Source organism: Coturnix japonica, chromosome 3 (genome assembly GCF_001577835.2).
Source record: "Coturnix japonica isolate 7356 chromosome 3, Coturnix japonica 2.1, whole genome shotgun sequence".
Classification (NCBI taxonomy): Eukaryota; Metazoa; Chordata; class Aves; order Galliformes; family Phasianidae; genus Coturnix; species Coturnix japonica.
The window spans coordinates 79,751,635-79,823,723 of NC_029518.1; the positions used below are offsets into that span (position 1 = coordinate 79,751,635).

The 72,089-nt window shown below is 37.6% G+C and overlaps 1 protein-coding gene across 2 annotated transcripts; it reads left to right on the forward strand.

The window, feature by feature from the left end:
• The first annotated feature begins 3,452 nt into the window (after window positions 1-3,452).
• On the forward strand, window positions 3,453-59,361 carry BMP5 (bone morphogenetic protein 5). Of its 2 annotated transcripts, XM_015859227.2 has the most exons (8): window positions 3,454-3,698; window positions 4,297-4,664; window positions 28,350-28,542; window positions 34,220-34,368; window positions 44,893-45,090; window positions 50,417-50,493; window positions 52,065-52,175; window positions 56,911-59,361. In XM_015859227.2, exons 2-8 carry the CDS (start codon window positions 4,415-4,417, stop codon window positions 57,058-57,060), a joined length of 1,128 nt encoding a protein of 375 aa, XP_015714713.1. In that variant the 5' UTR covers window positions 3,454-3,698; window positions 4,297-4,414; the 3' UTR covers window positions 57,061-59,361. The 2 variants fall into 2 exon arrangements, with proteins under 2 accessions (XP_015714712.1, XP_015714713.1); XM_015859226.2 differs by having other exon boundaries at window positions 3,453-4,664.
• The last annotated feature ends 12,728 nt before the right edge of the window (window positions 59,362-72,089 follow it).

The window sequence follows — 72,089 nt, forward strand, 5'->3', positions numbered from 1 at the left end:
ACAGCATCTGTGTAACAGTTCTGTCTCTTGAAGAATACAGAAGAGTTGTTTTCTATGTTGCTGGGGAATCTGTAATTTTAACCCCTAATTATTTTCCTGCTTTCTTGTATCCTTTCTCCATACACCTTTTTCAGCATTAACCTTGCAGAGATAGCAATGACAGACATACACATTTTTAACAATGGGTCAACAGTTTATGCATTATAGAAATTCCAAGTTTAGCTGGTTGTTCAGGAGGAGAGAGCCAGCAGAATCAATCAGATTCCGTACGTAGGCTTGGGACACAGACTGAAAATATCTTGGAAAGGATCTGCCTTTTATTCTTTTTTACATGTGTTAGACAGTCACAGAGACCCGCTCCTGTGGTGATGTGCCAGCTGATGTGACAGTGAGGATCCAGTGAGTTACTGCCCTCTTCTGATTTTATTTCTGAGTAATGGGCACTGCCCATAAAATCAACCTTACCCTTAATGATTGCAGTAGTCTGTGGAGAACAGTAGTTTTTTTCACCATTGCATTCTAAGGATCCATAGCAATCCATGTCTGCTGAGACTTGAATTGCCAGGTTTCATGACTTTGCTCTATATTATTTGCTCTAATATTTTTTAGGTTGATGCAGCCATAAGAAGCTCCAAATCTGCTCATTCTGCATCCATAAGCCAAGTTATTTAAGAAATTCATGTTTCTTATTCCTACATTCTGCTGCTTGTGGTGCCCACATGGTGCTCTGCTGTTGCCTCAACTCTGGGACCCTGATCACACATGCTCCTCTGCCAGAGATCTGCCCCAGTATGACCTCCCCTATGTATCATTTTGGTTTTCTTCTTTATTTTCTTACTTTGTTATGTACCAGAAAAGTACTGGTCAGGTGTTTTCTTATATTGCTTTCTGGTTGAGTATCTGGGGATGAAAGAAGGTCAATCTGTGAGTGTGTTTTATATTCTGGAATTTCAGTTTTGGATGCAGGGTAAAGCTTGAATCTCTGGGGCATCTTTTTTAAATCCCTGGGTTTGATTCTGGGTCAATAATTTATATTGACCTCAACTGTTATTTCCATTTGAATGTGTTTGAACATGGCATGAACATGGCATTTCTTTTAAGTTTTGATATTATGCAAACAAGTTGAAATAAGTTTTTATTGTAAAACTTGAAACATAGATCTAAGATGACTTTGAAACTGAACCCCAAGCTAAACCAAATCCAGATAGCTGTGCCAATATATTTTTATATATTATCAAATAAAATGTCTTGACATGTTGAAATTGTATGCGGTATTTTTCTCTGGAAGTAAATTGGTTCATACTGGAAACATGAAATGGGACCCATCAGCTCTTATAGAGTCCTTTCATTCCTCTAGCAAAGGCTTTCATTTTTAGAGCTGGCTATATCTCACGTACATGAGAGATCCACATTAACCATGACTGTTTATGGAATACAGATTTATTACATAAGGTCATTGTGTTTACATTAGTAACAACATGTTTATTTTTATGCTGTACTTATGTTTGTTTGATAACTCGATGAAGAGGAGGTTACTGTAAAATAAATCCATTGCATTAGTTTGCATCTTTGGCTATGGCTTTGTCTGAAAGTGTCAGGAGCTCTTTTCATCAACTATATGATTACCAGGTTGTCCTACCTTGTTTCTATCTAGAAAGATGTTTACAAGGTAAAAGCATCCTCAATCTTGAGGGTATGTTTGGCTTTTTCAATAGGAAGAGATTAACTAAATACAGAACTCCAGACACTCTAGTGGGATAATATAGGAAGTTTCTATTGCTGGCTGTACTGATGGGCTGAGGACTTAAATCCTCTGAGCAATCAATCCATAGGCTTTTATGAACGCTTAGGGAAAAAAAAAGAGAATATATTGCTGGAAAAGAGAAATAAACCTTGTTGCAAAATACATGATGGGCTTATTCAAAAAAGACATATGTATGGTTAAGTCTCATGTATCATAAGAACTGTCTGAGCAGAACAAGTGAAAGCAAAACAAAAACGGAAATTATGGTTTTCTCCTAACAAATATATTTTGGGGGAAAACCTTAATGAGGGGAGAAAGCATATTCTGATTTTTAGTGTTTTTCCACTAAGAATAGCCGAGCTTTTGCTAAGTAGCTTCATTGCTTTCAGCGTTAATCCAGCAGGTCTAGCATGAGATAAATCCTTCCTTGGTAGAAGCATCGTCTATTATGTGTGTTGATTTATGAGACAGAATCAGCTATATTTTAATGATAGTTGGACTGGACTGTGAATATAGTCTAGGAGTCACAATATATGAGAAAAGCTCATTTGTACTTAGTATACTAGATAAATTGTTCCTGGCTTCTTAGGGTGTGACTATACTTGCTGTCACACTCCCAAGTTTACTCAAGGACTGTGTGATTTGCTGAGTAGGTGCTAGTCATGTAAGGGAAAACCCGGCGGGATGCATTTTATATACCTGGTTTTTTCCTCAGCGTCATGTGTTTTATTAACTTTTATTTTTTTGTCCTCTCCCCACCCCCACCCCCACCCCCATCAAAGGCAAATCTCCCCAGGACGAGGCAAACTGTAGGAGTGAGAAAATGTGACCACAAACAATCTGAGCGGTATGAAATTTAACACTGTGATTTTGTCTTAGTGAGAGGAAAACACAGGTTGCTGGCTCTCCTAAAATCTTAAGCTAAATCCTAACTGCATATGTAGCAATTTTAAAATCTATTTTTCTTTCTTTCTTTTCCTTTTTTTTTTTCTTTTTCTTTCTTTTTTTTTTTTTTCTTTTCTCTTCAATTAAGCTGTTTCTTTCTCTAGTTAATAACAGGTTGTGGAATTAAATCCCAGCTTTTGATATTTACTGGGAAATGTAGTACAGTAATTTATGAGTCAAAATCTACTTTGACTAAATTATCATTGCAAATTACAATTTATGAAAGTTGTTACTCTGACCATAATTGCACTGTTGGCTATGCACAACTTGAAATCTCGCTTGCTGAATAAATTTGTTTTCATTCAGAGCGCATTCCCGGCATTTTTAGAGAAGGGTGAATCCAGTCTAACAGACAAGATTTCCTATGGAGTTTGTTAAAAAGGTCACCTTTATTTGCTAAGCCTACCTAAAATATAAGCATTTCTTGAATTAATGAGATGCTATTTTGGTCGGCTATAAGGGTTTCATATTCAAGCTTACGAAACTATAGACTCCTGAGTAGAGTCTCAGGAGCTTCCACGTTACGCCAAGCCTTCAGCTATCTACATATCCTTAAACTGCTAAATTTAAAAGTGCTTGCTTGGATATCCTGCAGGCTGCCAGGAAAGAAAAAGCAGTTGATAGGCAAATTAAGTGCATTACTGTAAATTGGGGGGTGGAGGGAGGGTTAAAGCTTTGTCTGGCAACAGAAGGGTTAAGGACTTTTTTGCTATACCCGTTTCAAATTACAATGAGAAGCCTCTTCTTTCCCAGCAGGGTTGTGCTTACATTAGTCTTTAGATCTCTCTTGAAGAGAGCTGTTATATTTGTGCCTGCTAGAGTTGGAAATAACAGTTAAGAAGCTGAAAAGGGTTGAATGGATTTACAGGCGTTTTTTTTTTTCACATAAATTCATGGCAACACATTAATTTGATTAGTACATGCTTTAGAATTACTTTACACTCAAGCGCTTCAAAAGATGTTAACGTTATCACCAGGCTGCTGGACAGATATGTGGTACACCACCAAGGTACAGATCAAGACTAATCTGTGACTCAGGATTTATCTTGGGAAGAGCGCAAGGTGTACGAAGAACTCAGAATAAGAAGGGAAGATAACTCTGGGAACTACAATGTGTCAGAAGAACAGCTCTTGCTGATACAGCTCCCCACCCAAGACCCGGTTATCTAAGGTTTATATAGGAATGCCTAGGTCAGCTGACAAAATACTGGTCTTCTGCTCCATAAATGCAGAAAAAACGATAACAACAGTGGAAAATTGGAAGTCTGAATTTCAGCTTTCTTAGAAATAACTGCAACCTGACACATTCCATAATATTTAAACAGGGTGGGGGGAGAGAAATCACCAAAGATGTTACGTTTAGAGATGACATTGACATGAAGAATAGGTAAATTTTGTTTTTCAGCCACTGGGAAAGCAGACCTCATAGGAACTCAGGACAAGTAGGAGAAAAGATTTTTTTTTTTTTCCTTGTTCTTTTTCTTTTCAAAGATGAACCTAACTGCACTCAAAGCTTTCGTGGGCTTGCTCTGGAATTGCTGGGTTCTGGTGGGTCACGCACAGGGAGGTTTAGGAGACAATCATGTCCATTCGAGTTTTATTTACAGGAGGCTGCGGAACCATGAAAGAAGGGAGATTCAGAGAGAGATTCTCTCTATCCTGGGTCTACCTCACAGACCCAGACCATTTTCACCAGGAAAGCAGGCTTCTTCTGCACCCCTTTTCATGCTGGACCTGTATAATGCCATGACAAATGAAGAGGATACTGAGGAGCTGGATTACTCACTGAAGGGATCCATGGCAGGGGAGAGCAGAGGGATGCGGAAAGGATACCCTGCCTCTCCAAATGGATATTCGCGGAGAATACAGTTGTCTCGCATGACTACCCTGGCCACACAGAATCCTCCCTTAGCCAGCCTGCACGACACCAACTTTCTGAATGATGCTGACATGGTCATGAGCTTTGTCAATTTAGGTATGTCAAAGTTTTTTTTGTTGTTCTTTCTGCTCTGTTTGATGAACTGTTAGGCTGATCTTGGAGAGCTGAGAGAGGGAAATGTCTCAGCCGGAGCGTAACCTGTTCTAAAACAGCAGAATTGGGCCCTGGCTGCTGTGCCACTTGCAATAGAAAAGTTATACTAACAGTGAAGTAGCTACGTTGTAGGTGGCCATGGAAAAAGATTTTTCTCACTGTTTATATAAAGTCAGTTTCTATAACTCCCCTCTGCTGGCTTCTGTTTTCTTTCTTTCATTGATGTAATGAAAATTCTAGCCTTAGGCCAACTAACTCCTTTTTTTAAAAAAAAATCTCAAAAAATCAAACACTTATGCCTATTGCTCAGTTATTTGCCGCACTGTTTTGTTTAAAGCTCAGACATGAACGAACAGCAGTTGTTAATATTTTAAAACACGGAATGTTTTGAAAGGGAAAAGTCAGACTATTTCTGGGGGGAAAAAAAAGAAAGAAAAAAAAAAAAAGATTTCTTAGTTTATTTGGGATTTTTTTTTTTTCTAGTGGTAAGAGTCAGATTTTTATTATCTTTTCAGCTGGCTAGCTGGATTTTATATAATCTGTTTCTGTTTCTTTGTTATTTTTATTTAATAACCACAGGCTGTGTTTTACTACTCTGCCATGGTGCTCAAAGTCTGCAACAGTTCTTATTTTCTGCCATTAATCAATTAGAGAATTAAACACCAGAAACATGCGAGCAAAGAATGCTTTTGAAAACTGTATCATATCAGACAAAAAACCTGATAAAACTAAATTATATTGGCTTCTGAGTACAATAAACATGCTTACCAGTTATGTTGTGGTTAAAAAAGCAGTTACAGATTTCTTTAATAGAAGGCAACCTAAACTTCATTAAGAAAGCTGCAAATAATTCATGAAATGTATTTACTATTTTTATAAGTAATTTAAGTGCTGCAGGACTCATAAAGCTATCTAAAAACTTCTTGTTTGATCTGAATAGTAGGAGATTTAATTGGAATCTTCTCAGTAAGCTCATACAAAATCTGATAAAATCCTGTTTTCCAGGATAATGCTTTCTGTAGAAACTTTTTAAACAATGGCACATGTTCTGAAATACCTTCCGATTATCACGCACACTCTATACCTTTTATGTCTACCAGGTTTTTAATCCCTGCAGGAGGATTAAAAATGTTTCCAAACACTAAACTCCTCAACAGCTAAAATCTCTGGGAAAAAAAAGAAAATGACACCCTAGAGTTTAGTTGGCATTGTAATAAAATTACATTTGTTTGGCAGACTGGGGGGGTGTTTAATTCTGAGAGCTTTTTTTGTTAGGAGTAACATATGTCTGAACTCCAAATACATTTGCTTGTTGCTTTTGCTCCTGAAATAGCAGGGTAGAAGAAAATAAAATCTGTTTTTGGAAACTGTGTTACTCATCCTTAAGAAAGAATTACTTCTTATCTCTGCATTTCTTTTAACTTATCATCGGATGACTCGATCCACCCAGACTAGCTGGAATACACTGAGTTTAAAATGGCAGTGTTACAAAGAAAAAGAAGAAATGTTCTGATCTCTTCAGCATTAGGCAAGGTCTCCATCCTGCTTTTTTCTCACTTGTCTTGTGAATAACCCTCTGTGAATATGTCACAGATCATTTCATCAGTGGCACTGATGGCTGTTAACTTGGGACCTACTCTTTGATTTCAAGAAATGTCTCTGATTTCAGGAGGACTTCTTGCACTTCATGAGCGTAAGTCTCAGGGTCAGTGTCAGATGTGTGCTGGCCTGATCCTGCTGTGCTTTTGCAGATGAAACTCCCCTCTGGGAGGCTGCTGGTTTCCAGTGACTTACCTTAACTGGGAAGTTTCTAATATCGTCTCATATCAAGGAAGCATTGCCTTGATAAAGTTGTTAGGAGAAGTTATAGTCTATGTATATTTCACCTTATGTTTTGAAGCTGTGAAGAGTGGGGGGTGAGTGTGTTATTTTTCTAGTGAGTATGGTTAATAGACTCAATTGGCTTACAGGAAAAAAAGTAAATACCTGTTTTTGTTTGTGCTCAGCAAGATTAAAATATGTCTCAGCTTTTAGAGAGGCTAAACACTAATTCACTTCAAATGCCCTTCTATACTCATTGGTTACTGTGGTTTATCATATATTCCACCATGTAGCATGCATAAGAAATACTGACAACTGATGTAGATTAGCTTCAACATTTTTATTAAACAATCCTATGTTTCGGTATAATTAACATAATAACAAAATAAATCATGGAAACAGGTAACCATTTCATTTGATTTATGCCACGTGAGATTGTGACAGATGAGGGCAAGCTCTCTTAATATACAATGGGAAAAAATATGCAGTGATAAGTGAATGCTAACACTGTACCTTAAAATCAATAAATGCTGGTGCAGCACTGTAATAATTCAAAAGGTTTTAGATTTGAAGCCCTAGTCAAGTTGCATGAAATTAATCTGCACTGGAAGATCTATTCACCATGTTCATACTTGCACTCTATTAATTACATAAGGTGTAATTATGAAGCTTTATTAATCATGCTGATATTTTAAATTGAAATTTTTGCATATATTTGCAGCTAGTTAAATTATTTTAGAATAAAAATATTTAAACAAGAAATACCTAACTGAGGTGTTTGATAAGAATTATTAAGCATTAGATTGAAAAGACTGGATAGGATTAAAAAAGTAAAGTAAAAAAAATGGGCAAGAACAAATAATATTTTACTAAAGAATAAAAACTGGAATGCATCTGTTAATTCTGATAAAAAATCAACCTGTCAGAGCTGTGAATACCTCACTTTCCAAAGCAAATTTTAAAAATAATCATCAAGGGAACTGCAATTCCTCAAGCAACCAGGGAGAAAAACAAGATTGCATTTACTTCTTCTGAAGTTAAAATTGTAAACACCTGCTCCTTATACCAGAATTTCCATCCCTTTCTTTCTTGAAAGATACAACAAGACAGAGAATATGCCTTGTCCCGTGCTTTGTATAAGACTGTGTGCATTGGCAGCTCTCCATAAATATTGATGACTGTAGCAGAAGAGTTAACTGGGGTTGGTCCAGCAGTCAAAGAATAAATCTTCCACTAAATACACTGGGGTTTTCAAGGATCTGATTGTATCACCTACAAGTTCAGGACTTTGTTTTCCTCACTGGGTGTTTTTTATCCTGTTGTTATATTTTATTATATTGTTGCAAATCCCTGACTGTTTAGAGTTCTGGCATCTTCTTTTTGGCTGATCTCCTAAAATGACATATATATGATACCCTGTTCTTCGAAGAACAGACAAATAATGCTAATGTAGCACTACTCAATTTTGTGCTCACTTAAAATTTAGTTGAGAAAGGATGTTGTTAAGATAAATGTTAGCATTCCCACTCCTCACCTCTCAGGAAAAGAGAGGGCTCAAATGAAAACATAGGCATGCCCGAGACTGGAGAAACAGCAGCACTTTTTGAAACTACAGTTAAGCGTTTCAAGCACTGAATTTTACATTAGCATTAAAGTGATCATTAAATTCACTGGATGTTCATGTTCCTTCTCATGCAATTCAAATATTCTGTATTTTCACTGGTTTACAACACATCTGTGATTTTTTTTTCCCCCTAAACAGATTGTTGCATTTGCTAAACAAATTTGTTTTCTTTCACCATATTTTTCTTTGAATTGATTCATGCTCTGTATGTGATAGGGGGTAAATATATAAAAGCCTTGTGGGTTTTTTGGACACGCCTTTCTTTCTTAGCATCTGCATTAATTTCAGAAACTCAGATGTGAAGATTAGTATTACATTTGTGCCTTTGAACTGCCCTATGCTAATTTAGATTACAATGCAATATTATACAGATATTTAGAGTTTTTAATGCACCATCAAAACACCTTTTCTAATTCATACTCAGTATGATTCTGTAATTTTAATTAACATAGTTAATAATTTAAACCCACACAGTTTTTAAATCAGACATGGAAATCCAAGTGAATACTGCCTATTGGAAGCACAAAAGAATGCTCATTTTAGTCCAGTTTTTCTACTCCAAGGTTGCACACTGTCTTGTTCTTCTTTAAAACACTGAACAAATACATAAATTCACAAGATTTACAGTCCATTGTATTCAGCCAAGAATGCTAACATGGTAGAGCATAACTTTTATAGAGCTCCTTTAAGAATCCTACATTACATTAATTCACAATGAATACCTGTACAAACATTCTTTTTTGTTTCATCTGAGAAAGAAAATGTAACTAAAAACAATCAGACCTGAAGTGTATTTAGTAGCTCATCTCATAATTTAAGCTAATTCAGTTTCTTCAAGATAAAATATCACCGGTGAGGGATACTGAATGCTAAGTCATAAAATGTCAGGGATTGTAGAAGGGGAGCTGGTTTTGAAGGATACATGCAAGGCCTCAGGGCTGTTAACTTCTCCCCTCAAAGTTTAGGAATGAGCTTGCCTTCTTTCTTTCTTTCATTCTTTTTTTTTCCTTCTGTCTTTCTGTCTTACATGCTTTCTTTCTTACATTCTTTTTCTTTCTTTCTTTTTTACATTCTTATTCTTTCTCTTTTTCTCCCTTTCTCTTGTTTTCTTTCTTTAATCCCTTCTTTCTTTCTTTAATCCCTTCTTTCTTCTTTCTTTAATCCCTTCTTTCTTCTTTCTTTAATCCCTTCTTTCTTTCTTTCTTTCTTTCTTTCTTTCTTTCTTTCTTTCTTTCTTTCTTTCTTTCTTTCTTTCTTTCTTACATTCTTTCTTTCTTTCTTTCTTTCTTTCTCTCTTTCTTTCTTTCTTTCTTTCTTTCTCTCTTTCTTTCTCTCTTTCTTTCTCTCTTTCTTTCTCCCTTTCTCCCTTTCTCCTTTTCTCCCTTTCTTCCTTTCTTCCTTCTTTCTTCCTTCCCTTTCCTTTCCTTTCCTTTCCTTTCCTTTCCTTTCCTTTCCTTTCCTTTCCTTTCCTTTCCTTTCCTTTCCTTTCCTTTCCTTTCCTTCTCTACTCCTTTCCTTCTCCTTTGCCTTTCCTTTCCTTTCTTTCTTTTCCCTTTCCTTTCCTTTCCTTTCCTTTCCTTTCCGTTCCTTTCCTTTCTCTTCCTTTCCTTTCTTTCCTTTCCTTCCTTTCCTTTTCCTTTTCCTTTCCTTTCCTTTCCTTTCCTTTCCTTTCCTTTCCTTTCCTTTCCTTTCCTTTCCTTTCCTTTCCTTTCCTTTCCTTTCCTTTCTTTCATCCTTTCATCCTTTCTCTCCCACTCTCTGTCTCTTACTCTCCCTACTTCTCTCCCACTCAATTTCAGATATTGCTGTCTTAATTTTAACATAATGTGCATTTCCTTGGTGATTGTGTGGTTTTAGTCTGTAAAATGCAGACTTCTAGTGAAAATATTGACACAACCTTAAGTGAAGTGACAGAAATAGTGCTATCTTGCCATGGACAGAGAGATGCTATTACAGAGATAAAACTTGTTAAATAACAAATAGACTCTGTGTCATTATCTGTGGACTTGGATCAATACCAAGTAAAAATGAGAAAATATTTGTGAAGCTTTTTAAATGGCAACCAAAAGTCAATAAGATGGTGTTTTTCACTCTTTACATTAAAATTTAAAGCAGATCAGAGCAAGAGGATCTCATTTAATCTTTGTCTGAAGTACACTTCACTAATATCTTTAAATCCTAAGACTTTTTTTTTCACCCTTGATGAATTTTAGTCACCCAGTCATTGAGCTGAGATTATTTGTTGTCACCTAGGTACCCAATCAGGCATTAGAAGTAACTTTTAATAATGGAAATATTTTCTATGCTCAGATTAAATGTTAAGGCAGCTTTTTACAAGGGTTTATTTATTTATTTCAAGAACAAAAGGACTTTTCTAACTGGCTGACATTCCATAAAAATCCTCACTTGTTCTTTACAATTCATTATTCAGATATAACCAATTTCTGTGTGATGACAGGGCAAGTTGTTCAGAATAGTTTTTGATTTTGAGTTAGAAATATTTTCCATATTCCTTTTTGGAATTTTAGTATATTCTTTTGTTTTTCTATGGAAAAATGTCTATTTCTCTTTTAATTCTCTCATGTTACATGAATTTCATGAACAATGTAGTTTTTCCCTCAAAATAGGTTTGTGTTTAATCCATAAATTTCACCATCTAACAAAATACTGTTTTTTATAACTGTCAATTATTTTTTTGCCAAAGTTAACACTTAAATTCAAGCAAATTATTGTATCTACTGAGCCAAAAAAATGTCAAGCTCTCCATTAGCTGGGGCATAAAACTGTCTGACTTTTCTTGCCGACAGATTTGAAAGAAATTGCAGATAACTGAAGAGAAACTGATTTAGCAGATGGTTATACGTGCATGGTGAAAAGCTATATATATGCACGCATATATATAAATATATATTGTTAATAATATTTTTCCCATTGGGAAGAATGGCTGACCCAGTTCCGCTGCTTCTTTAGAAAGCGCTGCTTTCCAGACTAAACACAGACTTTGGGTGGGGTTGTGGGGTTTGTATGTATTGTACAGTACATATTTTCCCAGGAAAACACAATCTCAAAGTGACTCTGGCTGGCCATGAAAGAGGAGGGCGGCTCGTGGAGACGCCTCAGTGCAGAGGATGTGAGGGAGGAATCGGCCCGACATGAGCTGAGTGGAAATCCTCTTGGTTCTCCTCCTAAATCCCACTTTATATGCTTAGATAACAGGACAGCTCTGGCACATATGTGATCTCCTACACTCATTGCTTCTGTCATTATTTTCTCTGGACATTGCATTCTGCAAAGAATTTCACCATGGCTACCTGCCTTCTCACTGCCTGAGTTATGGCAGTAATTACAAGATCGGCAGTTCCTTTTTCTTCTCTATTTAGCCATGGCATCTCCTTTCAGCTCGCTTTCATGGGCCCACAGGCTAATGGAGTTTTGCAGAAAATTGATTGATTATAGTCTGATCATGCTAGGTGTCGTCTGGTGTTTCCACATAGCTGAGAATGAACAGTTTATGAAGTGCCAAGTGCAGCCTCCAGCTAAAGAAAGACTCCCCAGGGCTACAGGAGGGCTCTAGCTGCTAGCAGACTTCATAATGATTTCCCACACTTTTCCCTATCCTCTCTTGCTTGTCCTTTCCCTTGTCTCTAGCCCCCTCCGCCTGGGCAGGGTCACTGAACTTTAATTTTCTGTCAGTGGTGATCAGCTGGGGAAAGGATTAAAGGGAGAGTAGTGGTGAGAGCGGGCAACGGCGCGTGAGATGGTGGAATGAGGGGAGGAATGAGAGAAAAATGGCAAAGCTCCGAGCAGGACTCAGAGGGAATAGAGGCCTCTGCTCAGCAGGCAGCGGCTTGCAGGCCTGGGAATGGTTCTGGACAGAGGCAAAGTGTGTGCTGGGAGGCAACTGGTGTTACTGGGAGCCTCCCAGAGGTGTTGTGAAGCAGAGCATTGCATAGGCCAAGGCAATTGCAGAGGCGTGGTAGAACAGTATTTTAATGGTAGGGAGAAGAAGGCGCAAGCGGACAGAGAGTGAGAGTTGAACAGAAGAGAAAATGAGAGAGAACATTATAAATATGAATAATTTATAATTGAAAGAGAACATAGGTCTTGTTTTTCTGTTTTCAGCAAGCCTTGCAGGTGAAGGGAGTGGTTTTCTTCTTGATCCCTCATGGCAGAGCTACTACCTCACCCCCCAGCCATCTCCCCAGGCAAAACTTCTCATTCCTGCAAAATAAAATGCAGCCCTCCCCACCTCCAGTATGTGTATGCAAGGAGCACACAGACGGCTTACTAACGTTTATGGTCATAAATAACATAGAAGCTAGCTTTTAAAAACCACAGGTTAAAGGATGAGGGCTGCCATGACGCACACAGAGAGATTGAGATCAGAGGAGAAGCTAAAAGGGGTCGGGAGAAACAATGAATCCCCTTGTTCTTAGTAATATTTATGAGTGCTCCATTGCACCTAAAGTTCATATTTTATTGGCTAGGCCATGGGGTTTCCCCATTTGCTCATCTCTTAAAATAACACCCTTGGTTAAAATTTCCTATAAAACACAGAAGTGCTACAGCAGGCAGAACTTGTCAACCCTGACAACTCCATTATGTGAGTCTGTGGGTGAGGTACACCTAGCAGGAGCTGGTTTCTGTTTGGTACCAAATTATGAATTTGTTTCCATACATAAAACGACTGTGAAACAAACAGTTCAGTTCTCTGTTCAGAAACTTCCCATGATTATTAAGAGATGCTCCAAGATGTATATCTGAATTTTTAGTTTTTGACTCTTTTTTTCAGCAACTGCTCAAGTACAACAGATTGAAATCCTGACTGCTATTAAATTGATGGCATGTGTGGTATCTTGCCAGGATGCAGCTTTAGTTTTTTTCTGCTGTAATTAGAGCAAAGTGAGACAGCATTTTTTAATGAATCGGGGCATAGAAAGCTGATCAGTGAGTAATGGTAAAAGGCATATATCTGTACCTGTGAATAAGCAAACTTTTATTTAATCTTCTGAGGTAGAAATGTGAACTGCTGAAATTTCTTTAAGGTTTGTCTTCTTCTTAGCAACATTACTCATTAAGACCCCATGAGAACCTGGTTTATAAAATTCTTCTGTAGACTGCATCTTTCAAGTGGAACTGCTGTTCTAATTCTCAAAAATTTGACTACAGTCAAATTAATAAAGCTTTATTCATTTTATCATGAAAAACTGTAGCCATGATCCAGAATTGTCGTAAATTAGTATTGACTTATCTAGGTACATCCATATGAAATATTCCTTTGAAAATACAGAGGAAAAAATTTAGATGGGATATTCAACTCTAAGATACTACAAAATAATTTCAGGAAAAATACTTCATTGGGCTATGACAATATGGATAACATCAGTTTCATAAGTAGAAGTGATAAGATATGTGGCATCCACTAGTGCATGGTATATGGGCCACAGAATTCTAGAGTAATGACTTGCAAAATAAATTAGTTGAGAAGAGTAGTGTGGATAATAAAGCAGAGCAAGCCCATCATACACCTCCATGACACCTGTAGTCTGGCGATTTATGATGGCAGAGATGCAGCAGGGACATAATTCTGGGAAGGCCTTTCTCAAGGTGCCTCAGCTGGGTTATCTGTCCGACTGCAGGTTACAGAGTACTGGTGATGTAGAAGGTTTATCTGCTACAAGACAACCTGATTGCCTTGTACATGAGATGCTGCACAAAGGTCTTGCAGTGAGCCTGCTCCAGCCCCAGACCTAAACTTGAAAGGTGGACTGTGAAATGGCTGAGGAGACAAAAATGAGAAACCTGAAGAGGCTCAGAGTGTGCCTCAGTTTTTTGAACCACAGAATGAAAATGGGCAAGTAATTCTGTATTCATTTTCACTTCTTTGTGCTCTCATTCACAAGGATGAGTGTCCTTTTTTCTTTTACTTTGCAGAGAACTATAACAGCTTTTGTTTTCTTGTGAAGCCTCTTTTTACTGTGGCTGGCTGGGTCTCTGAAAGATCTTGATCCTGAGAGCATTGAACACCTTGCCTTTCCTCCTGGTGAGCTCCAGGCTTTGATAAGCCAAGGTCAGGAAGTCTTAAAAGAGACAGTTTACAAAATAAGGAAAAAGAAAAGGAAATACTGGAATTAAAGCATAAAACCTGACATTTCAGAACCGGTGTAATGCATGGTGAGCATGTGGTTAGTGTAGCTCTAGTTCCCAGAATGTGGGCTGTTGCCTCTTGGTGGTATGTGTGCATGCGTATCAGGGTGTGTGTATCGGATTGTGTATGTAATATAGAAAGCATGTAAATCTTTGCAGTTTTAGTCACCGGGATTTTTTACCCCTTAAATCATAATATTATTTCCCATCAATACTATGTGGCCTTAGCAGCTCTGACCTTTCAAGCTGCCTGTTTGGACCAGTGTTTATCAGATGACCGTTTGACCTCCTTGTTAATTGTACTTAATTACATCCTGTCGTAACATTTTGAAATAAGGAGGAGAGTTTATGGATCTGCTCCAAAGAGCTGAAGTCTAAAAGAGCAGAAGATTTCAGTGGTATGAGGTGCTGAGTAATCTCCTAGTTAGATCAGTAAGGGTTGTGTTTTGTCCAGTTGATTGCAAAACATAAACTGCTCCTTTTCTATTTATGATCACTGGCATTTCTGAGAAGAAAATCCCACAGTTTTCTTTATTCTGAGAAAGGCTTCTCTTCACTGATTCTCAGCTTGGAGCTTTCTCTTAAGGGATCGAGGAAGGAGCGAGAAACCTATCAACAGCACTGCAAGGGCTGAAGTTCACATATGATGAGACAAAAGAGATGAACCACAAATGATCTCTCTGTGGTTTTCCAAAACTTCAGAGTTCCTTATGCTTCCCGAGCATTGCTAGTTCCCATGAGTTTATTGAGAGTTGTATGATATTTCGTATGAGATGTTCTGTGAGTTAGTGATTTATGGGGACATCTAAGGTTTCATTAAAAAGCAGCAATTATCCTGTCGTTGCAGAAAAAGAAAAAAAAAGAAAAAAAAGAAAACAAATCAACACCCAGAAACAGATGCAGTTCTTCAAAATGGGCATTCTAAAGGCTCAGAAGGCAACTTCAGACACTCAATATTTTATAATGCTTTTCATATAGTTAATGTCTTCTAAAACCCTTGGTGTTGATCATATTGCTTTTCTTCTGACTAAAAATGATACGTTTTATGTGTTCTATTATTACTGTTCCATAGCTCACTTGTCATAAACAGATTATATTAAACGTGTTTTCCTAAATTAATGAACTATAGTAACAGTAAAATTATATAAACTATGATAATAAAAGAATAATAAATTAATAAAATTTTAAAAAGGAGGCTATAACATAAAAATGCAGGTGCTGTTTATTTTATTTTAAAATTTTTATATTTTATATATATAATTCTTATTTTAAAAATATACATATACACACATATATACCCATAGCTGTTTTAATAATTCAACTCTATTAACATTGGTACAGTGCCAATGAATACCAAGTGAAAATCTAGACCTAGGACTTTAAAAAACACAAAGCAAAGGAATATAGTTTCATTCTTGCTTTATTATGACCCTGATAATTTGACTTATTGGAGAATGAAGTGCCATGAAGAATTAATTGTCTGTGGAAGTGAATTACACATAATTATGGTGTTATTTTAAAAGGTCTACTGTGCAGCATGAATCACATTTTAGATAAAAAATGCTACCTTGTGCTGTGCTATGAAGCTCTAGAATGATAAAGAACTGCCCATTAATCCCTTATCATGAACTGAACAGAATTCTTGTGAAAGTTCAAAATCTTTACTAAGTCTTTTTTTTTTGCGGGGGGAAGGAATGGCTAAAACTGAAGTTCAGCTCTACGCAGTTGCATTTACACAGAGATTTCTCAATTACTTTATATTGAAAACTATCAGCAAAGATGAGAGCAATAGCCCTAGTCCTACTAGAAATAAAGTTTTAGCACAGATAGGTGCAAGTGCACATTGCTGGCTCTACACAGTAAAACACACATTGAATATTCTTAGCAGTGTTGTAATAAAAAATTGCATGGAAAATAAAAGCACTGTAAACAGGTGGCTTCTCTCTCCCTGCTCATTCTTAATATCTGCTCAGAAAGGCACCCAAATTTTGTATGAGGCACATTAGCTTAACTGATAGGAGATGTGAGAAGTCAGTGTTACAGAATATGTCACGAGCTTTGTGAGAACATCTTTACTATTTTGGAGATATGCTATTATCTATAGATAAGAAGTTTGTCAGGAACTGAAGAGATATATTATAAAACATAATGTCTATCTACATGTGAGAATTGCAGCCACAGGTGGAATTGCAGTGAGAATGTAAGAATGATTGAGGTACATCCATCTGGACATGGTCTTGGGCACTCTGCTATGAGTGTCCCTGCTGGAGCAGGGGTGGGATCAGATGTACCCAGAGGTTCCTGCCGCCCTCAAAAGTCAGTGACACAAAGAAGGTTCTTATCTTTGTCTTCTACACTGACATTAATCATTTCTAATTTTTATTTTTATTTTTTAAGTCATTTTGATAGGCCTGGATGTTTTTTCCCCAGTCTTTCCAAAATAACTTACTGTGAGGGATGCTTACCTGGTGTTGTCTTACCTATAACTAATCTGAGCTCTTTCATGGAACAAATACTTTCTGTGAAGTCTGTTTTTAATTTCTCTGACAGTGCAGACCTAATGCTGGATGGCCAATACAACTTGCAGTTCATTAACAGTCAGTTCCTGTCCTAAAAAAGGGTCGAAATATTCATTAACTTTGATAAGGTTTAAGTTTCTTTCAGGAAAAAAACACAAATGTTTTCTACTTCTCAGTGAGGGTTCTTATTCAGTATGGGGAATTATTTATAGGTGAAATCATTGCTCCTCATGATTAATTAATTATGATCAGATTAGACAACGAGTGCTGTAGAGGAGAGGGTGTGGTCTGAATTAGTGTAAGAAGCTGTTAAAACCATGGCTAGCTCCTAAACGAGCTCTCAAACCTCCCCTCTCAAAGTGACTCAACACCTCTGTCTGCTCTCCTGGCACCTCTTCCTATTCCCATTCCTCCCATTTGCCCCCCAGTCACAATGCCAAGATCCCACCCCTGCTGTGCTTTTGGCCCTGTATCTGTTTCCCAGAATGTGGGGTCTCTAGACAGGCTGTGCTGTTGACAGTAGCAAGTAGTCACAGTGCAAACCTTCAAAACAAGGCTGATGACTTCTCTAAGATGAAATACCAATCTCTACATTTCTATTTTTAGGGTAATGATTTCATTAATACAGAGATTAGCCCAGTATACATAAAGTATAAATCTGAGCCCTGATTTAAGTTGAACTAAACTAGCAAGGAACATGGTCTAAGATGTGTGAGGGCTGTTTGAAACATAGCATATCAAAATGCATTTCAGTTATGTGTAATAGGCCATTCTCAACTCTGAATGAGATGCTCCTGAGGCCTTCACAGAATCACAGAATCACAGAATTGTAGGGGTTAGAAGGGACCTCTAGAGATCATCGAGTCCAACCCCCCTCCAAAGCAGGCTCCCTACATCATGTCACACAGGTAGGCGTCCAGGCGGGTCTTAAATATCTCCAGAGAAGGAGACTCCACCACCTCCCTGGGCAGCCTGTTCCAGTGCTCCGTCACCCTCACTGTAAAGAAGTTCTTTCACACATTCGTGTGGAACTTCCTATGCTGTACTTTCATCCCATTACCCATAGCACTATCCCCACGCACTACTGAAAAGAGACCAGCCTCACCACTATGGCTCCCACACCTCAGGTATTTATAAACCTGGATCAAGTCCCCTCTCAGCCTTCTTTTCTCAAGGCTAAACAGACCCAGTTCCCTAAGTCTCTCCTCATAGGGGAGATGCTCCAGGCCCTTCACCATCTCAGTGGCCCTCCGCTGGACTCTTTCCAAGAGATCCCTGTCTTTTTTGTACTGGGGAGCCCAGAACTGGACACAATATTCCAGATGAGGCCTCACCAGGGCAGAGTAGAGGGGGAGGATCACCTCCTTCAACCTGCTGGACATGCTCTTTTTAATACTCCCCAGTATTCCATTGGCTTTTTTGGCTACAAGGGCACACTGCTGGCTCATGGTTAATCTGTCGTCCACCAGGACACCCAGGTCCCTCTCAGCAGAGCTCCTCTCCAGCAGCTCTTCCCCCAGCCTGTACTGGTGCATGCAATTATTTCTTCCTATGTGCAAGACTCTACACTTGCTTTTGTTAAACCTCATCCGCTTTCTTACTGCCCAGCTCTCCAGCCTGTCCAGGTCTCGCTGAATGGCAGCACAGCCTTCAGGCATGTCAGCCAATCCTCCCAACTTCGTGTCATCAACAAACTTGCTGAGGGTGGCCACTATCCCCTCATCAAGGTCGTTGATGAAGATGTTGAACAAGACCGGACCCAGTACAGACCCCTGGGGGACGCCGCTAGTTACAGGCCTCCAGCCAGACACCGCACCACCACCAACAACCCTCTGCACTCTGCCAGTCAGCCAATTCTCGACCCACTTCACTGTCCACTCATCTATCCCATACTTCCTCAGCTTACTGAAATCAAGGTAGACTACATCTACCGCCTTCCCCCCTGTCCACCCAGCTACTGACATCTTCATAAAAGGCCACCAGGTTGGTCGAGCACGACCTCCCCTTGGTGAACCCATGCTGAGTATTCCTGATAACCTCCTTATCACCCAGTTGTCTGGAGATGGCATCCAGCACAAGCTGTTCCATCACCTTCCCTGGGACAGATGTGAGGCTGACTGGCCTATAGTTACCTGGGTCTTCCTTCTTGCCCTTTTTGAAGACTGGAGTGATATTGGCTGTCCTCCAGTCTTCAGGCACCTCCCCAGTTCTCCAAGACCTCTGAAAGATTACAGAGAGTGGCTCAGCAATGACCTTCCTTCCTTGTCATTGTTACAGCTGATTTTTATTGAGTGTTTAGTCAGTGTTAATGGGTATGGGTGGTATTAAAACACTCTGACGTGAGGCTAAGCAGAAAATAGTGTGTCTGGTCATATCCAGTTCAGTGTGCAGAAGTAACTTCCATAGATGCTCTTATGACAAAATCCACCACAGGAAATAGCTGGAGCTTTCTAGACAATGTGAACAAAATGGTGGTGGTGGAGTTACTTGGCACCATTAGGTAGAAGTGAGCAGCAGAGGGTTAACACGTGCAGGAACTAAGAAGATGTGGGAAGATAGAATGTGCTTTAATGTTTAGTTTTACTCCCCTGCCAGTTGGCCTATGATGATATATGACCTTTCACCCTGCTCAGAAGTTATGTTCCATCTGTATACTTTTACAGTGTCAAAACAGTTATAACTTACACCTATTTTCTGACCATTGGATCCCAGAGGTATAACTTTTGTTCCTACTCATTTGCAGCTGAACTCAAGAGGGATTTCTTTTTTCTGTCATTTGTTAACCTCAAGGTTGTGTTGATCTGACATTCTGACTTTCACACACAGTCAGAAACCTGGGAATAATTGTTAGTTTTCTTTGTGACAATTTGTGATTAGAGAAAAGCAAAATTACATACAAATAAAAATGGAAGTCAGTTGACAGAAGAGATCAAAATATGGTGGTTTGCCAAAGCAATGACAAAGATGTAGTCACAAGTGCAGAAAAGAACAACTTCTGGTCATGGTGCAATAAAGGTTGGTTAATTTATCTATGCATTAGCTCAGAACTGAATATCTTTTCTCTAATCTGTTCTACTTTTTGAAGTAAAGATGATTTTCACTGATGAAAATGAACACAACCAAAAAACTAGTGGTTATGCATTTTTAAAATAGATATTTAAGATCAGTTCCTTTGCAGCAGGATGACTTAAGGAAACCACAGTCTCCTCCTTGTTCCATATGCAATAGCAAGTTGCACCCCATCCTTTCTTCGTTGCCTTCCCCTAGACATTTGGTTGTAATGTGTCTCTCTTTTGCCGCACATTTCTATCTGACTGCCCAAAATATGATGTCCTGGTAAGACCTGCTGGTGTTATTCCCCAAAGCAGTGATCATCTGGGCTTTCAGCTACTATATTTATGGAAGATGCAACTGAGATGCATTCTGCCATGATTCATAGAACTAAAAAGGGCATATATACAGTGCACCTTTTTCTGTGTTTTGTGCTACAGTGAAAGTTTGACATTCAAGAAGTTGATGAATAGAGAACCATCATAGAATAGCTTAGGTTGGAAGGGACTTTAAGGATCATCTAGTTCCAACTATACTGTATTATTCTACAATACTGTAAAAAATAGAAATAAAAAATATATTGTGAAGAGTGGCTTTATCTACATTTTGTACTCGGACTGTGATAATATCCAGGCATAAACTCTCATGGTATTGTTCACTTCCAAAACTCTGTTACAGCAGGAGTCATCCAACCTCTTTATTCAGGTTACTTATTCCTACTGTTGCATTAGCCAGCGTCAGACCAGCATAAGAAAAGCAGGTTTCTGTTTTTCCACTTATTCTGTATCAACAACTGAAATCCTTCCAGCATTTAATTATCGCTGGAGCAGCTGCAGTGGAGCACTTGTTTTGACTTACCGAGCAAGTGCATTTGACTTGGAAGACACAGAAAACAGTAAATTGAATGAATACCACATGTTTACCAGTGACATTTTCAGCAAAACTTTGGCTATTGAATGAAGACCAGCAATTTTATTAAAACAAATATTTTGTTCCATATTTTGGACAGTGTGAAAAAAAAGCATCATAGATATTCTTATGGTGTAGAGAACATCTGGGAGATTATAACAGAGAGCAGAGCTCAGTTATGCCTCTTTGGTCCAGGTATACGTTTAGTTCTGTGGTTAAAAAAGCTGCTGGAAGGCACTGCTCTATGGTTCCTGGGAAATCTTTCGTGCTCATGTGGCATGGTGAAAGCTTTTAACTACTGAGTTTTAGTTCTTAAACTTATTCCAGGAAAAATAAATAAATTCTTTTTTTTTTTTTTTTTTTTTTTTTTTAATATGCTCTTAAATTTGTCAGTTCTTCTGTTATTTGCCTTGTCACTGCCTACCACTTACTAAAGTTGAGTATGTGTAGGAAGGTTTTGAGGGAATTAGAAATTAGATATTGCATCAATTGAAACTCTCCCTTAATAAGAACTTCAAAACATTCAAACTATTTGTTTATTTATTGTTAATTAATAGAAATCTATCTAATCTTATAAACTACAACAATAAAAGTAGGAACTTAAAATTTCAATAATGGAACAGTACTTCTCTGATAATTCTCAAAAGATGTAATACTAAATACCAATGAATATTCTAACTTAATTCTGTTATGTATTATTGAAACACTTTTGTTGTTGTTGTTTTGTTTGTTTTTGTTTTCAGTGAAGGATAAAGAACGAAAACCAATGTGTGCTGGAAAAAAAGTCCATGCAAAGTATTTTTTAATTATTATTATTATTATTATTTTAAATTGTAGTTTTCCTTTTCACTCTGGCTGTGAATTCAGTTGCAGTCACTGAAGGTTTTGTTATTGACTTTATCTTGCCTTTTTATAGGTTTTAGTAATTCTGTGCAATTATGGAAGGGATATTCCACCATTAAAAGCCTGTATTCAACAAACGATGGATGATTTTTCATTTATTGAAGCTGCCACTAACTGCATAGTATTTCATCAAATAATTTTCTAACTGCCTCTAATTTAGTTAACCAAAACAACTAAATGTTGCTCACTGATGTCAGTAACTGACTGAAAATACTTTAGTGAAATAACTCCAAACATACTGCAGTGGAACTTGCCTTAGAGTATGACCTACCAAGCCTTCTCCCATCTGTTTTAAGAAGAAAATAATATAATTACTTTAAATACAACCATCCTAATAATAATGAATAAAGAGAAACTAAAAAATAAGTAATCCAGTAACAATAATAATAATAAAGTGAACTGGTGCAATGAGAAAAAAAAAACAAGATTTCTGGAGACTTACCTTCCACAGTTAAAGAAAATTCTCACTGATTACAGAAATCATTTTGCCTCATCTAGAAGGAATCAGAATTAGAAACTGGACTAAGACTCTGATGGAGGTGTTTGGTGTTTATGATAGGACATGAATGCAATGTTAAGGAGAATGGTAATTTTGAGAACACCTGTTTTCAGCTCCATACACTTCTGACCTAAGGTCAGAATATGACTGCTCTTGGGATCTGAGTACCAGCTGATCCATTTTGTGCAGAGATAAGTCCCAAAAGGTCATGGTTCAGAAGGCACATTCTGAACACAGCTAAGGCACCTGGGCAGTCAACACTGAACCCTCTGCAATATATTTTCATGAAAGAACCAGATGATAATGATCACATCTTCATTCACTTTTTGTTTCTTTAACATATTAGTCACCAACCAAACAGAGAATGTAGGTTTGGTTTCTACCTCAATCTAGAGAGAAAAATCAGAAGGAAAAGTTGGTATTTTAAGTCTAAATCACCTACTTTTCCTCATTAGTGGTTGCAGAATACAAATGGAGACCCTGGCCCTGATGAAAATGAGTTGCAATGTGAAAATAAAAGCAGAAAACCAGGTATTAAAAGAACAGGCTATTGGGCATGTGATTCTGAAGCTCTGCAGTTAAAACACCTGGATGAATGATTATCTAGTAGATACCTGTTATCAGTAAAATAAACTTTAGAAAAACAAAAAGGATGTGAGAACTGAAAAGAATTTTTCTTTCATTTTTATTAACTCCTGTTTTGTGTCTGTGAGTGGCCCAGGATGTCCCTCCTACTGAGCTACTCAATGTTCTGGCAGTCACTACGTTGTCATTGCAAGTAGCTGCCATGGATTGAAATGTGTGTTGAGAAAGGGCTGTCTCCTATTCCTATGGTCTGGAGCAATTGACTAAAGGGGAAAGGTAGATAAACTCGTCTCTTCTTATTATGAGCTGGGACAGGACAGTTGACTTGTAACAAACAAGAAGGGGATCTCTAAAGACGATATCTCTGATGTCTGAAACATTCTTCTGAATACAAATTCATTTCGGCTTCTAACTCAAAATAGCCTTGATTAGGATTCTTCTAGTTTTATAAAAGCCATTAAATATTTAACAAATAAAGCAACATCACCAAGACAAGTAATTCCTTTTTGCTGCTTTTTTTTCTTTTTTCTTTACACTTGGCCTTTAGAAGTGCAATCATTTAAAGACCTTTCTGTAAGCTTAACTCTTATTCAAACTCAAACAGATAGATATAAAAGCCTGTCATGTACTTCAACAAGATTTGAATTAGATTTTGCATTTTGAGGAGTGAAAAGAAGAAAAGTGTATTTGCTGAGTTAAGCTTAATTTATATATTTTAAAGTTAATATTTTTATTCAGCAGCCTAAAAGCCTGCACAAAATTACAAAGATTTAACACATTTATTTTCAGAAGTCTGTTTTCTGATCTCCTCAGCTGAAAATGATATTTTGCTGAATGTGGTTGCTAAATTCTTTGTGATGCACTTTGTTAAAATCTTGACATCTGTCATATCAAAGAATCTTTCATTCTGCTCTTGGATCACATCTTTTCCCTTGACAACACACCCTGTAAAACTTTTTTTTTTTTCTCTTTTTTTTTGCCATATTTTGTAAAAAGCATTGTCACTAACATAGTCTGATGTTTAATAGTCTTGAATGGGTTTCTAGGATTTGAATACCAGAGAGCAGAGCAATGAGGTAAATAGCTATTTGATGTCTGTCTTTTCACAGTAGCACAATAGCTAATTCCTAGGGCCTCTGACCTCTTAGTGTCCTGTAACAGAGTACTTGCATTAATCTGTTGCTTATCTGTCACCTACCACATTTGATATTTCCAGCCTCTGCTTTCAATTATCAGTCATTAGAGGCAGCGCTGAGTAATTTCAGGAGAAAACGCCTGGAACCTTTGACCTGTTTCTGTCAGATAACCACAAGTGTTCACTGTAGATAAACTATCATTTCATTATATTCAAGATGTAAACAAGTGTCGTTTGTAGTGTATCGGCTTACTGTAACCTTTATCACCTTGAAGTGATTAAAACTGACTGGTTTACTTAGTGCTTATACAAAGAACCCAGAATTAAACAGTGAAATTCAGTGAGATTAGTGCAAATGGCCCTTTTTAGTTACACGGTTTGCAAGACCCTTTCTTTGCCTTGGCATGTATATGTAGTGGTTAAACATTAAGTTGATTAGAGAAGCTTCATGATTCATTAATCCAGTTGGGATTCTTGGACCTTATGTTGTAAAATCAGCCTGTTACAACCTGGTCTTAGTTTGCTCCCCACTTTGCTGAAGAAGCTTTCACTTTCCATATATGTCACCACATATGAACCTCTTCAGGAAAAGTGAAGCACATCAGTGGGGAGCTAACTGCCAATGGAAGTGAATGCTTAATAGTCCCATGCACCACAACATAAACTTCTTGTTAGCACTTTTAACTTTCTTTATGCTCAATCAACAGTCAATTAGATGTTTGTCACTGAATTGGTAATACACTGATTGTTTACTGCACTGTTCATCCATCTCCGTACTTCATATTTTTGTTAGTGGAAATTACTGCACAATATTTTCTTTTCATATAAGAGATAACCGTATTTTTTCAGAATATCTTTCTGGTGTAGATTTCCTTTCCTTCTGGATTGGGGTGAGTGTTAATACAGTATGAATATTTCATCAGTGAGCCACATGGGTGGAAAATATCATTCTTTCCTATCTTACACACACAGGTGTTTGTGATATTCCCCTGGGCTACGATTTTTCTGATGTAACCATAGTGCTGAATATATTGGTTTCAGGTGGTATGAAAATACCAGTGCAAAAAGCCAATGCTCCTGAGCAGTGAGAGCAAATGAGGAATTTTATTGTAATCAGCACTGACCTGATAAAGTAGTTCTTTTTAATTACAAAAATTATAGACTTTTGATGATTAAAAAAGGACTTCCTGATGTTCTGGGCAACTGGTTTTTAGAAGCTGTGATCTGTCCCACAGAGAAGCATTTTGTCAGATGAGCTGAGCAGAGCTGGAATGACATGAGAATGATCTGGAAGAACTGAATACTTCAAAATCTTGAACTGTATTTTTCAGAGTGCCAGTCCTGAAAAGCTGTCACACTGAAATAGAAATACTTGAGACATGGTGCCCTGCTGCACTTAATGACATTTCAGCAAGGCAAAGGACTTGATGGATGACATACTGTGCATTCAGGGTCTTCCCTAACAAGGCATTTATTAGGTGCAAAAGAGAGCTAGATTTGCATTTTATTTTCACCGTGAAAATACTCAGTATCATTAAATAACATTTCTCTTTTATAATTCATCATTGTAGACATCAGACAATGCTGCAACATTATTGTGATTGCTTTTTTCCAGTCTTCTATATAATATAAAATCTTAACTTTTCTAAATGCAATAAAAATGTTTTGTACATTGGCCTACAGAAATTTATGGTTTGAGATTCTGGCTTCAGTGTGGAGGGTGGGACTTCCCTGGACTCAAGATTTTTCATGGATTTTAGTGCCTGCTTTACACACCCCTTCATTTTTGGAGGCTATTTCTACTCCCAGGTCCTGTCTTGCTTGCCAATTCTGTCCTGCCAAGTAGAGGCCTAAGGAAATTTTGAAATTGCAGTGCTATCAGATGGCAACACTGTCTCTTCCTTGGATATACATGGATACATAATATCTAAGTAAACTGTAGTTTGGAGCTCAACAGACAAGTGTTCTTTCAGCAGTTGTAAATGCTCATGAGAGAATCCCAGCAGTGGTTATTGCACTGTGTCATAGAGGTTTGTGTCCAAACTGTAGTGTACATGGAGACAACTGCTTTTTCCAAACTAATGTTATTAATTAGAATGTACTTGTAAGAAACTAGACAAAAAGAAACCTCAAACCCAAATAAAAACAGCTCAGGCCAGGAATACTGGTGTTTAAAACTTTTATTCAGAGTCTAATTCTCCAGTGCTTACTCACAGTGAGCTGTGCTTAGTTACCCATGAAAACTGGTAAATACTTGTTGAATAAATACTAACACAGGATATTGTTGCTACATTAATTCTGGCTTTAATATATTTTTCATTTGCAGATTATGGACATATCTGTTCTACGTTAGCTCAGCAAGCCTGAGCGATAACATTAGAAACTTGTGGCAGGCTTTATGCTAGAAAAATCCTCCACAGTTCAGTGCATTTGCATATGTTAATCTCTGCCAAGTTCTCTCAGAAATGAAAGCCTTTACATGTACATAAAAAAAAAAAAAAAAAGGCAAACAGACCCCAAGCCTCAAGCTGGATCTCTGTATATACCTCACAGCTTAGAGCTGAGCAGCAGAGCTGCTAAATAGACTGTATCCTGTTTCTCTTCAGTAGCAGCCCATTCATCTCCAGGTACAGAGCAGCCCGTTTACATGCTTCTGCCTCTTTTCTGTTTTACTTTTTCTACATAGTGTAAGATGGCAAGCCCACGTAAGCTAAATACACAGTTGAGCCAAGTAAACCTTGCAGCTAGCAGACAATTTTCCTTTTGTCAGCCAAGAGAAAGTTCATTTTCACTGAAGGCAAACTGTTCTTATAACCTATCTATTTCATTTTTGGTGATTTGTAAGGCAACATAGTTTTGTACACTTCCAAAAAAATATTCTCATGAAAGCAAAGATAGACAGTTAACATTTTTGAAAGGATGAATGTGTTCTGTGGCCACAGGTGACTGCTGCTCTGAAAACAGTGTAAAAGCTTTTGCTTCAGTGATTTTCATTTTACCATGTCCATGTCTGTACCTTTAAACGGCAGCTCCAAAACACAGCATTTTCTTTAAGCACATTTCTGCTTTGTAAGACTACATATGCATTATAATAACACAAACAGCATGTATATACAAACAGATAAGTATTGCATATGTATATAAAATGGTGTCAATGTACACATAGGCATGAACATCTAAGTATAAATATACTGTAATAATGAAGACATTTTATTGTTTGTAAATATAAGGTAGTAATCCATACCTACAACTTTTCAGAACTCATGTTGTTCCTCCTCAGGATCTGAAGATAGTTATTACCAAAACTCAGAGAGGGGAGCAGGAGTTGTAGGAAGGAACATTTAGTGAAGCTGGGTGCAGTCACAAATCTTTAGCTCTGTGTGTCAGTCTTTGTCCGCTGTCAGTCAAGTCATGAGGGAAGTGAAACTTCTCCACTGCTGCAGGGCCTGAGCACTGCTTTTTCAGAGCTCAGAGTTACATTTCTAGGAAGGAAAACCATGAATGATTTTCCTTTCTGCATCTGTAAAATCTGGTGTTCATCCCATAAGATAGTCATCAGCCAGCACCGGGCCCTGTGGGTTCCCTTGCTGAACCAAAACAGACAATCCTTTGTGGGAGTGGCACCTACCTCAGGGTCAGGACTGCTGCAGATACCTGAGCAATCCCCACTACATTGAAGTCAGCCTAAATACACTCCTGAATTAAGGAAAAAAAAGATTAGTTGTTTTGGAACAATGGTGTCATAAACATCAGCAGTGGTCCTGTGCAGCCACTGCCTCTTGAAGAGACCTCTCCAGCCAGGAGCAGCCCTGCCTGTGCTGGGGTGCAACACCATTTTCCCTCTCAGCCCTGATTCATGGCTCCTTCTGACCACTGGCTCAGTGACACCAATGCCACTAGACTGCAGCATGTGTTAATTTGCAGCATGTGATTTATGGGATGTGACCATTTCTTGAATATATAGGGGTTGTAGTGCACTTTAGCACTACTTCAGAATTTGTCATGTTAAGAGGGAATGATCAGCATTCCCCTCATCTGCCTGGATATCTATTTCTCTGATATTACTGCTGCTGTGCTTGCAACTAAACCGAAGTCCTAAATCCTTTTGCAGCTTTAAGTTTGTCCATATTTCTAGTTACTTTACAACGTGCCCTCTTTCAGATTTTTTTTTTTTTTTTTTTTTTTTTTTTTTATATTCTTTCCACTCTGGCTTCTGGAATTTGTATAAAAGCCACTGAGGGTTTTTCCTTTTGAACTGAAGACATTTGGCTTGTGGAATTTCCTTTAACTGGAAGTACGTCTGAGCCTGTGGTTTTATTATTTCCACAGTTTTATATTGTCCTGTTTGTTTACTCCTAAGCATGGGGAATGCTCCATTAATCATGGGAAATCGGTGTTCACCACTTTAATTTGCATTCAATTATTTTTCTAACAGTTGAAAGAGACAAGGACTTCTCCCACCAGCGAAGGCACTACAAGGAATTTCGATTTGACCTCACCCAAATCCCACATGGAGAAGCAGTGACAGCAGCTGAATTCCGGATATACAAAGATCGAAGCAACAGCCGGTTTGAGAACGAAACAATTCAGATTAGCATTTATCAGATCATCAAGGAGTATCCCAACAGGTACCACGTCGGCATGAACATATTATGCCTTCAGTAATGTTCCAGATTTCTATCTGAATTAGAGAGGTGATAACTGATCATAAGCGTGCCCTTGGCAAGGCATTATTGCTGTCGCTGTGGTTTGTCTTGCATTAATTCCTAGGCAACGTCAACAAAAACTGAGCAAGAACAAAACTTATCTTCAACATAATTTATTCCAGGTTTATGGAGTTGCATTTCCAGCCTCACCAAACAGTCTGCCCATACACAGAGAGGGTGAGGGTTCATGTTCTCAGTGAACAAATGGTGGATTCTTATGCACAGTGTAAGCGTCTGGATTTGGGAAATACAACATTTGCTGACACTGAGGTACTACAAGCCAAGATTCAGCTAGTTCCTTAAAGGCAGATAGATTGTTCAATTTTGCTGACTTTTGAGGGAGTGTTGTTTTTTTTTTTTTTCTTCCAAGCATGTTTTAGTATTCTGCAGAATGTAATTGAAAGGTTGAATCAGGCTCTGCCTTTAAGATGACATACGGACACTTAACACATGCTGCTTACAATAACTGAGAATTAAAACACATATGACATTACACATGAGCAAATCTCTGATTCTGTGCTTCCAGAACAGTGTGGGACATATTTCCAAGACTATTCAAGAGCCATGTAAATGACCAGATTTAACAAGGCAAAGTAGATAAATACCACAAAATTCCCATTAAAAAGTAGCAGCAATTCCAAGATGCTTGTGCAAAAAAAAAAAAAAAAAAAAAAAAAAAAAAGACATGACCACAAGGCACTGGATTTTCTACCTAGATTGGTGAACATTTTAAAATTAAATTTAAATTGTTTATAATGTAATGTTTGAGCAAAGTGAGAAAGAAAAATTGTCATGAGTTAAATAAAAACCTCCCTCATCTTGGAACAGATTACACATTTCTATTCTGGCAGTGTCTAGCAAGGGCAGTGTGAACTTGCAAAGCATCAAATGCTCTATCATCAGGTAGCTGAAAGTTCAAATCTCTTTGCTGCTCATAGAACCCTGAGCACCTTCCAGGTGAGATCTCTGACCATCAAATTATAAACATTTTATGGCTATAAAGAGGACTTGTTTTATGTCAGTAGAGCAGAACCAACAGAAGGGAAAACACTTCTCCTTCCAGAGTATCTTCTGCTTTTTTACTACATTGTGCAGAAATAGAACAGTGCAGGATATTTTTTTTTCCTCTGTGCTTAACTTGCAAAAGTTCTGTTGTTGTAGGTTCCAAAAGAAACTTTTTGGAGGAACTGAAAGGAAATATATATATATTTGAAGAGCATATGTCAGGTTAGGATGTTGAAAGCTCTGTACTAGCAAAATCAACCGACATTTTGTTAAGAACAAGTGGGAAAAGTTCAATTTGTAATCCACTTAAATGGATTTCTTTCTTTGTATGGTCTTTTTTTCCCCTTTTTCCTTTTTTATTTTTCTTTCCTTCTTTCTTTTTCTTTTCTTTTTCTTTTTTTTTTTTCCAGTAAGTTGTTTCTGTTCTATTTTAGAGAAGGCAAAGCCACTTACTCCTCTGAAACAAGACAAAAACTTCAATAAGCATTTGACCTGTTAAATGACAGTTGTCCCTATGAAACCACTAAAGAATACTCATGATTTCTTTCAATATCTTATCTGCACATTTCTAAGATAGTAAAATTGCTATTTCTACTTATAAACATTTTATAAAAACTTATATATTTCCATTCACTAGCCTAATAACCCCATGTGTTCTGATGGAATCATGGTGCAGGAAGAGCACACATGTAATGACGTACCACCCATTGGCTTTTCCCTATTGTAACTAAGGAAACTTCAGACAGTCTAATTCAAGTGTTTCCCTACAGTCTCCACTTATACATGCAGCATATGGAGGCAAATGCTTTAACATGTTGGGACTGGAGAAGTCCACAACCTCACAATCTCTATAGTGCTTACATCTGAAACAAGGAACTTTTCCCACTTGCTTCTTCATATCTCTGGTCAGAAGAGCTCCTATTATATAAGCATATTCTGTCACTACAATAAAGTTTCATTTCTTGCCTTGGGATCCAGGCTTTAGTCGCATTATTCATGACTATGTCACCTCAGGTTTGTCCCATATCTAGACATGAGACAAAATTTTAGATTTAGGTGCAAATATTTCTGCAGCTGCAGAGTGCTCCACATTCCTGCTAGTCATACCACAGCAGAACTGCTTAATTTGACCTTTCTTTGCTCTGAATGGGAAATGGAGGAGTCCAGTAGGATTACACAATATGCTACAGGTTCTGCTGTGCCTTTGGGCAAGGTGTGGTCAGGCTTTTTGGTTTCTGTGTTTCAGACTTTGTAGTTTCCTGACTTCAGAGTGGCTGCTGAAATGCATGCGCTGAATTCATTCAGAGTTTGCTGAAATTACAGACTTTGAGACTGAAATTTTCTGTTTGTTCTAAGGAAGTATGTAAAGCACTGCCAATGGCAAGGCAACTTTTCTATTCAACCCTGCCAATGTACTCCTACCCTGATCTTTTCTCATGACGAAATTAATGTGCTCCAACAGGCCAAATCCTTGTTCATGATCTAGTGGCAGCTAGCCACTAATTTAACTAAACCCCAAGGATTCTTCCCACATTAGGGAATCCTCAAGTGGCATTAAGATACTAGAGCAGCTTTCTGGAATGAGGCGAGAGGTGAAACAGCATTATGGGGATGGCCTATTACATAGTAGGAGTCATGCTTCAGTCTGGTCAAAATCTTTGCCTGGTTTCAAGGAATGTAGAGATGGTTTATTTCACCTTCACTTTCCTGAATAACCCGGGAGATCTGGATCTTAGATGTGCTGCCCGTAACTCTGCTGAAATTCTTGACTGTGGTAGCATTTGTGATATAGGCAACTAGTCGTCTGAGACCAGACTGAGATCACTAAACTTGAACAGCCTCCGTAAAGCTAAAGGCAATCAACTGTGTTCTGCCTGTATGATGTGTTCACTGTTGCATTGCAGGCTATATACAACATAATGCCTTACTTTTTTATTACGTATTGTGAACTATTTTTAAGTAGAAATCTTTTTTTTTATTATTATTGTTATTTTATTTATTTTTTATTAGGGCCAACATTTGCAGCTGTTTTTCATTTTAAATGTGCTTGTTTCTTTTTTCCTTCTTTCCTTTCGTAAAGGAGAATTTTAAAATTGAAAATGTTGTGAAAAGTGATAAGAAATTTCAGTGGCATCATCTAATGGTAGGACACTGAATGTAGAGCAGTCACTGATTTTTGGAAGGCCGGGTTTTCACCAAGTATTTATATGAATTCTGAAAAAAAGTCATTATTTTCCTGACAAGTATTTCTAATTTCTGTAGTAAATTCCTACTAGATGGGCTAGAATATTGGCATTGATCTGGAGTCTTTTTCTCTGTTTTACTATCTTCTCTTGCAAATCATTTCTAATTTCCTCTAGGTACTCACAGCTAATTTTTTAGTTTTTTTGCCAAGTAAATGGGTAAGAACAATCTGCCTGTTGTAGCCAGGTCCTTGCAGGAAGGTGGACATAGCAGTGCCGAAGACATAGCGATGTGAGTTTGTACTGCTGTACAAATAATGAGTCATGCTATGAAGAGCTCCTCGGGGAGAATTTGTTCTATTCAAGGATTTCTGTGCTATCCTGTTAGTAGTATTCTGATTCAGCACATAGATATTGTACGCACTGACTTTTGAGAACTTTTTGTATCATTCACAGCAAAGTTTGGAGCTAAAAGAATATATATGGGAAAATAATTATGTATTCTGCGAGGAGACAATAAAAACAAGAAAACATCGCAGTGTAATACTGTAATACTTTATATTCCATGTAGTTCTACACTTTCCTATTAAATTTACCAAATGGTTCAAGAGATATTTACAAATAACTAACTGTCATAAAGCCTGTGGCATTCAGAATTAAACTGTTCAGTTTTAAAGTTCTGATAAAACTGCTTATTAGAGGAAAAAAAAAACAAAAAACGGGGGCATTTAAGACTCCAGAGAATACTATTTATGAGCTTGCGGTACGTTGTTAATTTGTTCAGTGCTAAAGTAGTCGGTCAGGCACTTTTGAATTGTAAGACTGTTTTCGTGTTAGCTCTGGAGGGAGAAGGTATGTTTTCTCCTTGTGTGGCCATTCGCGCAGTTCTACTGGAGCACAAGCTGTAAGAGCTCAGCGAATGAGCTGTAGAGTAAGGCAAAAAGTGAATTTTAAAAGAAGTTCCAACAAAATTGTTAATAAAAATGTCATATAAATAAATAAATAAATACATAGATAAATAGATAAACAAATACATAAGTAAAGATTTGCTCATTGCTGCTGAGCTCTTTAACCTGATTCTGCAACTGTTTCTCATGTACGAGCAAACATACGCTTGTCTGAGCTCATTTGATTTTATTTCCCCATGTGTTGAACTAACACAGTTTCAAGAGCTATACAAAATGTTTTTTCAGTGTAAGAGCTTTTCTGTGCATGTAAAGTGGTTAGTCTAGATAAAGCCGTAAATTCCTACCGTGTCATTGTGATTAAGCAGACTAAGAATACTGCGACAGGAACATCGTAATTCTAAATTCACTTATGCACAAAGCCTGTTCTTGCTGTCTCTCTTACCTCTTTAAATATACATTCATACTGCTTGTAAGTTAACGGTGCAACTCCAAGGTCTGGGTAAGCCAAGTTTGCCTTGACTTGTGCCGTCAAGATGTAGAGTAAAACATTTCTTCTTGTGCACTGTTGTTTTGATTACTTTTTATGGCAGAGAAGGGAAAGCTTTATATAACAATAGACTTAAGTTTAAAAGGCAAAATGGATAAAACAGTTTTTAATAATGCATGCTGCTTTGTTGAAGCGTGTAAAGTGAAACTGATGAGAGTTTAAATTATTGTTTTTTGTATCACCGTTGCCGTAAATTATTTGTAATGCAGATGTAGTTCTGGAACCAATTGTGTCGGGAGATATGTGAAAACAGAACAAATAAATGATCCATGCTAAACATTTAGTAACACAATTATACTAACTCCCCTGAGCAGCCCTTCTGAATTACTGGAAAATTTCATGGGAATGAATTTGAGAACATACCAGGGAACAGAGAGTTAAAATGTAATAAGTACATTACTGAATCAGTATACAATTTCCACTTTGATATATAGACTTATTTTCTAAACATCTGTACTAATATGAAACTGTCATATATTCATGTTTTGTTATATGATATCACTGCTGTCATATGATATTAATAACAGATTCTTTTAGCCACACTATGCCTTTGAATTTTAGTTGAAATTTGAACGTGATCTTGACATTTTTTGTCATTTACACTGGATGTTTTATAAATGTTAATCTTCCTGAGACATTCTGGTGCTGAAAGATGAATCCTTTATGCACAGTCTCAATTATATATTTTGTGTATTCATACCAGGAAACTAGATTTTTTACATTTTCCAGAACTCCAGTTTTCATATGCAGGATCATTTCAGCAAGGCATCTGAGGGGAATACCTGTATTATTCTTAACAATCATGTGTTGGCTACAGCATACACTGTGCTGTGTCGTGATGAGGATGTGTCGAAGGATTATTCATTTGGACTGGAGAAAGTTATTGTCAGCAAGGAAGTTAGGGAGAAAAAATAGTAATATTTGAATGTCATAACTCTCTATTTTCTTTAACTTAGGGATGCAGACTTGTTCCTGTTAGACACAAGAAAGGCTCAAGCTTCTGATGTGGGCTGGTTTGTGTTTGACATTACTGTGACCAGCAATCACTGGGTGATTAATCCACAGAACAATCTGGGCTTGCAGCTCTGCGCTGAAACGGGGGACGGTAAGACCATAACTATAGATCATCACTCCATATATGCTCTTGTCATCCTCTTGCTGTGAACCTTTTCTGGATTGATGCTTTTCAGCTCTACTGGGTGGCAATTCATGGTGGGTTTCTAAATGAAGAACAAAGTCTTGACCTGATAAAGTCTTGATCTGGAAATATTGTTCTTAATTCTATAGAATACAGCAATTCTAAAGCTAACTGAATCTAGTCAAACTAGATGAAATTTGGGATAAAAGCTCTTACTTAAAATCAGGTTTGATTTTAATGTTCTTTCATTGATGATTGCCTACATACAGTTAGGAAACTTAAGAGGATTTGGGGAATTTTTGGTTTATTAAGCTTTTAAAGATCTTTCTGAGGAGAAGTATGGAGAAAGTTATAAAACAGCTACAGGACTGGAGTGACATCCTTACCACTAATACTGACATTGGAAAAAAGGTTAATTATTGGGTAAAGTGGAAATTGATTTTCTATCTTTCAAAGAAATTTTAATTTCAAAACATTTTTACCCTGAAATGCGTAAAAACATTGTAATATTTAATATTTTAATTAGCTAAAAAGTAGAAAAAATCCTATTAAGTCTGAATAATAGCAGTGATATTTTAGGAACAATTTACTAGATCTCTACATTATTCACAGTTATGCTGTTTATTAAAAAGTGAAAATGCATCTCAATGCAAAATAATATTTTAGAAGTGTTCTTTCTTAGATTTCTTTAGAAACTAATAAAAAGAGAATTATGTGCCATTTTTTTTCTGTGATGGTTCACTTAATCCATGCTACTTTACAAGCAAACTTTCAGATTTAGCTTTCTTGTCAAAAAGCTTTTTATGCCAGAGGTCAGGGGATCTATGATGCCAGCTAATCTAAACCTTAGCTGACATAATGTTAATGAGTAGCAGAAGAAACCCTGGTGTAAGAATTAATATATTTTTTTTTTCTTCTTTCTTTGTTCTGGCTACATTTTCTCATTGGTTTTGATCTGCATTCTCCCTCAGGCTCAGCTGGGCTGTGAACAAAGCCTCTCAGAATTTTCCGGCAAGTTCTTTGCCTGCTGGAGAGTTATGCAAAAAACTGCTGTGGCTCCGGTATCCTCTGTTAGGCACAATGCTCAGAAAGGCTTGAACCGAGGTGGGCAATTTCACCTAAAATTGCCCAGAAAGTCCAGATATAGCAGTGGAAAAGGGAGATATTGATCCTAAGTAGGCTGCCATGCTGTTGCTGCATTCAACAAGTCTTCAAATGCCCCACACCTGGCCATGGGCTGTGTGGGGAGGCAGCCTGGTTTGGTTAAGACCAGTTTTAAACCCTTAAAATTCTGGAGAGGTGACACTTCCGTCAGGCATCCAAATGAGGTGAACTGGCTCCTGGCCAGTTTTTCTGCTCCAGAATAAACTCCATCCCTGATTTTTTTTTAATTTTTTTATTTTTATTTTTTCTTCCAAGAGATTCAAATACAGAAATTCTTGAAAATTAAATATCCATGAAAGGCACTCATTAAGAAACCCTGGAACCAGCAATTTGTTGATTCTAGCCTCGAACTTATATTCCCTTGGTAAACAGCAGGAAAGTTTGTATAGTTAAAAGAAACCTTCAGGTTAATACACTGAAGAAATTGTAAAGGAGTAGTTCATGTAAATATTTTCCCTGTCTTGCTCCCAAGATCAGAAAGGTGATAGATAATTTCTATTTTAATTGCCAACGTCACAGGCAGGTTTACCTTCTTCACCTTGCTTATTTTAATTTCTCAACATAGCTACTGAAGAGAGAAGGGAATTCCCCTTTCCTCACTTTCTGTTCCCCTTTTAGTTTATTCATGCAAGAAGACTGCCCTTTAGGGGACTAAAGTTTTCAGAGCTATTGGGAAGACCTGTGCTATACCACTTCAGCTTAGCATAAGCAAAATCATCCTTTTATGTTCTTACAGTTTTGTTCTTAAAACTTTATTTTTATTGGGTCGCTGTTACTTCTGGAAGCTATTAGAAACACCAGCAGTTGAATGACATGTTTGTGTACAGAAAAAACATGATTTTTTATACTTGGTACGCAGTGGACTCTGTTTGCAACCCAGGGAACCCCACCCACCTTTCTTCCAGCCACTTCTCAGTGAATACCCAAGGGAATGATCAAAAGCAATGGGAAAACCTGCCATTGGTTCGGGGGAACTTCAGCCTATCTGGGTCTGAGGCACCTTCCTTCATGCCTCCAGCTGTCTATAGAGTTTATGGAAGGTACAGGAGTTGGGTCCCTCTAACTGGAGAGACATTTAAGATTAAGACCTGGTCCATGAACCTTTCTATTGCAACAGATAATTAAACTAAATACTAAATTGGATTCCATTAAGTCAGAAGATTCATGTTTGGTGTATTCACTGGGGCACTGGCTAATAGTCTGTAAATACGCTCTCATTTTTTCAGATTTGTTCATAGAGCACTTTTAAAATAGGGAAACAGTAATTACTGAGACTCCAGGGTGCTACTATATTGTTATCATTATCATTAGTAATAATCTTTCTTATAGTTATCTTTCACTAACTTCTTAAACAATTACTTGTAGAGATAGATTTCTTTGGTGAACTCTGAAGAAAGTACATCAATAATAATAATGTCTAAATGAGGAATTAAAAAAAAAAAAAGTAGCTATTTAATATAACACTGTGTTTTAAAAAAAGAAAAAACACAAAAAACCAAAAAACACAAACCCTTGGAGAATGTCTGGTTGTTGTAATACATATTTTTTTTTCCTTTTAAAAATGCTGAAAAAGTACAAAAAGCCACATGACATTGGAATGCATTTTCTTTTTTTCTTTAAGACAGTATTTGGTATCATACGCACCATTTTAGCATGGAATGTAGACTTTTTCTCTTAATGGGACATTTTATTTTGAACAGTAAGAATAAAGGTTTGCATGACACATATGGAAGCTGTCAACATATAATGCACTGTTTCCCTGGGGCTGTGGTAAATTAAGGATCAGGTTTTTTTGATTCTCTTTTTTAATGTCTCCTCAACATTCTGTAGCATCTCCTTTGGCTGGTTCCCTCCTTTTGACACTAAAATTCTCCATGGTGTTTAAAACGAGAGGTGATCATTTTCACACTGATGGAAATGCGGGTGTTAGATGAATTACAGCATAAAGTCAATGCAGATGCAGAAACAATCTGAAAAGCTCCATGTGACACTTTTTCTCTGTGTATACCATATGCCTCCTAAGACTTAAAACATGTTCCAGTGAATCAGCACCTTTATATTAACATTTTTATAACTGGACATCACTTCTAATGGAGGAGTACAAAAGCTTCAGACTTCCTCTAACCATTTGTCTTTTTGCTTAGGAGAAGTTAGCATTGCCTGTGGAAAATGGGAAAGGAAGAAAGTGTCTATTAGTGACTTACAGAATAATTCAGGTCCCAAATACAGAGATCTCAATACAACATTCTGGTTAACAATAGGCATGTATTTCTGTGCCTTTTCCTGAATCACTGTGCCTTATACTTCGTCAGGCTGTGCATCACAGGGGAGAAACTGAGTCTTTCCTTGAGAAGTTCAAGTTGATTAAGATGACTTCTATCAACATGTAGTCCTATAGCATGTTTCCTTAGGTTTTCGTGCTGGTCGAGATAAGCAGGAAACAACAATCCTCAGCTCTCCGACTCAGACTCTTCATGTATTTATTTTTTCCTCAGAACAAAGAGAAACTAGAACAAAGATAGGTTTCTTGATCCAAATGAAGCCTGGGGAGAGCCAAGTCTTTTTCCAGTGCATATTTGGGTATACTACCACATATTTCCTGTGGAAGGGGTCTTGGCTCCTACTCCTGCAAAAAATACTTGGGAGGTCCTTCTCCAGCGAAAATAGGGGAGATGCTAGGAGACACATTTTTATACGTTCTGATCTGAGGCAGGACCTTTCAAGGTCCCTATCTCCTGCGAAACCTTTAGAGAGGCAGCATGAACAAATTACTTTCAACCAATAACAACCTATACCAGCACCCTGGCTTTTTCAGGTAGTAGGTTGCTTACTTTTACATCGACATTGACATCACATTCAACATTATCAGTATTATCCCAAGGTTCCCCGGAGTTACACTTGGCACCTACCCACATGACCACAGTAGCTGGCAGGTTCTCCAGAGGATACTGTTGTATTGTTACACTCAGTTCCCTCAGTGGAACTGATATTTACAAGGCAAAACATCAAAGTGATTTCACCTTCATTAGTGTCCTTACGGTGGGGGAATTTAGGCTATCTATATATATATACAGATATATATGGACTTTGGCAGGCAATAGCTCTACCTAAATTCTGAGCCATCTGGAAGCCATATAACCATGTTAGCACAGCACTGAGCCCAAGCTAATATATCCTGCCCCTCAGCAGGTTTTATTAGCTTGGGCTCAAGAACTGCCTAAGTACAGTTACATGAGTTCTGGTTGAGAGCTGACTTTGGCCAAAGTTATAAGAGTAAATTAAACATGCTCAGGAATACTGTGGGGCACTGAGCTCTGCTGGTGCAAAATGAGCCAGAAAGATGACTCTCTTACACTCCAAAACAGGGCAACTACACGGCACTTGCCACTGGCAGAGCCTGGGGACAGTGCCACGGGGATGGTGGGACAGCTGGTACTGGCCACAAGTATGCCAGCAGCACCCTGACACCCAAGCAGAATGGACAGTCCATCTCCAGTAGCTGGAAGTGAGCCTGGACACCCTGTAACTTAATCCAATAAGTGTAAATTATGTTTCCAGCTGTGTCAGAATACCATGAGCATTTTCTTGCCTTTGCTTGTAACAGGTGATGGGAACATCCCATGTTAGTATGGGCATGCTTACTGGAAGCAGGAGTGTTGAGGAGGTGGTATGGGCCCCTGCTCCTCCTGCAGCCAACAGTGTATATTTGTCCTAATCCTGTTGTTACAGCTATGCAACAACCCTCTGCCTTACTCCCCAAGCAGATGAAGGATACAAGTGCTTCTAAGCAACAGTAGTTGGGTTAATAATTAGTGTTGGTCCCCAGTTTCATTTAGAATGTTTTTAAACTTCTTATTCTTTGGTAAATGACCAATGAATCTAATCTCCCCCTTGTTTTATTGTCTTCCTGAACATATGTTTAACTGCAGAAAATCCCTTGGACTCCCACAGACGGTTCACAGTTTAAGTCATTAAATTGAAAGAATAAATCAAGTACTTGGGAAGCATATTTGTGTATGATTATGTCTGATTTTGTACGTAAGCATACATAGTACTGCCACATTTTGCAGCTTATTGTGGTTCCTAAATAATGTTCACAAATAATCCCAAGTGCTTTCTTCAAGAGCTTTATGAATTATGAAGGTCAACACAAAAAAGGTATGCAAAATTCCTTCAAATAAACAGAATAAAACTAACAGTTTAAAGATTTTAGTATCAAAAGCAGGATCTCTAGTTTTGACAAAAGCTGAGAAGCCTAGGAAATGCACAGCAGACCATCCATTTTTTAGCAGACCACCCATTTTTTTTCAGAATTCCTTAAAGACTTCAGGGAGCAGAGAAGTATATAAAACACATGAATCTTGTTTCAAAAGCTGTATTTTATGTCCATACAGATAAATGTTTCCACCAAAGGAAAATTTTGCCTTACAGTTTACAGAGATAATACAGTAGAGAGGATATAAATACTTTAGAGTCAGAGTATTGGGGATACCTTCCTTATAAATGGGCCATCATACTTGTGTTTTTAACCTTTATCTTTTTAAAATAAATATTCATTTAAGCTTCTATAGCCAATCCCTACCTCTATTCTTTTGATTATGTGAAATCCCATTGCTCTCAAGAGCACTGTTTAGGCATGAGAAATTAAGCAAGTTTCTGTCTAATTTTGAAAACTATCTCATGATCTTCCAGAGTCAGAGCCTCAGGAGAGTTTTTGCTCAAATATCAGGTGTTATTGGATCTTGTACGCTCAGAGTCTTTCTCCAAGAGGCCTTCCCCTATCCTTATTGCAGGGATCACTCTCCACAAGAAGTAAACCATAGATGTGACATTGGAATGCTTTTGTTGTTTGGTTTTGGATTTTTTCTAGTAAATTAGAAATGAATACCCAGCATCACTGAAGCTCTCAATTATATCTACAAATATGTAAGATAATTACCAAAATAACTACTGTGACCTAGAAGAAGTGGTTAATCTGTAAAATGTGTTTTGTGGCTTGTTGAACACTTTTGAAAGTAAATAAGAAGTGCTTGTTTTTCATAACAAAATGAGTACTTTGTTGCAGTTCTATGACTCAGGACAAAATAATGGATCTTGGACTCCGTCATTGTCCTGTGCTGCCAGGGTAAATCTGGCCAAGATGCATAATGGCTGAAAGCTCTTGCAAAATTAGTGTCTGTTAAGTGCCTTACATAAAATATATACTGCCTGAGGAGAGAGAGCCAGGTCACAAATCTCACCACTGTCACTGGCATCTACACTGGTGATCTCAGAAAAAGTCAGGATTTTGAATGTCATGAAGAACGTGGTGATCTCTCCAGGTCAGGATTCTGAGACAGACTGTTTTTGAAAACTTGAAGTGTTCTTGCAATTCCATTTGGAGCAGATGGGGAGAAAATGAATTTTTAAGATGGAACTCAATCAGTTTATGAAAGGAGTTGTGCTCTGCAACTGTGTGTGACAGCAGAAAACCACATACAGGAGTCACACAGCAAATTACTCCAGAGTGTTGATCCTCCTCCGCATAAATGAAAACTTATAAAATTGTCAGGATCATTGAGGAAGTACCTTTAAAGCTGATTTTTCTTTTCTTATTTTTCTTTTTTTTTTTTTTTTTTTTTTTTTTTCTTTTTTTTTTTTTTTTTTTTTTTTTTTTTTTTTTTTTTTTTTTTAAGCAGCTCTTCCTTTATTACAAGGGACCAGAACATTAAAAGGCAAGTAATATTCATTCAGTTCTGTTACTCAGCCTGGAACTTCCATACAACCTTTTCTGTAAACTGCTACGGGTACTTTACTATCAAATAGAATAAATGCCAAAAATAAGTTTAAATGCCAAGTTAAACAAACACCTCTTGCCAAGGACTCAAAATCATATGAATAAGGACTGAGGAGTTCAGCAGATTTGAGACACGATGCTTTAAATGAGTTTTTAGTCTCCAATATACCTGTCAATATGGAGAAGAGACAATAAATTCTCATAGCAAGATTGAGAAGCATATGCCAGAATGTGAAGAATATGAAGGCTCTGGACTGTCCCTGCACGAAATCTATCATCTGTTGCACTTATTTATTTTTGCTAGGTGTAGTGCAAGTGCAGTGGCTCAGTTTAGTGAAGTTGACTGCTGGTTGCTTACCAAGTGTGTTTACAGGCAAAAAATAAATAAATAAAATAAATCATTGTAATCTTTCAGATTAAAAATATTACTGAAGTTTAAAAGAAGATTATTTTGGAATGCCTGAAGATATTTGATTCTTTGGTAACACCTGATTGGCAGAGATACACTTTGTCTGTTTGGTTTTGCCATCTGAGTGAAGCCACCAGGGAAGATGTGGGTCTGCACAAACCACTCAATTGATTTTAGAAAATACTGGTCAAGTATTCCAGTATGGAACAACTGTGCTGAATACACTTCAATTTGTAGTTGTCCTTGGAGCCAAGAGGAAGATTTTCCAAATGTTACTAGAAGCGACAGACTAAAAACACTTACCAAATGAAGCTCATCAATGCTTCTTGCTACAAAGACCAGTTCATGTTAGGGTAAGACTTTTTTACAGTATTCTGAAATCCATGCAACAGAGAAAGATGCATTCTACAAGGCTGTGGCTTGGAGAAGGAGCTCCTACTATGGCAGAGCTCTTGATGCTTTTCAGAGTTGGGGTACTTTGAAATAACTCCTTTTCAGAAATAAATTGGCAAAGCTTTTCATTCTTAGTCTGGACAAGATCTCCCCAGTGTCCCACCTACACTTTTTTTTTTTTTTTTTTTTTTTTTTTTTTTTTTTTTTTTTCTTTCAATAAAGGATAGACGTTCTGTAAATGCAAACTTTCTTTTGCACAGAAGCTACCTAAAATGAGATAACATATGTGGTTTGCATTTCCAAACCAAACAGTTCAGAGATCCTCCTTGGAAGAAATATAATGTCTCGAGGGCAGTGTATATTTTGATTGCTTTGTCTTCTGAAAGTTAGAGTTAAGCTAAGGTATATGATAAACTGAGAGAGAAAAGTTTAATGACAAACTCACTGAAGTCAATACAAGTTTTCCTTTTGACTTCTCTGGGAGCAGCTTCAGTACATACACTATTCATGAAATGAAAAAAAAAAAGGATCCTAAAAACTCTGGCTGACTGCTTAAAAGATCAAGCAAATAAGGGAATAAAGTCACATAAACTGTTTCTCTGTGTAAAAAGGCTGTGGGTTACAGGCTTAATTTTTTATGGTATATCTCTATACCCTGAATAACTAAGTAAGCCCTAACTTGTGGAATCTTAATAGCCATCTCATTGCTGAAGTCTAAAGGAAACCCAGAGGAAACTTAATAATATTAAAAGTTGTTTTAAAGGGAGTTCACATTGGTTTGAAGGATATTTTGCTTCGCACACAATATCCACCATTGTAAATTCAGAGAACCTAGATTTAAATTCGGAAAACCTACACAGATCTTTACAGCCCTCAGTATATAAATCTAATAGTATTCTTAAAATGTCCACCAGTGATGTATTAATCTCTTATAGATAAAATTAAAATTCTGAAAGTCACTGAAACGAAAAATGAAGAAAAATAATATAAATATTCCCTCTAGAAATGAGAGGAAACTTGGAACTTTGTGGTAAGAGGTTGGTTTGTCCATGAGTTGCAATGAATAGAGAATAGTCTGTACAGTTTTTCGTATCTGACTTGCGACAGAAAATTTGAACATATAGAAATTAATGTTGCTGAATTATTTAATAGTTGCATAAATAAATACATGAAAAGAAGAACTAAAGAAACACAAGGCTAAAAAGCCATTTAAAATGAAATCAGAAGCTTCAACAAATATATTTTTCCTTTGCAGTCAGAAAAGTAATTATCAAAATTGTTCAGAATATGTTGCCAATTACTCTACTCCATAACTGCTAACTTTCTCAGTTCTTCTCCTGCCTTTGCTGGGCTCTCTGTCACTGGAAACATCTTAAACCAATTTAAAGTGCTACACCTGAATAAACATGTTGTAAAAGTGTTTATGTATTGAAGTGGGTCAGTTCAAGGTATGGTATTTGGCTGGAACTTCTAATTTCTCTTTTTACTGCAAAAAGGCTGCCAGAAGGAGGAAGTCTGAGCTGAATTAATACATTTGTTACAGTGGAAGTAGAATGGAAACTACTTTAACCACAAATCAAACTGCCTCTTTCATTTACGCCAGTGATAGAGTTTTTCTAAGAAATATAGACTCTGGCATACAGCCACTGTAGGTTTGTGTTTGAAAAGGAAACCTATATGCTTATTTCTATAAGGCCGATTCCTATGCTTATTTGTAAGTTCTTTTTCAGGGTGAAGGAGCTAACAGTGTTATAGGTTTGCAGAGCAGATGCTCCTTTGTTGTCTGCATGACAACCTTTCCAGGCAGCTTAGCGGAGTCCCCAGTACAGTGATGCCTCATGGGCAGTGCCGGTGCCCACACCTCCCCATTTAAAAGACCTCCGTGTCCCCCACCCAGCACAGCTGCACAGCTTCACATGACACTGTCTCATTTTCTGACGGTTGAAGGGCTCTGCATAATACACGTATGCACAAAAGCATTTATGCTGCCAAAATAAATTCTGTTAAGAGCAAGGGTTTATTTGCTAAAATGTCACTGATGCAATTTCAGTGAGTTGTTTTGCTTTCTTTTCTTTTACTGAGGTTTAGATCCTATAATATAGTGAGGTTACCACACAGACCTCGCTGAACAAATATTTTAAAGAAATATGCACATCCCTTGGGAACAGAACCAGAGTCAATAATGTCAATATTTCAAGCCCTGTTCTCTGGAGTGACTGAACTCCTTCCTACCTTTACTACTGAATGAACATCAGTTTGAGTCACACTGTATGATATTTGTTTTTAAAGTAAAGGTATATTTATTATACACACTTCTCTTTGCTGCACACTTGCTTTGGGGATATTGGGTTTCACATCTGACACCCAAGTGATGCAAAAACTAGATGACTGCATTACATTATCCTTTTGATAGCTGATAGACTTTAATGGGCCTCATTATTTTTTTACTTCAATAGATGTGTACAAGAAACTGAATTAAAATATCAACACACTGAATAAGATATGTAGTGTATGGAAACTACAATTTTATGCAATGACAAACTAATTGGAAAGCAGTAGAATTGTTGAATTTTTTTTGCCTTTTAAGTTTTACTCAGCAAAAGGAGGTCAGGATTTCTTTTTGTGTAGCTTCAGGATTGTAGACAAAATTCTTACTGTGCTCCAGTCAGAGGTGGAACTCCCACAATGGCTTCAGAAGGGGTAGAACCAGATCTCATGTATGCAACTTACAATTTCCATTGCTTTATAGGTCGAAGTATCAATGTTAAATCTGCCGGCCTGATTGGAAGGCATGGGCCTCAGTCAAAACAGCCATTCATGGTTGCGTTCTTCAAGGCAAGTGAAGTGCTTTTCCGTTCTGTCCGAGCAGCCAACAATAAAAGGAAAAACCAGAACCGCAACAAATCCAGTAGTCATCAGGAGTCCTCTAGGATGCCAAGTGTTGGGGGTAAGACAAAGCTACTAGTCTCTGATTTACTAGTCTCTGTACAGTAGTTATGGCACCTGCTCAAATGCAGTGGAGTCACAGCTGCTCATTGGCTGAACTGTTGGAAACTATTCCTGCTCTATTTCTATCTTTCTCCACAGCTTTGCTTAAACCACCTTTGTTGTGTCAGCTGAGAACATGATCTAGCTTGTGTGTGTCAGTTCACCTGCATGTATTATGGGCTCTTCAGAATATATTTTGGAAAAGGTTGTATACAAGCTTGAAACTTGTCCTGTGTAGCAAGCAGCTGGATGAGATCCTTGCTGCTCATGAAAACGAGGTGGAGAGAGGGCTGTCCCCCAGCTACTTCTCCAGAACTGAACTGGTAGTTCTCCATTAGAGTCCAGAAAAATTATGCTCCAATTCTTTCCTGGAATGCTTTTTTCATCTAGATGGTAAAGTCACTTTCTAAATATTCTTCTGTTTTGACCAAATAACTCTGGTTTGCAGGGACAGGATGTGAAAATGTGTCTTTGTAGAAGTGTGGCAGATCTAGTACCAGTATATCAAAACCTCAATGCAGATGCAATTCTTAAGCACCATCTATAAGTAAGCAAATTAATATCTTGATGTGGAAAGAATTCAGACTTGGAGTGATACTCAACTATTTGTGAAAATGCATTATGAACATTATGTACTACTTTAACCCATCTCAACAAATCTACACAAATGCAATATGGAGAAAATATAATATACATGCGTCAGTTATTCTAGTAGCTGGGCAGACGTTCACAGATTTGGCATCAGAATCCTCCTACCACTAAAATCTTCAAGGGAACATGAGCTCTATGTAGTGCATTCAGACTGTGCCTGCTTGCTATGCACAAAGGATTGAAGTGTTTATTACTTACCCATTTATATTGTGGTTGAGCTTCAGTTAAAAGGAGAAAAATCAAACATCCATGCTTCACAGGACTTTGGACCATAACTACAATCCCCAGGGTGCATGGAAATATTGCTTAATAGAATCACAGAATCACAAGGTTGGAAAGGACCTACAAGATCCTACCCTCCAACCATCCTCCCTTTACCATACCTACAGAAAACCCCTAAAACATATAAACCATATCTCCTATCTCCCTATCCAGATGCCTCTTGAACACTGCCAGGGATAGCGACTCCACTACCTCCCTTAGCCACAATACCTACAGTTTCAATTCTTGACAGAATAAGCATATGGGCCTTGGAGTTGCAGTATGTGAAACTGGAGCCCTGGCATCAGATCATAGTATAAATGTCACAGTTGATACCTACATGCAGTGGTACATTACGTGCAACTTGTATGAAAGATAGAAGTCAAGGAAGGAATATACATTTGCCTAAGTAAGTTTAACTTTCTTCTTAAGTGTGTGGATTAGATGGTTTGTGGTTTCATGTCTTCATATTAATTGCAGACCATTGTATCAGGTAAGCTGGTGTGACTGCTCACCCCTGATTAACCTGTATTTGAATAATTCAGAGTATTAAGACAATTACTACATATAAACACTGATGCACATATTTATTATTCAGTCTTTCTCCTTTAATTGTAGGAAGTTCTGCCACATTCTGATACTAAAACTTCTATATTCTAAAATATGGCAATGTTATGAATGAGAGAACATGCAAGAGCACAACCTTCAGCTATCATTAGTTTGTCAATTCAGGTTCTATATAAAAACATATTATGACTTTCCTGACTGTTTCATAGGCATAACTTTCCCTAATTTTTCAGTCAGAGCATTCAATATGACTGAAATTAAAATTCTTATAAGTGGTTTGAAACATAAAAACTCAATATTTACTTCCTGCACGCACAGATATTAGTCAAAATCACTATAGAGATCCTTGTAAAAAGTTGTTTGTTGAGTTAGATCATGGTTGGACTCAATGATCTTTAAGGTCTTTGCCAACCTGAGCAGTTCTGATTCTAGGATTCTATGTGGGCATATATTTTGATCCTATGTACCATGGGGCAACTGTGGATATCTGACATGGCAGCAGGTAAGTAACTACTCGTGGAGAACTGAGCTGAACCTTTAATGCCTATCATTGAGAATCAACACCCTAAGAGCTAAAAAAATGTCATAGGAAAAAAAAGGTAGTATTACTCATTAAAAAGAAAAGAGGATTTGGGTATTATAGCTTAGAAAGACTAATTTACCACCCAAGATGATGCTACAACAAATTATTTAGTATTGCAAATGTTCATATCTTGACTTGTGAACAGCTTTTGATACTATCTCACAAGACATTCTGGGGTCCAAGTGCATTCAACAGAACTGTGTTAAAAAGAAATAAAGAAAAAGAAGGAAAGAAAGAAGGAAAGAGAAAGAAACAGAGAAAAAAAAAAAGAAATTCATATTCAAATAGCATGTTACTAATAAATGTAAAATTTGGAAGGGTACTTTTAATTATATCTTATTGAATCTCTTCTGGATTTGATTTGGTCCAACATTTTATTGGTAATTTGGATGATTGATGACTCCCCCAGATCTGGTAACTTCTGTGAACTTGCTGAGAGCACACTCTGTCCCTTTGTCCAGGTTGTTAACAAAGACAGTTAAAAGTATTGGCACCAGTACTGGCTCTTGAGGGACACCCCTTGCAACCAGCTGCCAGCTGGACTTCACACCACTGATCACAACACTCTGAGCCCAGCAGTCCAGCCAAGTTACCACCCATTATATTCTTTACCTATCCAAAACACATCTGATCAATTTGGCTGTAAGAATACTATGGAAGACATCTTAAAAAACTTTCCAAAAGGAGTGGGAACAATACCCACTTGCAACTAGCCCACAGAGCCCTTCTTGTTCTCCATAATGCCTGCATAAGGCTTTCAGGAGGATTTGATCCATCGATTTCACAGAAGCTGAGGTTAAGCTGATTACTCTTCCTGAAGATGGGTGTGGTATTTTCCATTTGTGAATCATAAGAAATATTCCTCAGTCATAATGAATACTCAAAAATGGCAGGGTGTGACTTTGCAGTGATGTTGATCAACTCATTCTCCACCCTTAAACTCATGCCTTCTGCTCACATAGACCTGTATACTTTTGATTTTCTTAAATGCTTTCTAAATATTTTTATTTTACTGTGTGGATAGAGTTTCAGCCAGTAGGCACAGGAACTCAAAATTACTGAAGGCAAATCTTGCTGGTAAAAAACAAGGTAAATAAGGCACTGAGTAGCATGACTGTTCTGAGTCCTTATCACTAAGGTCCTCTGCATGGTTGAGCAATGGATCTGCATTTTTCTTAATTATTCTCTTGTTCCGAATATACGTATAGAAGCCTTTCTTGCTACTCTTCATATTCATCAAAGCTTCAACTCCAGCTGAGCTTTGGCTTTCCTACTACTCTTCCCTGTACGCTCAGTAAATATGTCTATGTTATTTCTCATTCTACATTGATATTATAATTATTTAATAATAGAATTTGAGCTCAGTCAAGAGTTTACTATTCAGCCATATTAGCTTTGTTCTATCTACTTGGCTTGCATACTTGATGCTTCACAGAGGTTCTCCTGGCAGATCAGATCAGCCAGCTATACCAAGCTCCTTTGGACTCCAGCTCAGTTTCCCAGATCACATTGAGAAGAACTCTATGTCTGAAAACTGTCCTGTTCTCCTGAAGCCCATGTCTCCAAGCAATTCTCTTGTTGATCTGCATCACCTCTTTTGAACTTTCAGCTCTGTGATCTCATGGTTTTAGCAGATCTCATCAATATTCCCAACCCTAGTTTGCTCTTTATTCATTGATTTACACAAATTCATCAGAATAACCAGCAGTACTTCAAAAAAAGTATTTGAAGTAGATCATTCGGCAGTGTGTTTTTGCTTTAAAATTCCCATTCTGTGGTCTACTGCTAGAAAATCATCCAGAAATCACATGAAATAATTGTTTTACTTTGTGTAGCACTATCTCCAGTTTTGAGCATTGCATCTTCAGAAAGACACAGACAAACTGAGGAGAACTCAAAGAATCAACAAAAGCACAAATGGGAGTAGTTGACAAGAAGTAACTGGTAAATTTGTAGAAAAGCTCATTTACATCTTCTGCAGACATGGTGAGGCAATACAACAGGTTATCTCAGATGCTGTAGAACTCAATCTTGGAGGTTTTTAACTTTAGGCAAATAACTGTCAGCAATACTCAGTGTATAGTGTTTCCATCTTACTGCAGAAAACTTAAGTTATCACAGCTCTTTTATAGCCTACCAATCCTATGACTTCCTGGTGCTTAACTGTGAGCTTTAATTAATGGTATTACTAATATTTCTAAACATATATATAAGCTTTTCATTCATTTAAGCTGTAAGGAACTTTGCAGGATCTGAAAACTAATTCTAGAAGAACCTCCTCTCTTCTACAGTTTCTGTGGCATGTCATGGAGTTCTTCTAGTCAACCAAAAGCTCTTCCATATTCTAGAGTACAATGAATATTGATTTTTATTTTTATTTTTCATACTGCTCCCCTGCATATCTTATTGACACTCAGTTTAGAGCATTAGCATCCAGGGTGCTAATGGGGTGAAGGCATGACCACACCACCTTCTTTTCCTATTACTCAGGGGCAGTAAGGAACAAACACTACATTTTCTCAAGGCTTAAGGTTGTCCTGGAGAAGAATACGTGGTAGGTTCTGCATGTCCTTCAATCCTGACACATCTTTCACTGCCTGGAAACATTCAGAACTTTAAATAGCAGCTGTGATTATACGCATGTACATTATTAGACCTAAAACTATACATCATATACTGATTGATCTTTCTGGAAGTAAAGAGTACAAAACATGCTAATATTTAAATAATAGACTTCTTGGAGTTTTGTTGATTGAGGACCTTTTATTTATTTATTTTTTTCTCACTGTTAACTTATCTTTTGGATGGAGCTATTTTATTTACCTCATGATTAAATCTGTGCCAACATGCAGAAGACTTCAGTGTACCCTGGTTGTCATGTACCCTGGCAGTGTATCAGGCTGTCGGTGTACTGCTTTAATTACCTGTTCAGTACTATCAGAATTGTTACTTAGCTAGCAAGCAAGCATAAGTCATATTAATCTGCTTTTCCTAATACTGTCTCATTCCTGCAGCATGCACACATTGCATCAGGATGACACTGGTGATTCTGAGTATCCTACTTTACATTGCCTTTATGATCACCCCAAGGAGTATAGATGACAGTATGTTTGTCACCTTCCTTTGAACAGTTTAGTCAGGAGTTAAAAAACAGCTATCTCTTTTCAGTTCTAACAGTGTTTCTTAAATAATAATAATAATAATTTTTATTTTCTTCCTATAGATTATAACACAAGTGAGCAAAAGCAAGCATGTAAGAAACATGAACTTTACGTCAGTTTCCGAGATTTGGGATGGCAGGTATTGTTATAAATTCTGTTTCCTATTAATGCTAATTGGGACAGTCTACTTTACAGTCTCCCAGGATTTACAGTATGTTTTCCTCATGGTAACTGGTATTTCACTGATGAGAGACAAAATGCTTTAAAAGCATTTTGAAATGAAACCCCATCACTGTCTCTCTACCTTTTTCGGTGCTGTTCTCTTAATTGTTTTGCAAGCTTTACTGGCTCTACAATCTGAATACATTTGCTGGAAGATAAATCTGAACCATTACTTCTGATCTGTATAGGTTGGCAGTAAATGAAACCTAAATCCCTACAGTTGTTAATAAAGGAACTTTTGAAATTTGCCCTCAAGTTTTCCTTGTTCCAGTCTTCTGTGAGTCAAAGGGATTTCAATGGGTCTGGACCCGTAGACAATGAGAACTTAAATCACTGTTCAGTGCTCTTTAAAACACCAAAGCCAAATTGACTGAAGTCCTAGGAAAAACTCTGTCTTTTGTAAAATAATATGAAAAAGAAGATATTTCTAGTAAATGGCCACAAAGACAGAAGCTGAGCTGTTATGAGGAAAAGAGAGAACAGTCTAGATGTTTTTTGGCTGAACTGAAATTCTGAATTTTGTAGTGTGTTTTTACTCACAGCAGCCTGAAGAAGTAGGAATAGTATTTTCACAAGTTCACAGAGCGTAAGTATCCTGTCTGTGGTGACAGAGCAAGCTTGTGGTATTGACTGGAGCTCAGGCTTCTGAACAAGTCAGCACTGTCTTTTTTGGGTATCACCAGTTCTTTCCTTTTTTTGTTGAAACATTAAATTCTGATATGCCCCATGATATACAAGGCTTACAGATCAGTCAGTCAAGGTGGTCAAAGAAAAAATATTTTTTTTCCACCAAAAATACTTGAAAAAAAAATCAGTGTTGCAAATGGAGATCCAAAGTTACACTGTATAGTATTGAATTTGTGAGGCTCAGGATGGAATAAGATAAAAAAGAATAAAGAAAAAACAAAATAGATTATCTCCCTACTTCCCATGGCAAATCCATTACCTTTGCCTAGCAAAGGAGGCATTCAGCAAACTAAACACATTAAAATGTTAATATTTTTGTATATTTTCCTTGGGATGTTCCTCTCACTATACAGTCTGTGTTGCTAGATGTCCTCAAAATTAACGATTCAGTGGCATTCAACTGAGTAATCTCTAGTAACCCTTAGTCTCATGCAGTATTACGATTAATAGTATTGAATAAGATGAAGAAAGAGGACATATATATTAATTACATTTATTACACACACAAAAAAATTCTTCTTTCTGGGAAGAAAAGTATGCTAATAAATATGTTTGGACCTTTAATTCCCTTTACAGCCTCATTAGTTGGTATTCAGTTCAGTTTAATTTAATTTTCATTGGAGTTTTGCAGGAAGAAAGCAAATACTTTTATTTTTTTGGCAAAAAGAAATATATTAACACGCCACATTATGTAGTTCATTTTGTCCTTGGACAAGCCTTGGATAGTTTGATATAGTTCAACATTCTCTGCATGAAAAAAAATAAAATAAAATAGAGTAAATTTATTTGTTGTGATTTCAGGACTGGATTATTGCACCAGAGGGCTATGCTGCATTTTACTGTGATGGAGAGTGTTCCTTTCCTCTCAACGCCCACATGAATGCAACAAACCACGCCATTGTTCAGACACTGGTATGTCTGTGCCTATGTTGCACTTCCCTATTTTGTGCTTGTGTCTTGGGGAAGGGCCTGTCTCTTCCTCTCCGTTTACTAGCCTCTGGATTTTCATTATTTCTGTGAAATTACCCATTTCAAAGACATGACTTGATTACACTGGAGAACAGACAAATTGTCCAAAATAACCTGGGTGATAGTAATAGTAATAGTCTCGTGCGGGTTGGAAGGGACCTTAGAGATCATTGAGTCCAACCCCTGGGATTCGAGCCTCAGTGCTGCAGAACGGCACTTCTACCACTTGTGCCACAGGGGGATTTGAACAACCGGGCCCCAGTGTTGCAACGCAGCATTCCTACCACCTGTGCCACTGGGGCACACCGATAGGTTTCCCTTCAATTTGAAAAACAACAATACATGAGAAGATTATGTTTTATTATTGAAGCATTGTGTAGACAAGAACCAAAGGGAGTCTCTGGTTCCCCTGATTATTTTTTTTGCAGCTTATTGAAGTTCCACGCTAGCATCTACATGCTGTTCCTTCCAGAAATGTTGACACTTGGCCACTCTGTGGACCTCTGTCGTCAACTGTTGGCAAAAAAACTTAAGATGTAATTGAATGTGAAGCTTTGCAAGCAGATGTGTTTGCATGTAAGAAATTGTGTTCAGTCATGCCTGGCTAACAAATATGACTTATAAGTAAGTGTGCTTGGATTTGTTGCTCTGCCTGGTACATGTAAAAGAATTGCAGCCAGCTTTTTGCCTCTGCCAGTTCTCATGTTAGTCCTGTGCATCAACCAGAGCTGCCAAAAAGATGATCTTAGTTGGATCAGATCACAGGGCCTCCTCCTGCCCACAAGTGTTCAGCTGCACTTTGGTAAACACAGCAGCTCCAGAAATCAGGACCTTTAGAATGCAGTGCCACAGGTCTGATGAACTGCCTTCTTTTCAAATGTGGCAGCTGAAGAATTGTCTCTGAAAATCATTAGTATTAAAAGACTGATTAAGAAATGGAGGAATGAGATACACTAAGCAAGAAAGGAGTGGGAGTATGAAATGTGAAGATAAAATGGTTGTAATTCCTTGTGAGCTTCCGGAAATGTCAAAACACTTACTTGTCTGAAATTAGAGAAATATGGTTTTGTGATGTTTGATTTTGATTGAAAAAAAATATAAATAACAGAACAACTTCAGAAATGAGTACAGCTATCACCTTCCTGGGTGGAGAAAGGAGAGGAGAGGAGGAGGAGAGGAGAGGTAGAGGAGATGGAGAGGATAGGAACAGGTAGAGGAAGAGGTAGAGGTAGAGGTAGAGGTAGAGGTAGAGGTAGAGGAAGAGGTAGAGGTAGAGGAGAGGTAGAGGGGAGGGGAGGGGAGGGGAGGAAGAGGGGAGGGGAGGGATGGTGGAGGGGAGGGAGGGGAAGGGAGGGGTGTATGGATGGGGAGGGGGGAGGGGGAGGGTTGTAAGTGTTGGAAGGGGATGGGTGGTTATTTGGTTGGGAGGGGAGTGGGGAGGGGAGGAGGTGGAGGGTTGGATGGCGGTAGGGAAGGTGGGGGGGAGGGAGTGGGGGGAGGGGAGGGGGGGGAGGGGAGGGAAGGGGAGGGGAGGGAGGGGAGGGAGGGAGGGGAGGGGGGGAGGGGAGGGAAGGGAAGGGAAGGGGAAGGGAGGGAAGGGAAGGGAAAGGGAGGGAAGGAAGGAAGGGAAAGGGAAGGGAGGGGAAGGAGGAAGCGAAGGGGGAGGGAAAGGAGGGAAATGGGAAAGCGGGAAAGGGAAGGGAAGGGAAGGGAGGATATGGAAGGGAAGGGAAGGGATTTAGAAGGAAGGGAAGGAATGGAAGGAAGGGAAGGGTGAAGTAGGGATAAGGAGGAAAGGGAAGGAAAGGGAAGGGAGAATTTGTTTGGATATTATTGTTTTTTTTTTTGGATTTTAAGGGTTGAATGGTGATTTTTGGTTGTTTGTATAAGGGATAAGTTTTTGTGTTTTGTATTTTATTAGTTTTGTGAATGGTTTTGATTTTAAGAAAAGGGAAAGTGAAATAAATATTTTAAAATGAAATGGGAAGGGAAGAGAAGAAAAGGGAAGAAAAAAAAGGAAAAAGGAAAAAGAAAAAGAAAAAGAAAAAAAGAAAATGAAAAGAAAAAGAGAGAAAAAGAAAAGAAAAAGAAAAGAGAAAAAGAAAAAGAAAAAAGAGAAAGAGAAAAGAAAAGAATAAGTATAGAAAAAAGAGATATGATTATTTTTGGTGGGGTTTTTCCTCCTTTGATTCTTTCTGATAGAAAATAAACTTTGCTTGTAAGAATTGCTATGTTACATAAAAGGGATATTTTTTTAGCATACTCCACCATGTGCTGAGTCCTATCCCTTTCCATTCAACTTCTCATTTATGTACCTTCCCCAAGCCCAGCCATCAGCACAACATCCTCCTCTGCTCCAGATCTGAAGCCAGCAAGATTGACAAAAAGAAAAGTCAGAGACTGGGAATATACAAATTTGTGGTAGGAGGTTAACGTGAAGTGGATCAGCAATTGCTACTTGGCAAGGAATATAGCGGTGTGCCTAGAGTAAGATGATGAACAACAGAATCCATGCAGTCTGTGAACTAAAAAGATATAGGTTCAGCAAAGCAAAAGTTTTATAATATGTAAAACATTGCCTGGAAAAAATTACCAATAACACTGAGATCCTCAAGTTAGAGTTCCCTGCAGCAATTATGGGCCGTTAAATAAGAAGTGGTCCAGTACTATTTTCTCTTGTGCATTTACTCTTTCCAAAAATAATTAATTTCCTATGCTTAAGAAATTTTTGTAGATTGTCCACTTTTTAAAAATTGGATACTTGGATTTTCTCTCATTTTTATGGCCTTTCTGGAATTGTATGCCTCCCTCTGCATGTACTGTACAATCGTCCAGTTGTGCAGCCAAAAAATCAAGAACCGCTAAATTAAATTTTTTCTAAAAAAACACTGCACATAAATTAGATGAGATAACAGTAGTTGAATGCTTTATGGTTTAAATTATGCGCAATTCAGATTTACACAAGGTGTGCACATGGGGATGGCTTGAGAAACAATTATTCATATACCCCACCCTCGTCCAAATGTAATCATCTCTCAGCCATACTGATTACGCCATTCTAAAAAAGCCCACTCTTTTGGGTTGGGAAATGATTGTTCCTTGGTACCCCTCCAAGCTTTACTCTTTTTTTTTTTTTTTTTTTTTTTTTTTTTTCTCATTTGTAACAAGCATAGGAGAAATGTTGGGCAAGTACCTTTCACTTTTTTTGAGGTTGAACTTGGGTAGACAGAACACACAGATACATATAAATACAAGAAAAGCTGTATTTAATGAGTTGCATTATCTTTCTTCTCCAGTCAACCTCTGAAAATACATTGACATATAACTTATCTCATGATCATTTGGTTCAGGGCATCAGCAGGTAGACTCACACTGTCTTCCAGGCTTTTGAAATTCTACCTTTTGTAAGGATGCTCCCTCTTTGCCATGCTGTGGGCATTGCTGTTGTGAGGGGCTGCAGGGCTTTGGAGCTGGCGAGGCGGGGGCTGATGGAACCAGGAGTTGTTGCGGAGCAAACATCTGTTCAGACATGGCACAGTCATTCTTCAGTGCTTTGCTATTCATTTGTTAAACTGTTTTTAAGTGTGTGTCTAAACCCTTTCTAAACTGTTTCTTCAGGATTTATTATTGCTCATTTCAAAAGACCTTCTCATGGTAACAGTTATGTAAAAATCGTTTCCTGATAGACTGTTCTCTGTTGTCTGGCAAAGACTTGGGGCTTATATCACTGTAAGACAGATGGCTCTAACAGATTTACAAAGACTTAACATACAAATGAAACCTATTACTGCTGAAGTCTTCATCCATGCCTTAATAATCTCTTGCCCTCTCTATTACAACTCCCTCCTTTCTGGCCTCCCCAGTTTCCAAGTCTTCAGCATGTGCAGAATATTACATCCAACCTTCTTTCAAGTACAAAGAACTTTTACTTCCCCCATTTTCAGATATTTCCACTAGATCTTTTTCATTCTGGGATGCTGTTCAAGACTGTTTTTCTTCTCTTTAACCTTTCATTGATATATTTCAGCCTAGTGTACAGAAAGCCTTCTCTGTCTCAGTTCTTTCCCCAAACTTCCTGTCCAGCTGGCGCTCACCTTACAAATTGATTTTGACTTCAGTAGAAGTAGAGATGGATGCGTGGATACCTAGATAAGACTTTAAAATACACATGCTGTCATAAAATGCACATCTTACTCTTTCACAGACCGAAAACAGTGTTTCAATATAAGCCTTTGTCTGCACAGCATTTGCTTTCTGTCACAACTTTCCTTCATGCTGAAGGCTCTATGCAAGAAAGCATTTTAGCACATGCTGGAGTCTTGGTGAGACAAGGGACATGAGCATGTGCTTCATGTTAAACATCGTCCTCAGCAGAGATGGTACTGGCATATGTGTTTTCACAAACTGAAGCCTAACTTCATCTCTTTTCTAAATTTCATCTGAAAACCAACTTTCTATCTTGGCTGCTTTTCAATTAACTCTCCATCTGCTATTATTGTGTAACACTGCACGCAGGATTGAAATCAGAGCAGCATTCTGGAGGTAAGCTCTGCTTTAAAGTCACTAACTGAGGAAAATGTGCAACCACAGAACTGAATTGCAAAGATGGGTCTTGTTCTGATGTTGTCCTTGTACCTCTCATTGTGATACATGAGCTATGTATTTCTCTGTCTTTCAGGTTCATTTGATGTTCCCTGATCATGTACCAAAGCCATGCTGTGCACCAACAAAACTGAATGCCATCTCCGTGCTCTACTTTGATGACAGTTCCAACGTTATTTTAAAGAAATACAGGAATATGGTGGTGCGTTCATGTGGCTGCCACTAGGATGAAAAAAGTAGTAATCAAAAGCAGAGGGGTTTATTCAGAATTGTAATAAAGTCAAGATACAAGCCTTGCTGATGAGAGGGCAGTTCTAAATTTATTCCATTTCGTGTCATCTCTCATTTAAATGTACAGTATAATGTATATAGCAGCTTTTATTTATTTAAAAGTATATAGTTTCTTTTGTATGAGCAAAATTTCAAAATCATATATTTTATGGGTCACCTTACTAAGCTGTAGAACTTCAGAAATGCTTTTTTTGTTTTTGAATTGAGCATACTGGAACCTACGTAATTCCATTTCCATACTTTAAAGTAAAACCTTCGTATTGATTTTTTAAGGTTAGTAACTCGGGAATTTCTGTAACTGCTTCATATTGTTTGAAGAACTAAAATACTTTTGGTCGTATTGTGCCAATGAAAACTGTGGAGGGATATTTATTTAGAAAAAGGCACAGAAAAAAAAAAAAAATAAACAGGACTGCTTGGCCAAACAGATTTTTTTTCTCTTAGAAGTTCTGCTCCGTTAGAAAAAGTGAAATGTTGAACAGTGTTAAAGTAAATAAATAGTAGGTAGAAAATAGAAGTGAAGAGATTGCACATGTAACTATTTTCTTTAACGAGATGAGTGTAACTGAAGGAGCGTGCTACTTCTGCGCCTCTGGGCGGCGGGGTTTGCGAAAGGCTCAGAGCTTTGGGAATTCTGTGGAGACAGACTCTAGCCTCTATATCTGACCTTCCAAGTTAACATGAAACATCGAACTACAACGTTCTTACCTCAGTTCACATCAGTCCATTATCCATCACATCATGCTACTGTGGCAAATATTTTCATAATAATAGCACAAGGTGAAATCAAACAAAAACCCACACAAGCCACATAGGTGGAGTTAGTATATACTTGTGGTGGTGGTTGTTCACATGGGAAGTTGAAAAATACCAGTCATAAGGAGTTGCTGGATAATCTGCAGCCTACAGGCAGTCCCATCTTCTTTCCTAGTAGGTTTGGTTTAAGTAATGAAACGTATGATTGGATATCTTTCCTTTTTTTTCTATCATCAATTTTTATAACTTTGAAATTTCTTAAATCCATACATATTTATATTTTTTATTTCCCTACATTTTTGGCCTCAAATAAAATCCTGTGGTTGTGAATTGCACAATTTATAATGGCAGCATCGCCATTCTCACCACCAGCACCCACATGCTTGTTTTGATTTGAACACATTTGATAACTTTGGACACCCCTTTGTTCCAGCATTATGAAAATGAGAAAATCTAAACTCTATTTTCTCTTTATGAAGTGGTTAACTGTAATACGCCTTTATATTGAACTACCTTGATTAAAAGTGCTTTATAACAGTTCTCAGAGTGTTGTTAACAAGTGAGTAGTACATACCAGCTTCTCCTTAGACAACCTATTCATGTAGATGATAGTTTCAGTGGTTATTTAAGGCACATTTCAGAAAACTCAGATTATGACAGACTGATAAAATCAGCATGTGTGTGTGACTGTGTATGCATGCGAATGTGCAGCTGTCTTTTGTGCAGAAAGTAATTTATTTTATCTTGCTACTGGAGTATGACATACATCTTCTTATGCATACACGCAGATCTTTGAAAAAATGAACAGTTCTGATTTCTGTCTTCAGAGCTCTATCTCCTTAATACAAATACAAAGTTCCATTTTACACTTCCAGTTTTACTTTATACATACATTACCAACATATTTATGTTTAGCTGCGGTTTGTGAGCAATGATTTATATCAAGTTATTATGTCTCCAGTTGAATTACCAATTCAGAACAGCCAAATAAAAAAAGATAAATAAATAAAATAAAAAATATTTCAGGTTGCTGTATAAATTGGGCAGAAGGATATGCTTTTTAGAGCCTGAGTTCTTCTAAATAGAATTTGATGAAAACTACATTTTGGGTACATTAAGTAATATATTTTTAAATAATGGTGTACCATTTTGAGAATAAGAAACGGAAGATTATTGTTATATTATTCTATAAGATATGCTGTTGGAATATATTTCTATATTTTGAGACATAATAAACCTGTAATACTACTTTGTTCTGCTGTGATTTTGCTTTTGAGTCATGTGACAAAGTGACACCTACTTCATATCTTATTTTAAAATTAAAAGCAAGACATTGCTTAGAGTTATTCATGATTTTGTTGCAGTTTATTTTTATGAAAAATGACTTTTGTTATGTCTTCTGATTTGTCCTGTATTTTTTTTAAGCTGCAGCTGGTTGAACCATCTACTTCATTAATAAATATCACACCTTGAAATCATATTTCAAAACTGCTCGTGCTCCACTCAAAATGTACTAGAAACGCAAAAATAATTGTTTAAATTCTCCTTAAAAACCTAACTAATCATTCATCTATTTGAAAGGAAGGATAGTGGCGCCACACCTCCTACATGTTCTGAATAAGGTTATATGTATGCGTTCATACAAGCTGGTTCAGGTAACCCCTTCTCCAAAACTAGTGTACAGGGCTTTTTGTTCTTTTGATGGGTCCTATCAAATATCTGTGGTTTTGTATATATTTATACATAGCTATATGCATATAAGTATACATATAATGTCTATGTAAATGCATTAAATTATTTTATCATATATGTAATCTACTCATTTATATAATTGCTAAGATAATTCCATTATCATTTAGGACAACTGAGACTTCTATCCTTTTTAAAGTTGCTTAAATTTTCTGGATCCTTAACAACTGGGAAGATTTTAAAGAGTTAAAAAAGAGAAAAAAAAATAGAGTAGACTGTACAAAATTAGTGTTTCATTATGGGCCAAAACATCTTTATTTTCAGCTTACTTGTAATGTCAGCACTATAGTTGTATGTCACTGGCAAAATCAAATGTTTACAGGATGCTACCAGTGACAATTTGTATGGCATAGAAGAATTCAACTTGTAGAAGTCAAACCTGAACGGTGTACAGCATTCCAGCAGCAGTTATTTTAATTGCAAATGCACAATTTACAAATGCATAATCCTGTGAGACTTTATGAAGACAAGGTGAGCTCTGAGTGAAGTGCAGAGCATTTGTAAATTCTCTGGTGTGCTACACTGTATACCACATAACAGTCTGCCTTCAGTTTGGAATTTGATGGGCATCTCTGCTCTGTCTGGATGTCTATTTCAACAACGTATTCGTAATGTCAAGTATCTCTGAATTTTACCACTGGTAAAAATCTTTAATTAATCAGGGTGAGAAATAGGTAAGACTTGCTAATAGTCAAAAACATGCTTTTTTAGATTGCATTTGCCCTCCTAATGCATGATGAAGCTGAAAATTAATTCATATAAAGCCATCTGGTAACAACATAGCAGTGCATCCAAGCACTATTAAACTCAGCTAGAGATACTTCCGACAAGCATTGGCATGGATGTCTGTGAGCAAAAAGGATGATCTTGCTCCATTATGTTCTTGCTTTGTGATGTATCTCTCTCAACATTTGTCCTGACTGATATGTTCCTTCTGACCCTATGACTCTGCTTTCTGCAGGGCCAGTTTACATTTTTAGATAAATTTGTGTTTGCGTTGAGTGATTAGGCAGGTAATACAAAGGAGCCATGTGAGAAGTTCAGATATCTTTGGGAATAAGAAACCAGTCCAATGCAGCTGTTTATTTTGCATGCTATGTGTACATAAAGGACTAGAAGTCAGCATTTTTTCTTGGTATTATGATAGAAGTGAAATGTCAGACAATTTGGAGCTTTGCTGTTTTAATTAGTATGTACCTGGTGCTGTGAGTTACATCTCTAGTCCTGACACTGGAACTGTCGTTTTTCAGGGACAGTACAGAAAAGTTTAACACTTTTGGGTTAAAGTTCACCTACCTCTTCACAAAGTGGGTTAAGAGCAGTGGCTGTGCTATAGGCTTTGTCTGAGCAACTGCAGGAAAATGATCTCTGACACTTTTCAAATACGACTGCAGTGTGAAATTGCTGTCTTTTTATCAAGTGGGAGGTCAGACACTTCCGTTTTCTCAACCACTTACCGGAAAGCCAATTGTCTCAATTGCTGACTGCATATTTTTTTGTTCCATTTTTTTCTCACCTTGTCTCCTGAAGCTTCTACCAATTTCTCTGTAAACTGACTTTGACTTAAAGATGACCCTAAAGATGGTAGAAAAGGTTTTAGGCTTCCACTCATAATATTCTGAACTGTTTCAGTATTAACCAAGTACTTCTAACAACGAAGACTTTAAAATCATATTCTTCACGGTCTCTACCAACTGTTCTGCTCACACATTCATCAGCGCATTGAGAGAATCTGACATGTGGTGCTTGAATGACGAACGGGCCACATGTGAATTATACAGCATTATCTGTTACTATCTCATCTGCAGTCAGAGAAGTTGCAAACTATGATTTACAGTGTGTTACTGGATACTTGGTTACATGGCTTGATCAAGAGCTTGATTAAAAACAAAAGAAAACTAAACTAAAAATCCAACAAAAAGCAGTGAGAGTAGGTTTTCTTGCCATCTTAATTCGAATAAATCAGCACCAAACATAGTACACGAGGAATCAGGAACCTCATATGAATTAAATGGACCTTTTGTATTCTGTTTTCCATGTTTGCAACACATGACACAGGCACTTCTCCTGACTGCTATATTTTCAGCTAAATGCTTTGTGCTCTGTTCCTACAACTTTTTTTTCTTTTTCTTTTTTTTTTTTTTTGCTGCCAGATGGGCACCATCAATTATTATTATTAATACAAGTAGATATTTCCATTGCTTTAGCAGATGTTAATGCTTTATAAAAGACGTGTTACTATTATCCCTACCTTACAGGCACAGAAAGGTGGAGGCATTAGCCTGAGATAAGAGCAGAGGAGAAGCAATATAGTGGAGACAACCAAAGTGTCCCAGTGCTCTAAGCACTGCTTGTAGAGTGACAGATACACTTCACAGGCCTGTCTCTGCAGCTCAGATTCTGTACTGATTGTAGGCTTTAACAGGATGTGCAATTTACATTTATCAAGTACTTTACCAGCTTTATGTGTGTTTCTTTTTGTGAGAATCTGTGCGCGTGCCCAGATAAAATCGAGGGATGTGCATGTGCAAGAGAGGTTGTATTTTGAAGGTACATCTCTGGACACAACCAAGATCTCCTTGAAGCAGATCCTGGAGCACCTTTTCAGCAGAGTTGTAAATCTGCACCAGTAGGGCTGAAGGCTTTCCTCCCTCTTCTTCTTTACACACTTCTCTGTGGGATGGTTCAGCAATGAGTTAAGACTGTGTTAAGAACTCCATAGCAGGGGACCGCGGGGCAGATGTTGGCTTGAGATATAAGAAAAACATATTTTCTAGGGAACAGTTCTCTAAAAGAGAGAAACTGAAGCAAAGATGTGGGAACGGGATCTTCTCTGTGTAACTTGTTATGGTCTCTTCTGGGGCTCCAACTGATTTGTGAGCAGAAACATTTGTGAAAATGAGAAAGATCTTCAACTGAACTGTGAGAGAAACCTTGGAGGGAGCTTTTTGTCTGCCCTTCAGAAGTCCTTCCACAAAGGAGAAATGCAGGCTCAAACCCGGAGCTACACAGCTGCACAGAGACCAAAAGTTGGACAAGACTTGGGGGAGAAACATGGCACATACATCAAACTCCCTAAATTAATCTAATTGAAAAACAACACTTTTCATGCTCACTTATTTTCTTGGTTGCTGAGCTGTCTTTTATTAACTTGCCACAAGAAAATGTGTTCTCTTTTATTTGGGCCAATTATATACCCACCACTGGGATTCCTTTTCAAAATGAGTGTTTCTTCCTTAACCCCTGAAACAACTCTTTTCAGCCTTCTCCGCGTGTAATCTGCTTTATTATTCAAGACTAACAGCTCCCACAGGGAATGCTCTTCCCCAGACTTGTGCTGCAGGGATGGAACAAAGACAAGACCTGCCAAACTGGTTACTTGTTTAATTGGGATGTGAAACTCTGAGAAACCATTTTGCTGACATTTCCTTTCCTTTTCTTCACATGTGTTTGGGATTTTCTTTGTTTGATATCATGCTATAAATGCTTGTCAGTAAACACATGTAGGTAAGTGCACATAGTTTCAAGAAATCTCTTCTTTTGAAGATAATTTGTGTATTTAGCAGGGAAAAGAAAAAAACAACAAAGACAACAAACCATCAGAATTGGTTTCCTCTTCAAAAACAGAACGGATAAAGACACACACACACACACACACAAAAAAAAAACAAAAAAAAACCAAACTACTGATTTTCATTAAATTTCATGTTTTACAATCTATTAATGCAGACAAAATTAAAGAGTTGCTAATTAGCAGGATCTACCATTGGACTTACACCCATCGACCAGAAATTTACTCTCAGATACACTGTGAATTCACCAATATTATAGTGGCCTTGAAGTCCTTGTAAACATATGTCTTATTCTGTTTATCTTTGCTTGTGCCAGAATACAAATTAACTTTTTAATCCTCAATTTTCTTCTCATAATCAAGCCACTGTGCTTTTGCTCTTCCACCTATCCACAACAAAAAATAAGCTGAAGGTTATGACTTAAAATTCTGGGGGAAATATAACACTTCGGAACTGAACTGAAATTCCAAAACTTCCATTAAAAGTTTAAATAACAACATTAGACACTGGAAGAGCCCAGAACTAGGTTGCTGGGGCAGGGGGCCCAGGTCTGGCCCACAGCTGGTAGAAGAAGCAGCCTGAGAGGGCTGGGATGCACAGTGCCTGCAGACCCTTGATGAGGAGACAGTGACACTGGGGACTGCAGGTTCCCAGCTCCAAAGAGAGGAGCCTGCAAGCTGTGTTTTCACTCTCTGACTTAGTCCAAACATGGAGGCATCCAAGAGCTCTGCATCATGTCCCACAGAATGGTGCATGGTGGAGAGTGCATTTCATCTGAAAAGTGCTTAAAGAAATGCCTCTGTGACAACGATTGAAAAATATTCACTACAAAATTCCCAGCCTGGCTAAAAGCTCTGCTAGTGTTTCTGAGTGAAGTTTCGCTGACATTTTCACAGAGGTTTGTTCATTTTTGGCAGGAAAGTATTTGACCCCTCTCCTCAATCATGTTACACCCCATTTCCACCAACTGTCTCTAAGTCTTTTACCATTCTCTTGGCTTCTCCTGTGATATAAATACAAACTGCAGTAGAAGGAATAGTGTTCCTCCAGATTTACTCTAAAATAACTAAGTAACATGACTAAATGTTTCCTAGGATATTTTCCTCTCACTTCTCTGAATCTTTCCCCTTAACTGACCTCTTCTGTTAAACAACCTATAAGAAATGAGTCAAGTAATAATTGTCAAGGCAACAGTCAGATGACATGCATGTATTTACAGGTTTTTGTTTTATTTTAATTTAGTAACTAAATATAATACACAGCTATGCTATCACTCCCCTTACAGACCTTGGCTACAAAGCAGAAGGAACAGGCTTGCATATGTTTGCAGCCTTTAGCAGATGTGTACATTCTCTGAAAGCCTTTCTTGTAGCTGTGTCTTCTAAAAGGGGGCTATAACTGAGATCAGCACGGGTACCCTCCTCCATGTGCAGCAACAGCAGAGCAGACGACTTCTACCTTGGCCTCCGCTCTGCCCTGCCTCTTGAGCTTTTCAAGAACTGTCAAGCTAACCACGCTGTTTTACTTAACCAATGAGACCTTTCCTTCATTTTTTAAACAGACTGTTTCACTAGAAAGATACCAGATACAGTAGCTTCCTTCAGAAGGACCAGTGCCTCCAGAAATGCAGCTAGGAATGGTAACCTCCCCACTAATATATCTGGATCATGAAACACCTGTCCCAAGGTAGATTTTCATTATAGAAATGTACATTCTTTTCATTCTAGAGACTGAAAATGACACTGTTGATTTCTACCAAGGTAGAACTTTATTAGATAGCAAATCACACCTCTAGTGTTTTCCTCTTAATGGTTCTGTCATTTTTCTCTATGATCCAGTTTCCACCATTGCTAAAAAAAATCCCTCCCATTCATCGTATCAATAACCACTTTTAACTTTCCCGTGGACTGCTCTAATTTCATGTATTTATTATCACCCATTTCGTACATAATTACCACAATCATTTATATGCAAACAGCTGTTTTGGTAATTACATTTTTGTTTGCTCATTTTCCCACCAATATCAGGCTTTTTCAAACTGAAGAAAATGTGATATTATGTTAATGAAAAGTTGGGCAATTTCCAATTTTTCCCTTAAAAAGAGAAAAGGAGGTGTTTCTAAGACTATTTCTATGTGACATAGTCCAGCAGTTTTATGTAGATACTTGAGCTATCCCTATTCCAGAACCAGCACTGTTTTTGCTGTATATTTCCAGGTTGTTTTTAATGCAAGCAGCATGCCAGTCAGAACCTATATTTTGACACTAAGCAAGTGGAAGTATACTTCCTACACTATGTGGTGTAGAAATACATGAAAAAAAAAAAAAAAAAGTTGATCATTTGTGGACCTCTAAAGAGAGCTGACAAGTTCTAAACTATTTTGCAGAAGTTTGTGATTGATAATTTAAAGTGCATGTTTTTCTGTGCACCTCCTCTGTGGTGTGCAAGAAATCCAAGGTGAAAAATCAAAGGGTCCTGAATTAATTGAGTACATTTCTGTAAGGTATGCTCAAAGAGATGATGAGCATCAATTTGCTATGAAATCCAGGTGTAATTTTTCACTTGGGATTTCCTTTCTCTTGAGCCTGTCTTGTATGCTTTAGTTTCACATAGAGCCACAGCTGTCTTAAAAGTTCTAACAGCACCATCTTCTGACTATCATCCTGTCAGGAGAACTTTTGGGTAATTTTACCTTTGCTGCATTGCATCTCTGAGGGTCCCACATTTGTGAAAAGGCAACAGCTCCCATGCTTCATGAGTTACTTTTCAGATGCAGTGAAGGGGGGTTAACTGCGTTAGACACTGAGCAGTACAATCATCTGCACACAGCTAAGAATTCCCACCCTTTGGCAACCTAATATTGAAATATATACACACTGCCAATGAGAATGCCAAGAGAATTAAATGAAAGTAGAAAATGTTCAGCTGATATTTTTGATGCTGGCTAGGATTGTATGCTAGATATTTTCTGTTTTCAGAGGACTATTACTTTATAAATACGGTCAAGCTAGTAAAGTTGTGATGTACCTCAAGGTGGCCTTATTTAACCTTTGCTTTGTTAACCAGAAGACTGCAAATTCTCATTTCAATAAAAATGTCTGGAGCAAATTTTCTAAAGGAATCCTTTCATTTGTGTAGTCAAACTTATTTTAATTCTTGGTTACATTCTATCATATAGGGATCCTTTCTCCCCATTTTTGTCAGGATGGGAAAGTAAAAAGCCAGTAGTGATTGATTAAATCAACTTATTTTGGAAAGCCTGAGGATTTATGTTTGTATCTAGCTCATTTCATAGAAGTTATTAAAATTTAAGATACAGCTTACATGGCATAAACCCAAAGCTTTGTGTTTCATTTAAACTAGAGAAAGAGAAGGGCTCAGAATCTCTGGATTGTTTCCTTGCTTTTGTCATTGGTTCACTATGGAATGCTGGAAAACAAAAATTTCATATTTACACGTGTTGGTGATGCATTTATAACAGAAAAGTGAAAGAAATTAGCTTTTGTGAGACATTCTGAGACTGAAATTTGTATAGTAGAACAGACATAGTGCTATTCCAGACAATAAATGCTGTTGCTTTGTTTCCTAATTCTTGTCTACTATCCACTTCTTTTTTTGATAGACAAAAATTTTTAACAATGTCTTTGCCTTGACAAGACTCAGGAAACTTGTTCTGTAATACAATAATAGCAGCATTTATCAATAGCACAGGAGAATTGAGAGGATAAATGCCTTAGTGATAAGGAGGGCTTCAGATACATCAGTAGTCATGTAAGTGCATTTAAGTTATTCGAATATACACATGATGTGATACATTACCCTATTAGGAAACTGTACCTTCTTTTCTAATTTTTATTTTAATATGCTCACTTGACTTCTGTGTAATAGTTTGTTCCATACTAAGGAAGATCTTTGGTCGTGCCAGAAGAAAGTTACTTGCTCAGGCTGTCCTTTTATTTCTCTTATCAATTCCTTTCAAATGACTTTCTCCAGTCTCCAAAACATTCATGTCTTTGTTCTCTGATTTTTCTACAAATTGTGAAAAAAGTCTGTGTTCAGAGCCGAGGTCTCACTGGAACTGAGAGGAGGTTTCTCTAAGTAATGACGTAGTAGGGGGATTCAGTGCATTGTAAAAATCTTTATGAAGATGCACATGCTAAAGCAAAGTGCAGGGCAGTAGAGAATTGAAACTCATGCCTATAAACACATTGCGGTTGTGTTGATCTTTACTTCCCTGATGACACTGACCTATATATGAATAAGCTAGAGAGAAGTACAGGTGGTTATAGCGATATTCTTTACTGTATAGCTCCTTTAGGGCATTTATTGTCTCTAGAAAGCAAAAGTTTCAGGCTTTATGCTTCAGTTTTAGCATACTCCGTGTCATCTACAATTTTTTACATTGGAAGTATATCTCCTAAATCATGGTGAACTTGCTGGATCAGAATATTTTCTTTCTGCTCCCATCTCTGCATTTATTTTCAGATTAAAAATAAGAGGCAGATGGAACCACATCTCAAAGGTCATGAGAAAGTGGAGAACTATCTCAGACTAGCTTGGAGCAAGTAAAATGTGCATCAGTTTAAAATACTGGTGAGGTGATATCCCCAGATGGGTTTAGTACTTGCTTTGATTTTGTATTTGTTTCATCTCCTATACAACAAGTTGTAGATTCTGAACATCCCAAGGGACCAAAAGCCCTTGAGAAAGAACACAGATGCCCTGTGAAAGATTTTAGTCTTACTTTTTATCTTAAATTTTCAGCTTCTAACCCTGTTTATAATTCTGCACTGTAATGTATATTTAATATGACTACATTTTGGAATAAGTCATGCATACCCCTTGGATACCTATGTGCTTCCAGGTGTAACCACCCCAAACACTATCAAGGTCTACATTTGGCTCCTCCATCCATTGCACTAGAAGACATCAGGTCAATTCCTTGCTGATCCAATGATCACAAATCACCAGTTTCCATACCAAGGCCTGCTAGAACAATTACTTGCCTGATCACTCTCTTGTCCCTTATCGCTTCCTCTCAACAAAAAGGTAACAAATTTGCAGGCAATCTTGTCTTCCTGTCTGCTTTTCATATCAATGCTTCTGAACCTCTTCTAATCACTGTCCTCTGTGACCCAATCCTCAAAGTTTCCTGTCACTTCCTTCACATTTCTCTTCAAGATTAGCTTTCTAAAAGGGAAAGGTAAGGCATAACATGTCTTTGGGGTAATGCAACATTCAAGAGAGAATGAAATTGAGGCAATGCAATGTCATCTCTTATTACATACAAAGAGGAAATGCAGATTTCCATTTCTTCACAGCACCATCTGCTCTTTTAGATCAGCATTTCATAAAATAATACAGAATCTTTGTGACAAACTATTTCTGTATTTGCACTTCTTTAAACCAGGGCATACATGACAAATTCTAAACCATTATAAACCTTGCTTTATTAGTTTTTCCCTTCCAAGCATCACTACTTATTCTGTCACTTGCCATTTTCCTCTTCACATGCTACTGGTTTTAGTTATCTGTCTGTTAGCATACTTTCTGACTATTCGCATACATACATCTTTCAATGTGATGTTTATCACTTATGTGTTGTGCTTGCATGTTTTAATAAAGAAAATCTTCTTGGGATGCAGATTGGCCACTCAATGTATTTTAAACAATCACAGAACCATAGAATTGCTCAGGCTGGAAAAGACCTTAAAGATCAATCTAACCACAACCTAACCATAGTACCCTAACTAACAACCCTTTGCTAAGTCATGTCTCTGAGCACCACATCCAAACGGTTTTTAAACACATCCAGGGATGGTGAATCAACCAACTTCCTTGGGAGCCTACTCCAGTGCTTAGCAACCCTTTCTGTAAAGAAGTTTTTCAGCAATCAATCTGCTAATGAGTGCAACAAATTGATTTATGGAATTGGAATACCAATGCCAGAGCACAACCTTAAAGTCCCAAGTTCTACATTTTGCATTTGACTTCCTGTGCTCCTTGGATGACAGATAAATGTCAGCTACAAAAAACTAGGTCCCTCTAGTGTATGACCCTATGCATGACTAACCTGTGGCATCTTCCAAATAGTGTGTACATCGAAGTGCGTTCAGAGTACAGGACTTTTCTCTGAAGAACTGAACAGAAAGTAGAGCATGGCTTAGGCCTCTCACATCCTCCTTTGTCTACATGTATCAGTCCCAGTTCTCGCTGTCAAAAGGCAGCAATACTTTTGCATGAAAACAACAGTGCTTGGGCTGTACTTTGCTACCATCACATATGACTTTGCTTTGTGAAGTTGTGCACAAGGCTCAAAAATTCAGTCTATCTGTTCAGCTGGTGCGTTTTGAGGTAGCTTTATTATATTTGATTGATATCACCTAGAGAATGCAGCAGTGAAAAATGAATCCTTCCCATGACACGGCAACTCTGTGACAGTACTGTGCACACTGAAAGGAAACCTGGATCTGGAATTTATCCAACAGACATCATACATCTCAGTGACAAATAAAGGAAAGTTACAAAAAGGCCAGATTTTAGTCCCACAGGTTCTACAGGCAGTTGAAAAGCTTGAATTTCTATAATTTCTAAGCTTACTATTGTTTGATAAAAAGCACTTGCAATAATTTTACCAGTTGATGGAAATCTGATTAGAGTCCCAGTATAAACTCTTTTCCCTCTTGGGCTCAATGACTTTTTCTGTTTCACTGCCATTGACATAAATTTTGAGTAGGTAAAATCACTATTCTTATGTTTATTTTTACCCGATACTTAAAGCATTTGTCGATTCTTAGGACTCGGACAACCGCAGAAAGATCTGACTGATAAATCACCATGCATTGAGCTTCTACTATCCTTTCAACTATGATTGTGCTGTAACTGCTGTACTTTCTACGCTTCTTCATCAAACTCTAAAAAATAGGTAGAAGTAGTCCTGGGACTGCTTCATAATCTTTGGGTCCTTTTCCCAAGGAAGACCACAGGAAATGAGATAAATCTTGAGAAGTTTTGGATGAAAGTACCTTATAGAGAGTTTAGAAATTCTTAAGAAGCAGGAAACACGTTTTTTTTAAAATTAAGGTAATAAAGTAAGCATTATTATAGAAATAAAGCAACATTGGTTATTCACAGAAACATAATTTTCAGCCACATAAGTAATAATAGATAGCAGAAGAAACTATTCTGAGGGAAACTGTGATAATCATAATCAATCTTCCAAGAAAGCTCAAGCTGAGTTCCTCTCCATATGACACTTAATACCTTATTCTTCCATAGTGCATACTGCCATTGGAGGCAGGAATCTTACTAATGGGAATAAATTAAGGAATCTCTTTAAGTCATCAGCATCCTCCTTCATAACTTGTTGTTAAGCACTACTTTAATTAATCAAGTGTTATTTAAATGCAGATTCTTGCTATGTCCAGCTCTGTTTTCCCTTTGGCAGATGTGATGATAAAGCATGTTAATTATCATACATGATGTTTGTTCGAAAAGCCTAGTGCAGACTCGTAAAACACAGAAGTTACTACAGCGTTTATAATTATCCTTGAATCATTTGTGATCACCATGGCTGAAATCCTCAGGGACACCTGCACAAATTAAGGACTTCCATGACTTTTTCAAAAGTAGTTTTGAAACCCAGAAATAAAAATCCCAAACTGATCTAGGACTCCAAATGTTACTTTATAACTAGAATGAACATCTTCAACCAAACACAACCTCAAAAATATGCCAGCTTAAACATCATTGAATCCTCACTTTTACAAAAGCCAAGGTTCTTTCAGTGCAGCTCCCTAAAAGTGCTCAAATACCTCCCTTTGAGGGCTCAAGGACCAGCTACACCTGATCAGCAGCTAAATACCTTGTGGAAAGTACAAAGCCAAGCCCCACCCTTTGCAGAGTCCTGACCTCTCCCTTCTGAGGTTTTTTAGCCACTTCCAGCTGAGCAACTCAGCAGGAAAGCCAGTCAAAGAAATCATGTGGAAGAAAAAAAAAAAAAAAAGAGAGTTGTTTTCTCAGCACATTGAGAGGTTCAGTACAATGCTTGTCAAATGCTGGTCAGTGTGACAGGCAGGGTGGGAGCACAGGGTGGGCAGGATGTTGCCTGCCTCAGGCTGCAGTGGAAAGTGTCTCAGAGCAAAATAGATTAAGCTACACAATAAAAACATAGGAGCGAATGTAGCTTCCTCACCTTTCAGTAAGACAGCAGTTTCGAAGGTTCAGTTTCTTTAACTCTGAGAGATTTGCACTTTTTTAATCTAAGGTCACCTCCTGCTTGGAGGCCAACTCACCTGACTGCATCATGTGTGCCGCTGTAAATCCACAGCTGTCTCAGTGGCAGCAGGTGACTCATGAGCTGACACCAATGCTCCCAGATCTTCATGGGGCTAAGCTGAGCACCCAGCCCTCTTCATCCCACCAGAGCCCACTGTCATTTTCCATCTATGGAATATTCCTCCCCTTCATTTTCTTCACCTTGCCAGGTATGTGGAATGCACTCTGTCATTCTTGGCTATTTATAACTTAACTGTAAATTGAAAGCAGAGTGACTTTCAATTCTGGTAGTGGATATTTTGGTGTTCCAAATTAAGTGGCCTTAATGTTGTCTAACAGAATTGTTTTTCTTTCAGTAGCATACTTAAATCTTATTGCAGGAGGGAAATTCCTAAATCATTAAAAAACTCACATAGGAGATGTGGGTTTTCATCCACTCAGGCTGCTCTGAACCTTAAATTTGTCTCTAAAATCTGGCATAGGCTGAGGGACTGCTCCAAAGGGCAATATGGAGGAAGCCATTTTGCTTACAGGGACTGATGAGGAACTTAACTCTATACGTGTGCATGATGCCAAACCATTTGTCCTTTAGGGTACAGGGTGAGCTCTG

Coding starts and splice junctions, on each gene's coding strand:
- BMP5 (XM_015859226.2), top strand. CDS start 4,181: ATGAACCTAACTGCACTCAAAGCTTTCGTGGGCTTGCTCTGGAATTGC. Junction 4,665..28,349: donor CATGAGCTTTGTCAATTTAG/GTATGTCAAAGT, acceptor TTTTTCTAACAG/TTGAAAGAGACAAGGACTTC. Junction 52,176..56,910: donor ACGCCATTGTTCAGACACTG/GTATGTCTGTGC, acceptor TCTGTCTTTCAG/GTTCATTTGATGTTCCCTGA.